Source organism: Haemaphysalis longicornis, unplaced genomic scaffold, assembly GCF_048455015.1.
Source record: "Haemaphysalis longicornis isolate Haplotype H1 unplaced genomic scaffold, Haemaphysalis longicornis Haplotype H1 scaffold_8, whole genome shotgun sequence".
NCBI lineage: Eukaryota > Metazoa > Arthropoda > Arachnida > Ixodida > Ixodidae > Haemaphysalis > Haemaphysalis longicornis.
The window spans coordinates 151397687-151469775 of record NW_027526445.1 but is presented as its reverse complement, the minus strand read 5'-3'; the positions used below and the strand labels follow the sequence as shown (position 1 = coordinate 151469775).

Here is a 72089-nt window from a genome sequence, read left to right as displayed (position 1 = left end):
TGCCTTCTCTAGGGATCCACTCTGTTACCCTTAATGACCAGCGGTTATCTTGCCTTCGCATTACATGCCCTGCCCACGTCCATTTCTTCTTAATTTCTACTAATATGTCTTTAATACCAGTTTGCTCTCTGACCCACTCCGCTCTCTTCTTGTCCCTTAATGTTACACCTATCATTTTCCGCTCCATTGCCCGCTGAGTCGTTCTCAATTTAAGTTGAACCCTCTTAGTGAGCCTCCAAGTTTCTGCCCCGTAGGTGAGTACCGGTAAGATGCAGCTGTCATACACTTTCTTCTTCAGCGACAATGGTAGGCTGCTATTCATTATCTGAGAATGTCTGCCATATGCACCCCACCCCATTCTGATCCTTCTAATTATCTCTGCCTCATGGTTGGGATCTGGGGTCACAACTTGGCCTAAGTAGATATATTCGCTTACCACTTCCACTGCCTCGCCACCTATCTGAAACTGCTGTGCTGTCCCGAGGTTAGTGATCATTACTTTAGCTTGGGGTGCGGCCTGACCCCGGCGACCATTGCCGGTAATGCACTCCCTCACCAGAGCAGGATTGGCCACCCTGGTGTAGTAACGGCCACAACCTCCCATGAATAATGTTGGCAACTGGTGCCAAATGAATCAACTCAAAATTATCGGAAAAACACGAATTACATGGCTTTTTCTTCTCACTCTGAAGAAGCTGTCGCGATACCACACATTCTGTTCTATATCCTTGCAATTAACCCCTCAGACTGGGTCACTTTTCTTGGCGCATTTGTCTTTATCAAAACGCACTGGTATTTTCCGCAGCATATTTCTCGTTCTTTATATTACTCATTTATCCATAGCCATCTCATTGCTGTCTGTCTCCTACATCATTTATCTCTTGTGCCTTTACCATCTACAAAATGCTCGTTACCTTTCAATATCAAATCGTTACACAGCTCTCGCACATTTCACCACCAATTGAAAAAAAATTTTGTTGTTGTAAACCACTGCAATCATTTTTTTCACTTTGTGTACTGAGTACTGATGCGTACTGATAAGTACTCACGCGTTCTCAATCCTCTAGTATTATATAATGATGTCACTACCATGCCGTTGTGTTTGTGCCTATATGTTTTTCGCGTATTTCCAGTTCTTGTAGTAATATTGTTTCTACAGTTTGTTCAACTAGCACACAGATCGCTCATTTCACCACCAACTGAAAATTTTTTGTTGTAAACCACTGCAACCATTTTTTTCACTTTGTGTACTGAGTGCTGATGCGTTCTGATAAGTACTGACGCGTTCTTGATCCGCTATTATTATATAATGATTTCACTTGCCATGTGGTTGTGTTTGCGCCTATCTTTGTTTTTCGCGTATTTCCAGTTCTTGTAGTAATATTAATTCTACGGTTTGTTCAACTAGCATTCTATTGCTGTCTTCCATTCCTAACTGGCGTGTTTTTAGCAATTTACCATTTTTGCTTTCTTATAGGAGGTCGCCCTAAGTTTTTATTTCGGAGCCTCCTTGTGTACACCATGTACCATGTGAACTTGTATGCGAAAGTTCGTTTGAAATAAACCTGAAACCGAGCAAAACCGTGTGAAATCAGTACTCCCGCAGGGAACTAGAAACTCTCCCTTGTGGCCTTGAAAAAACTCCTTTCGGAAGGCCTACAAAACCGCCCCAGCTTTGCAAAACTCCATTAAAAAGAAATATATGCTTCCCTTGAACCTCCTAAAAACTCCCCTCGCGAGGCCTACAAAACGTAAAACTCCATGCAAAAGAAGTAAATGCTTCCCTTGAACCTCCTCAAAACGCCCCTAAAATAACATAAGTACTTCCGAAGGGAGCCATAATAAGTCCTATTCAACCGCCTAAAAAGTCCATAAACATCACTTAAAAACGCCTTGAGGAAGTAAAGAATACTCCATTTTGATCTCCTTAAATTCTCCCTAACATTTCTTAACACTCCCTAACTACCTCCTGTCTATCACCTAAAAACACCCTGTTTTGAGGAGGTAAACAAAACCTCCCTGTTCCATGTAGTAAAAAAACTCCTACAAGGAGGATCACTAGAGGACAGGCGAAAAAGAACCTCTAGGGAGTATATGGGTGGAAAAAAAGTTTAGAGTGTAGGTCCCTTATTACTTCGAACATGGCCGTAGGTGCGCGGCAATGACCGTGCGTACGCAGTACGGAAGGTAAAGGCAAAGGCTCTGCGCATGCGCTGGCAGGGGCACGCTGCCGCTGTCGTGATTTACGTATAACGATATTAAAAAACTGAAGAAGCTTTATTAACGCATAAACTACCAAAGAGTGTAACCTGTACATAGCTTGTAGTCGCATTTCCTGCACTGCACTTTTCTTCTCAGGGCCATCAACGAATATAACACGAACAACGAAGGCAAAAATTGTGGTTGATCCCTCTGTCATAGGAATCGGTAAAACACAAAAGTGAAAGGTGCCTTCACAGGAGCTGTTGAATGTTAAAGGAATCTCCTTTATGTCCAAAGGGTTCGCGAGCCTGACCCCGCCAGGCGAACTGACACCGACTCGCAAGAAACAAAAAGATAACCGGTTTATTCCGGGACAGCAAAACCAAAAATGACTTGCACAGAAACAGCAGCTTGAAACACAGCGGTCATGGGAACAACACCACAGCGGAGCCTTGCCTCAATTCACGCGCGTCCCGCGCACAGGGCTCCTGAGCTGCCCAGGGGACGCTACGAAACCGGCTTCCGGGCAGTATTTTCGGGTAGTACAAAGCTACGGGGGCCCAATAGGATCCCGTGTTGACAGAAGCAAAATGAGTTCGGTACTCCCGATTGTTGTGCGACATGGTCTCCAACCCAACCCCGACGCGTCCGATCCCTTCCGGCGATCAACTTGGCTTAAAAAAAAAAAAAGCTTTGCGGCGTTAAGTATGTTTACAGCATCGACAAAAGTGCTGGGCGGTGACGGCGCTTGCCACTTGCAGGCTCACCGATCGTTGGTCGCATGAAGTGGAATTTGAAGTGAAAGCTTCTTGTTTAAACTAATACACTTGGTGACAAGGACGTTTGAACAGCAGGAGATCAAAAAAAGAAAAAAAACTACCACCTCCCCTCGCGGGAACCCCTGTGTAGATGCAACGCATAGGGGGTTCACGTTGCAGCGTTGGACAGCGGAGGAACGGCGCTGGAACGATGGAGCGTAGCGGCGCGGGCACCGCGTTTTATAGCGCGCATAACGGTGAGGGGACGCGCCGGCGCCAGTACATCTGCCGCGGCTATTACGCAACACAATCCAACACAATCCACTTTAATCCAATCCAATCCAAATCCAATCTAATCCTATCCAATCCAAGCCAAGCCAAGCCAAGCCAAGCCAAGCCAATCCAAGCCAAGCCAATCCAAGCCAAGCCAAGCCAATCGAATCCAATCCAATGCCCCTCGCGAGAGAGTGTTCGCTATCGGAGAGGAGAGGGGGTGAGCGGCGGAGAGCGAAGCTGGCGCGGCGAGGAGAATGCGGGAGGGGCGGACGCTGACAACAACGACGCCGACGCCGGATGGAGGGACAAGGCGGGTGAATGAGATGCGTGGCATCTAAAAAAAAATTACACCATCTCCAAGAAGGGAAGTATGTGGTGATGCAAAGCATGGGGGTTCCGTGTAGGTTCCACACCGGAGCAGAACCGGCGCAGGCGGTGCCTCGGAGCAGTCTGAACGCTGCGCAGCGCGAGCACCTACTTTTATACGGCTGGAGGAGAGACACGCAAGCGCATTTGGGGAGGGGGGGGGAGGGGGGGGGACGGCGCAACAACAAGGGAGGGACATAGCGCCGACCATGAGATGGCTCCTGGAGCGACAGTGTCGCCGGTGTCTTCCTGGCCCGGCACGAGACGAGCACGCTTCCCCTTTAAGGGCTCCTGGTGGTGGTGGTTGTGGTTAGCGACGGGAAAATGAAAGGAAATTCACTGGGGATATTTTGAGCTCGGCAGGGAGCTCACCTGCATACAACCCAGTGCAGGGGAAGGGAAGTAGAGGGGGAGTGATAGGATAAAGTAGAAAGAGAGAGAGAGAAAGGCATAAAGAGAGCTGTCAGTCCTAGAACGCTGTCAGTCCGGGCACACCAGTCAATCACTGCACTCCGGGCTACAGCCGCTGCGTGAGGCCGGTCGTCTCCAGGAAGTGAAGCAGATAAGTGAACACTTCCCGTTGGGTTGCCGCAGGTCCCTTCGGGAACAGAAGGTCCTCCATGTCGGCGCTGGGAAGGCCTCGACGCTGGAGTGCTCGGTGGAGCTCTGCTCTCGGGCCTGCGTGGTGGGGGCAGAAGCAGAGTAGGTGCTCGAGCGTCTCCAGTTCGGAACAGTCCGCACATGTAGGGGAGTCCTTGCGGCCGTGTCGGTGCAGACGCTCCGCCACATTGCAGCAGTTCAGCCGCATGCGGAGAAGCAGGCAGCGGGCGTCCCTGCTGATGCGTGCGGGCAACGGTCTGGGCGCCAGGCCCCTCACGACCCGAGGGTCGGGGTGCATCGTCTGCACCATGCGGGCCAGGGCAGTGCGGGCCTCGTCGAACGCGGTGACGTCTTCGGAGACTGGGGTGCCCTCCTGGTGGGCCTCCCTGGCGCGGGCGTCGGCGTCTTCGTTGCCCCGGATGCCACTGTGGCCCGGCAGCCAGTGGAGCCGCAGGTCGCAGCCTCGGGAGGCCACAGTGCGCAGCTTGATTGCAAGGGAGCGCTCCGGGTAGCCGCTGCTGTTGGTGGATTGATCGGCCGCGTGCAGCCGCAGCAGGGCAGTCCTGGAGTCCGTGAGGATGACCGCCCCGGGGTGGTTATGGGGCCCCCTTTCGAGGAGGAGGTCGGCGGCCAGGTGCAGCGCTGCCAGCTCCGCCCGTGTGGAGGAAGTGGGGAAGGGCAGGCGGCAGCTCCGGCTGGCTCCCAGCTCAGGCACCACGCACGCAGCCGCCCCCTCGCACGTGCTGTGCTTGACGGAGCCGTCCGTGAAGAGATGCAGGTAGCTGCTCAGCTTGTCCTGCAGCAGGACGGCCGCCTCCTGGCGGATGGCCTGGGGTGGTGTGGTCCGCTTGTTGCGGACCCCGCGGAGGGTCGTGGTGATCTGCAGGGCCTCCCCGGTGTCTGGTTGTGGCGGCTCCAGACAGGGTCGGTTCGGAACCTCGATGCCCTCCTCGAAGATAGTGAGCAGCGCTCCCATGTGCGAGTTGGGCCGGCTACGGAACCTCTGCAGGAGCGGAGCCCCGTCACGTACGGCCAGCAGACGCTTGATGTGCCGCAGCCCCGTCTGCAAGGCCCGCATCTCGATGGGCCAGGTGCCCGCCTCGGTGTAAGTTCCCGCAACCGGCGACGTGGAGGGGAGGCCCAGGCAGAGGCGGATGGCGCGGCGTTGGTCGATCTCCAGCTCCTGCCAGCGTCGTGGTCCCAGGTAGGCCAGTGGAAGCGCGTACAGCACAGCTGCGGAGGCCATGCCGTGGAACACGCGCTGCGCCACTTGGTGTGAGCAACCATTGCCTCGTGACAGAAGCTGCCGCACCCCTTGGAGCACCTGTGCGCTGCGTGCCCGGAGGGCCTTGACAGCGGGCAGCCATGTGAGCCGGCAGTCAATGAGCAGCCCCAGGTACTTCACGGTCAGCCGCCAGGGAAGAGGTCGCCCGTTGAGTGTGATGTCGAGCCCTCCATCCTCCCGGGTGCAGCATAAGGGCCTGCGTTTTGGCCTCCGAGAGCTGCAGGCCACGGCTCTCGAGGAAGACCGCAACTGCGCCCAGAGCCTCCTGGAGGCACGCCTTGACTATATGGCAGTCTTTGGTGGGGCCATGGGTCCAGAGTGCCACGTCGTCAGCATACACCGCCACCTCTACTGGGTGTCGCAAGCCTGGAGGGATGCAGTCGGGGAGAGGAGCCAGCACCAAGTTGAAAAGAAACGGGCTCAGCACGCTTCCCTGGGGCACCCCGGAGCGGACGTCTCGAGGACTGCTGGTCGCCCGGCCTACCTTCACCCGCAGGGTCCGGTCACGCAGGAACGCCCGGATGTAGCCTCCTAGGCGCCCCACAACGCCCATGCCGTCCAGGGCCTCCAGGATGGCCCCGTGGGCAACCGTGTCGAATGCCGACCGCATGTCCAGCAGGAGCAGGAAGGCCACCTCCTTGTCATGGCGGGCCTGTTCCAGCATGGAGATGACGTCCCCCAGGGAGTCAGCCGTGCAGCGGTGCCGCCTGAAGCCGCTTTGCTGCTCCCGGAAGACGCCGCTGTGGTCGGCAATCCACTCGAGACGGGCAAGGGCTGCACTCTCCATGACCTTCCCAGCAGCCGACGTCAGGGACACGGGACGGTAGGACTCTGGCTCCGTCGGGGGCTTGCCGACCTTGAGAATTGGCGAGATGAGCCCCACGAGCCAGGGTAGAGGGAGGACACCAGTCCGCCAGACCCGATTGAACAGTCGCAGAAGTGGCTCTAACTGAGTCACGTCCAGGTTCCGCAGCATCTGGTACGTAACCCCGTCCATACCAGGAGCGCTCCGCCGCTTGGAGCATCGATTCAGGGCGGCCTGCAGCTCACGGAGCGTGATGTCCGTAGAGCAGAGGGACACCACTTTCTGGTCGTGTGGGGCGGCTGGCTCCGCGTCGGGTGAGGCCGCAGGAACTGGAGGCAGGGTTTGAGCGGCCTTGGCAAACTGGTCGGCGAACAGCTCCGCCAGGGCCCCTTCTGTGATGCCCAGGGATATGGCGACCGCATGCAGGGGACGCCGGCTGGTGGTGGTAGGCCCCAGCAGAGCCTTAAAGATACGCCAGGCTCTGCCCGGGTCCTTACGAGAGTCCATGGACGAACACAGCGACTCCCAGCCCTGCCTGCGACGCTGCCGTGCCCGTCGGCGGCATTGGGCGTCCGCCCGCCGGTACTCCGTCCAATCCTCTGGGCGCTTGCTTCGCAAAGCCTTCCTCTGTAGCTGGTTGCGGCGGGCCCGAAGCCGTAGCAGCTGCATGTCCGGGAGTGGCGTGCAGAGAGGTACCTCTCCCCGTACCGTTGCCTTGTCGGCGCTCCGCACGACTGCTGCGAGGAAGTCGACTTCAGGATCCTCGGTGCATTTGGTCATTTCCTTGCGGAAGTCGACCCAGCTAGTGACTGCGTAAGCCCTTGTGTCGGCTCGCTTGCGGTGGTTCCCGGGGGTGACCAGTATGGGGTAGTGGTCAGAACCCCACGTGCTGGCGGCGGTCTCCCAGGAATAGGCGCACCGCTGCGTCACCAGGGTTAGGTCGATGCATGACTGCTGGACCGTGCCAGTGCGACGACAGGGGCGGACGAAAGTAGGGCTGCCGGTGTTGGCCACGTGCAGTCCACAGGTGGTGATGGCGTCTAACAGCTCTCGTCCCCTTCGGGTGGCTCGATGACTCCCCCAGGCAGGGTGATGTGCATTGAAGTCGCCGCACAGTACAGCATCCGAGCCCAGGTTTGCGCGCAGCCGGCACAGCGCCACGGCGTCCCATGGTTTCTGCGGCCGGATGTAGACGCTGGCCACGGTAGTGTCCGTTGTCCCCATGCGTACTGTCACGGCGGCACACTCCATTGGGCCGTCAGCAACTGGGGCCAGGTCAACAGGAGCACTGTTGAGGGTGGCGCGCACATAGACCGCTGCCCGCGACTTTCCCGGTGGGTGGCTGGCGTCGCGGCACGGTGTGCTGCTGCAAGACCTCAGGCGGCAGCTCGTGGCGCTGAGATGGCACACGTAGCCCGGCAGACGCGGCGTGTCGCTATAGATGTACATTTCCTGCAGTGCCAGCACGTCGAAGGACTCCCGCAACAGGTGCTCAGTCAGCTCCGCGCTGCGACGGCCTAGGCCGTTGCAGTTCCACTGCAGGATGCGTGGCCGCTGGCCTTTCCCACTGGGTCTGCTAGCCATGGTGTAGGTGGGTGGGGGGGCGAAGTAGGGCCAAGGCGTCTGTGGCCGCCATCCTTGCCGGGTCATCGGCAGGCAGTCGGCCCACCAAGCTGTGCGTCAGGGCCAGGAGGACGGGCATCAGCTGCTCTGGGCCGGGGGCTGCAAGCGCAGCGACTGGGGCTGCGGGCGGGGTGGGCTGCTGGGCAGTGGCGCGCCTGGCCGCCTCTCGTTGGGCTGGAGACCGGGGCTGCAGTCGTCCCTGGGGAGTCTGTGGGCCAAGCCGTGTCTGCTGCTGGGTGCTGCACCGCCTGACCATCTCGGCGTAGCTGGGCTGCGCTGATAGAACCGACGCCTCGACCTCAGCACGGGGCACTGGCTTTAGTGCCTGGGCCATGGCTGTGGCCACACGGCGCTCGTGCTGCCAGCGTGGGCAACGGGGGTCCGTCACACTGTGGCGGCCACTACAGTTGGAGCAGCGGGCAACACCTGCGGTGCACTGTTGTGAGTTGTGTCCTCCCCCACAACGCGCACACCTCACGGTACCCTTGCAGCCGGCCGTCACATGATCAAGTCTCCCACATCGGCCGCACTGGACAGGTCTGGGGCGACAGGCTCTCACGGGGAGCAGCAGCTTGTAGACAGCGACGAAGGCGGGTGGGACCGGTCCCGCAAAGTGCATCACCACTGCACCATTGCGCTGCCGGGACGTTTCACTTATCGGCACAGCGGATTTAACGTTGGCCATTATCTCGTCCGACGTGAGTTGCGGGTCCACGCCGAAGATCAGGCCACGACTTGTGCCGCGTTCGACGGGTCGATAGGCTCGTACGGATATACCGCATATTTCCTCCGTTGCCAGCAGAGAAGAGAGGCACTCCGCAGTCTCGGCATCGGCGGCAACGACGTTTAAGCGAGTGTTCATTCTCACTTGGGAGACACCGGCGACAGCGGCCAATTCACGGGCGACTGCCTCCCTCGATACCGCAAGGAAGGAGGCAGAGCGGTCAGTGGGACGAAATAGGCAGGTGCCGACAGCAGGCTGGTGTATCGGTCGCGTGGCAGCAAGCTTCCGCGCTTTGCGACGGTGTGCCTTTGAGATCTTCTGCGTCCACTGGCCCTCCACGTCGTCCGAAGAAGGTTCGGCGTTGGGTCGCCCTTCTGTGGGGACGCCTGTGGCCGCAAAATCCATCGGCGTGACCACGCACTGCGCCGCATCACCATCTTCTTCCTCGGCCAGAAGAGCGGACGCGGCCGCCGCTCAGTCACGCAGCTCTGCGGCGCGCCGCGCAAAGCGCACAAGCTCGTTGGCGAGCTCGGCGCCACTCGGCGAGGTAGCGGGGGCACCATTCGACGAGGCAGCGGGACGCTGAGGAAGCTCCCTCGCAGAAGCCGCCATCGCAACCTGTCCAGTGGAGGTAGCAAGGGGCCGGTAATGCGCAGGAGAGCTCACGTGAGAGCGTGACCTGGCCTTTCGTGTTTTGCCGATCTGCGCAGCCTGGGACATTTTCACCCCTTGCGGAGCATCGCTGGTTTGGTTGCGGCGCTTGGGGATGGGGGCGCGCGCATTGGCCGCCGTCCCTGGGTCCACTGTTGAAATGTCACCAGCTGTATCCTCGGCGTACTCTTGTTCTTCTCCCGAACCGTCGGTGGGGTCTCGGCCGCGTTTTTTTGGCGGCGCAGAGTCCATGCTGACCACCTGGTCGTCTGCATCGGCGTTGAGAGGGCTGTGCTGCGCTTCGACGCCTGCACAGTGGTCGCCAGACGTAACCAGGGAGGGCGTGGTGGTCGATGATACAGCGCCGACAGGGAGAGGTCTCCTGCCCCGAGCTTGCAGCAGCTCAGTGGCGCGTGCATGGCTGGCCAGGATATCGCTGCACCCGGCTAAGAGGAGTTCTAAGCTGCGTGCACAGTCGATGCTGCTGGTTCGGCGGTGCCGCGTCACTTGGCGGCGTACCTCAGCTGGCACGAATGTCGTTGTTAACGGCAGGCTGTCTTGAGGCAGACTGTGGCTGGGCGGGCTTGCTCCTTGCGTGGGCATGCCGATGCACCGAAGATGAGCTTCTTTGGTGGCACGAGGGGTTTCCTCGGTGGTGAGAGAGTGAGAGTGTCGCCGGTGTTTGCCTGAGACTGCACGAGACGAGCCGAGCGGCGAGGAGGAGAGCGGCGTTATTACAGCTGGTTAGGGCTTCTGGAGCGACATGTTGCCGGTGTCTTCCTGAGGCGGCTCGAGATGAGCTGAGCGGCGAGGATGAGCGGCGAGGAGGAGAGCGGCGTTATCACAGTTGGTTAAGGGCTCCTGGAGCGACAGTGTTGCCGGTGTCTTCCTGAGCCGGCACGAGACGAGCCGAGCGGCGATGAGGAAAGCGGCGTTATCACAGCTGGTGTGGAGAGGGGGACGGGGGGAGAGGTGCGGACGCCGGACGCCGACGGACGAGGGAGGGTCGACTAAGAGATGCTTTGCATGTAATAACGCAATCGGCGATTATCGTGCGTAAAAGTTTGCGAGTCCGGTGGACTGCAGGCTCGTCTGCAGCGGCGCACCACGCTTTTGCGAACGTGCATGCGCACTACGCGTGCACTTTCATTAAACACTGCTGGTTTGCGTCGCCATTACGACTACATGGTGCAGCGCCAGCTTGCCGTTTCATTGCGTGGCTCAGCGACAAAATGCAGCCAGCGTCAGAAGCGTGAAATCTGTTTTGTGATTCCGAAAGTAGTGGCCGTAAAACAAAGTGGCCGTGCGGTTTCCTTGTTTTTGATTGATTGATTGTAGGGTTTAACGCGGCGACGCAACTCAGGCGATTAGGCGCACCGTAGTGGAGGGCTCCGGATTAATTCTGACCACCTGGGGATTGTTTCCTTGTGTTCTCTCACTTTATTTAAAGGAACCCTGCAACACTTGCCATCGACTACTTGTACTGTATATTGGGATAAAGTCTATTGTCCCAGAAATCTCCTCCAGCAAGATCTATGAAAATCCGTTCACAATTAACGAAACTACGTGCGACGAGAAATCGCGCATAATCGTTCCCTCTCAACTCGAGCGCGGGCAAGGCGACGAAAGCTGCGCGCTCTCTCCCGGAGAGGGGGGCGGCTCGCGGCGTTCTCTTCGGCGGCCTTCGATATATCACATGCCGAGTAGTTTTCTCCTTTTCTCCGCAACGCGGAGGGGCCTATTTCCGGTCTGGTGCCACAAAAAAGCAGGCATGGGTGCCTGCTCGCAAGTGCGCGCTCGGGCTGATAGGGCGTTTTTGAAGCAATAAACGTTTGTAGTCGAGTGGTCCCGTTGAAAGGAAAGTATTGAGCTCATCACTCAAACTCCGCGCGCACTCAAAACACAAAATAAACGGCAAAACTGTGCCTACAGGTTCAGGCATAGAAGAGGTTCGTACACAGCGATGACGACGACGGAAATGGGAGAATCTATAGCCGCGGAGTTGACCAGTGACAGCCGATCGGGCAGCCATGGCCTATGTGACGTCCCTTAGGCCATGCATAATCAGGACACCTGAAGAGAGAGCGGTTTGTTTTTCCGCGTCTTTCACATCGATTTGCGCGCTCACCGCTTCACGTGCACGTGTAATATTTGGCTCAGATATTCCTGGCAGTGTAATCTAAACGTCGCGCAGGTTTACTTGTACTGCTCAAAGAGTGTTGCAGGGTCCCTTTAATTATGCTCTTGCATCATATATCCCCAGTTCACCCTTAACAGACTAGAATAAGGGTCGGCAACGTATTCAGATGTAGTGCCGAGTTGCATGAAGTCGACACAGCTGAATGGAAAATCAGGTGGGAGAGGGAGGGGGGCATTGAAGGCAAAGAGAAATAATTCAGCAGATTGCCAATAATATTTGACAATAATGTGGCAAAGTGGGAATATGGGGAACAATGCAGCTGGAAGCGATCAATTTTGTGTCCTTGTCTCCCTGTCTAACACTTTTTAAGGTAAAAACTGGAATGTCGGCTTTCAGATTGTTAGTGGCAGGGAGAGGGGTGGGGGTTCTGACGACAAGCTGGGGGCCGCATAATACAGCCCCACGGGCCACATTCGGTCCGCGGGCTGTAGGTTGCCGACCCCTGCAGTAGATATAACCAACACAGTCAGTGACGATCGCATGTAAATATTTGTGCCGCGCACCATGTATGTGGCTGTGTTATGTCATGTAAATATACAAGTACGCCTCTCTGCAACAGCGGACATGCGATTTGGTGCTTGTTTCGTGTGCTTTAATTGCGCTTAATTTGTTTATGAGACGCTATTGCCTCACTTAGCTACTCGCTAGTATACATGTACCCTGCCGTTCGTAAATCGTGCGGCGTATAATGTTAAGCAAGAATCATTTAGTTTGCGAAAATACAAAATAAAATTTCCACTCATTTTCAAGGCGGGGCCAGGCCAGCAGTGTCAGCTGAGTTGGCTGGGCTTCTCCCGTCGTCTTGCATATGCCTCCGCTGAAGCAACTACGTACAGTTACCTCAGGTTACAAGATGAGCAGCATTCTGTGTTTATGGTATACTTGCGAACTCTTTCCTTTGTCAACGGTACGCAAGAGGAAACAACGATGAGGATCATCAGGAAGTTAGACCACCTGACTTGGGGATACTGTTTCACGTCGCTAAGATTGCGACAGCTCGCTCAAAAGAAATCCGATAAATCGGCTTGTTCTAGAGGCTATTATTTTGTTTAGTCTCTGCAACTACTTTAAGGGCTTTTTGTTCAGCATGCAGTAAACTAAACGCAACACAATGCGACTAAATTATGTACAACCAACTTTCGCTCTGGCTTGTAATTGAAAACACATGGAGGGCGGTGAGGGTCATCTGCTTTTGTACTACCCATAGGCGTCGGCCACTAGGGGCGTTGCATGTCGCCAAAACTCTAGCGCAAGAGCCCTACACGAAAGCGCTGGCATCGAGACGCCAACTGTCGGCGCTCATTAGCGTCACGATGCGCTACTTCGCTTCGCCTCTCCTAGACGGCAGCACCATCTGAATGAGTCATAGCGAAGGACATAAGGCGCGTTCGTAGAGCTGCCCACCTCACTGCTCATTGCGCAGTCGGCAGAGCACCACGTGCTTCCCGTTGCAGCGAGAGGACATAACTGGGCGCCGCAGCGTCAATGGCACTTTTTCTGGTGACGTCACTTCCGTGAGGGATATGACGTGACTAAGATCTTGATGTACCCGGGAATAAAACGCTTTCGTGTTAAAATAGAGCACATGGCTCACTCACACGGTAATAGCCCACCGCATACCGCAGACTACAAACTCACTCCCCCTCATTCCGAGATAAACCAACATAATACACCCCAGTTTTATACGGTGATGCTTGTCCATGTTGCACCATCTCACCTACGTCACTTCAACGCATCGCATGGGCATGCCCAATAATCCCATCGGATGGTGATGTTGATTACTGTAGCCTAATGGCACAAGGCCAACACACCGCAAAGAGCGCCAAAGAAAGGGCAAGCGCCTACACCCCATCATCACGCAGTAGAACTGCGTCGCTTAGCGGAGGACAACCGCATTGCCCCTGTGTGATGGGCTGCGCCCAAGAATACTTGCGTAGGGAACCATGCGCAGTTGGGGGTTCTCCAAATAAAGTTTTTTTTTTCTCTCTCTCTTTAGGGTAGATTGTTGTCTAAAACTATCAGCCTCCGTGCGAAGAAAGGATTTGAGGCGTACCGGCCGGTGAGCTCGGTATGACGAAGGCAACGACGCCGGCGATAAGCAAGCAGCCGGCTAGGAGTACCATGGCTCCAATGTAGGCAACCGATGACAGCGGCGTGTCCTCTCCGTCTCTAAAGTAAACAAACACAAACAGTTAATAAACATGCTTTGATGAGCAAGCTTTGCAACGTGTTTACCCAAAAGCATGCAGAAGAAGGTGTGGAAGAATCTTCTCACACTAGGTGAAAGCTCGGTGTTGTAGTTGATATTAGAGATCTCTAAACGAAAGCGTTCGACACCCTGCCACTCCCAATTTTTCATGTTACCGTAGATTATGGCGTAGGCCGAAGTGTTAACGCAGGACGCTAGAATGTCGCTTCAGAGGCCGGGAGGAGGTGGTTCTTAGCCCGAACAATTGGGGACCTGGAACACTACCTAGGCTATATAAAGCGACTTGTCAACCCGATGAATGAAATGTAGATTCCCACGAAACGTGGGGTCGTACTCGCAAGTGTGAACTTGGGAACACCTCGAGAATGTTTTCCCCTGATGTGTGCTTGTCTGGAGTCGAATGAGGGGTCTCAAATCGCTGCCCGCGCGCGTATCTACTGAGAATTCACCGCCAGCACTCTGCCGTCATACCAGGAAGAAGACCATCCCGTACCTTGAACTTACAAAGATATACTCCAACAATACCGCTTCGAACGTCGCCCTGTGCCAACGCCCTACGACGAGTGTACCACAGAACATCTGGTCACCAACGGTGCCTCCACATAGCTTTGGAGATCTCTTAAATCTATTCACTCAACCCCTTGCCATCCCCAGTCATGAGCAGTGGGAAGGCATGCTATCCAGCCCAGACCCTCAGTGTCAGCTCCAGATCGTCAAAAAGGCAGCCAAGTAGCCACCGACCAAGAATTTATTGACTATAAATACCCCTAACTCCATAGATGCAAAAATTAAATACTTGTTCTTTCGAATAATGTTTACTCTTCCGCCTGTGATTTCCTGCATATTTCGAATTCCCCGCTTCCTTCGCTGCCACATGGGTCATAAAAAAATATCGTCTTTCTTCACCAGCTTGCCTTCAGCTACCACAGAAAAGGTATTTGATAATCGCCACTTTACGCAACCGTGTAAAATTCCAAACCATAGATGAAAAAACCTATATGAGGCACCGTGATGTGCTGGTGTATAGCCCACAGCTGTCATTGTGTATGGGAAAGCCTTTCGCCAGCCTTATTCCAGGGCCCTTTTAAAATAATTTCATTCGCTTCCTGTTTTGTCAGCGCGAGACTTAAGCTCGCCAAGAGTCCACTTTAACGATTTACAGGATCCACTGATCCGTCAGCCTACACACTTAGTCTACAACATCGGAAAAATCACAGAATGTTCAGAGGTGCTAAAAAGGACCCTGCAAGTTTACTCAACTTTCTTTTTTAGAAACCTGAAATGCTTTAGAGCATAGTCCAAAGTGCATCCAATATTTGGACTAAGTGGCCACGAAGTACTTTAGCAAAAGATTTGTGCTCTACGCTTATCAGATAACCTGGAAACTTGCTCAAAAGTTTTTTCTCTCGTTGCCGGTGTGAGCATTGTTTGCGCGCTTGAAGGACATCCTTTAAGTGTTATCGCGGCTATTGGCTGGCTATGCTATGTTCATACTACCGCATTTACCCGATTCTAACGCGCCCCCGATTCTAAGGCGCACCCCATTTTCCTGGCAAAAAAACCGAAAAAACTTGCACCTCCGATTGTAACACGCACGGGACTTTGCGACCCAGACAAACGAATGCGAGAGAAACGGGCGATTTATTTTCCGAAGTAATCTCACTCATCTCACTCCTCGTCTCACTCATCTCCGCTGACCATCTCGGCCTCGGTGCCTTCAAGCGCGTTCGCGATGCCACACTTCTGAACGGACGTTCAGCAATGGTCTATGGGATCGTGGCCCACGCTTCGCCCGCCCATCCCGAGAGCTTCTCCAGAGCTGCACGCTTCAGCCGACCGCTCGTTTTGAATGCGTCGGAGCCGCTGCTGCCATTGCTGCTATCAAGCGCGCGAGTGAAACTATTTGACTATTTGTGTGAACTCCGATAGAAAAGCCTAGGCGCCTAGGCTTGCTGCGTCCGAAAAATCGTTGCTAAAAGCTTTGGCGCCATCGTGAGATGGCGATGGCGATGGCGATGGGGGGGAAGAAATTTCCGCTGTTTCGGCAGTTTCGGTTTTGTATCCGATTCTAACGCGCATGTGATTTTACGGCCTATTTTTTCGGAAAAAAAGTGCGCATTAGAATCGCGTAAATGCGGTATATATATAAAAGCCAAATCGTGCGCTATGGACGTAAAAAAATGCTGTTTCACGCAAATCGTTTGGCTGAGACGTCCAATGACGTCATTATGTAAAGATATTACGACAGTTGCGACAACGGCCTGAACCCTCACTTAGCCTTCAGGTGCAGCAATAAACGTGTGGGATACATACTCCAAAGAAAATCTCAACAAAAGCAAAGTAGATGCTGGAAGACGTGTATCTTCTTCGAAGAGCAAATCACGCAGGGCCAGTTTGCGCTGACGATGACTATAGCTTTCACAGCGCTTTTAGACAGAAAGGAGGAAAAAGTGAAAGCGTTTACCTGCGGTGTTGCAGGGCCCGTTTAATTATTTCCCCAAAAAGTGATCTAAAACACAATGCACGCACCGCTGGTTTCCAAGTCGCTCTTCCCTGGGAAGCAGGTCGCCTGCGCAAAGGGTTGAGCCAAGTTGGCTACATGCCTACAACGCCTTACGTGCCAAATCTACACAAGGGTAATGAAGCGCTCTGAAGTTAGGACTACATATTGATTTAGATTACCCGGGTATTTTCCACGTGCCCTTAAATATCGGCGCACGGGCGTTTCCGTTTTTTGCCTCTGTTTTAAAAGTGACAACGGAGGCCGGCACTAGAACGGCGTCCTCAGTATCTCCGGCGCACTGCTTTAGCTACTGAGCCGCAATGGCGGATAACATGGTGAGTCATGAATCAGATTGGCATCACAGCCGTGCTGGTGAGCTAATAAATTCTAGAGCAGAAAAACCATTAACTCTCATGTTCAGAACGCAGGTTAAAGATGAACACTTTTAATAAATAATTAAAAACGATGAGGAGGCGTGCGACCTAAAGGTGGTGGACAAAGAGTGCGAATATTAAAAACAGCAAGAAACCAAATAAATAATTCGTTCTCGAATACATTGATCAAAAAGCACTGACAAAAGCAGCGGCAAGAGTGCAATATACAAGCCCAGCGCCAGCTCTATTGGCAAAAATGGTGCATTTCTGCCCGTGGGTCGTACAAAATGTCTCACCTATTGCTGGCCAGCCCTGTCCATCATGCACAGGTTGTAGACCCTCTTTCATCAAGTCATCTGCGATCATGGAAAGCACTGGTAAATCACGCTGACCTTCCTGACCACCACCTTCCGCTTTGTACGAGTGCAAATGTTCTTGATGCAAAAAGATAGAACAAAATGGTCAATATATACGTGAGGTTATCTTATAGCACGCGCAGAGCCCGTAGCGGCCTTGATGCTCTCACTCTTGAACTACGACTCCACTTCTAAGCCTGGGTAACTTTCACATCTTCACAATTCATATGGAGTATCCCGAGTAGCTTCCATAAGCATAAAATGACATGGTGCAACGAGCGGCACTCAATTACAAGGCTCCCGTTCGGGGTGCCGAAACGTCATAGTTTTATTTTCTCTGGTGGTCGGCGTATTCTTCATTATGTACTTCAGTGTCATTCCTGACCAAACGGGCGTCCGTCGAAGCCTCGATTTCATTTCAATAACTTCATCACTACACGCTGTGACGTCACTACCAGTGACGTTCCCATCCACCACTTTGCGGCGTCCAGCCCAATAAAGGAACTATCGATTGACGTGGCTGAAGAGAAACTGAACAGATCGGTGCATCCTCGGAAAAACCCACCACAATAACTACGTTGCAAAGATGCAGGGATGGACATCTGTGTAGAAATGGGAAAGTCTTCCCGTTTCTTGCTAATTATTCGAAATTGGAACTGCATGTGGAAGTTTGGTCCCTACAGATCTCGCCTGACTCCAGAAGTTTATGCAATATGGGAAGCTCGCGGAGATCCCATGATAAATATTTTAGTTTTTTAGGGCGCATCAAAACAGCCTGCGGATTTTTTCGGCCTTTTGAAGTTCTAGCGTACACCAAGCACCTTTTAATTCAGCGGCCACGTTTCGCCAAGCCAGTCGTAAAGATTGCTGAGCCAGAGATAGAACCGCATCCCGATGTACAAGCCGATAGTGACTTGTTCAGGCACACCTTTTGGTTTGACTGTTTTGCGGCGGGGATAAAGTAAACGTTCTTGATTAATGCTTCTTGCAAGCGTCTTGTTTGGAAGTACGTCTATCTAATCATGCACAACACTTACTTATTTGTCTCTTTTCTTCTCTTGTCATGATATTTTCGGCAAGGCTGCCGACCTGCATCTTGCTTTCCCCTTTCTTTCTTCTTCTTCTTCTTCTCTCTCTGTGTGGCACAAGATAGCAATAATCCTTATACAAGTACCAGTGATGAGGTGAAGAAGAAGAAGAAGAAGAAGAAGAAGAAGAAGAAAGAAGAAAAAAGAAGAAAAAGAAGAAGAAGAAAGAAGAAAAAAGAAGAAAAAGAAGAAGAAGAAAGAAGAAAAAAGAAGAAAAAGAAGCAGAAGAAGAGGAAGAAGCAGAATCAGCAGAAGATTATGATGATTGATGTAGTCCACTTGATGTAGTCCACAAATGAGAAAAGGAGAGCAGGGAGTGGGAGATTCCAGAACGCCTCTCCTCCTCTCATTAATCACGGCATTTAGATTTCGTGGGAAATTAAACCCGCAGAAGCTCCCAAAAAGAACTTCCCCTTGTTGCTTCGAATGCATGATCACTGGTGCATGTACGAGGCTCCCACTAGCTCCGAACAGGTAACAGTACGCGTGTATGTTGGGCAACTACGGCGGGTTTTTTATGGACGCTGGTGGTTTAATTTCAAACGAAATCTACAGGCTATGATGGGGGGTGTCTTCGCTTTCTGGCCCTTATAACAGCCCCCCGAAATACATGCATATACAACTCCGCGTTTTTTCCCCTTTTACAGAGGAAGGGGTGGCCGAATAGCATTGAATGCTGAGTGCATGGGGGTGGCAAAGCAACTGCATTTTATTGATGAGTATTGCAGGCTAACGTACGTGATAAATAAGACTCCGGCTAGCTTCGCTAGAGAAAGTGCTACAAGCCGCACACAAGCTCCAGCAGAGTACTAAGACTCACGCACGGGTTCGAGCACTCACGCGCGATCGATAGGCTCCGGCAACCAAAGTAAGGCTTTATTGCCGGTGAAATACGGGGTGCATTCCAGACTACACGACTGCTGCTGAAAGGAAGACAAGAGCTCCGTTCGCTCGCACAAGCCATAAAACACTTTCGTGTTAAAATATAAAACCCGAAAACGAACAACCCTAAGTATACGTACTCTTTGGTTCTGAAGGATGCTTCCCCGCAAGAAGATCCTATGTGCAGGTGTGCAGCCTTTACAGGCGTCACTTCCGTGACGGATATGACGTCACTCAAATGTTTGAGTATTTCAGGGACCCAGACTGCGAGATCCGTCAGCGCGACCGCGGGAAGAGGTGCCTTCCGACGACAAGTCAATACGCAATCCCCGAGCAGAGTCTCCGTGGAGCCAACTAGGTTGTCATCATCATGCCGTGGCAATAGGCACTCCTGAACTGCCTGACACCGACCCACGGGGCACCAACCACATCTGTGGAAAAGATCGGACGCACCCGAACAACGCTCGGTGGATAGGGGGCTTATCTGGGAAAGAGGGCGCCGGTGGAAGGCCCATGAGGGTCCACCTACTACCGACGACCCCGTTCACAAGTCATGTGTTATCTGGGTACGGCGCGCCACGCACGGCCAGGGAGGTAACTAGTACGCACGTGGCCACGCCACCGGCCAAGGTGGCTGCTCCCACGATTGGCGAAGTGTAAACACGTGTGCAAACGAGGAATTCGTGCCAAGGGGCTCCCACAGTATCAAAAACTCATTACTTGGTTCGCTTCCCGAAACGGCAGCATCCCTAGAATTCAGTACCCGTAAACTGTAATCAAAATTCCCTTTGGCTGCGACGGCCCAACAACATACCCACTCAGGCAGATTGGCCAGCGACGATGAAAGCAACTGCCAGAAGATCATGGCCGATTTGTTCATTCTCATACAATACCCCTATACCATCAGGTGTGGGAGTGCCAAAAGACACCGGACCTGCACCCAATTTCCAACCCCTCTATACAACAGTGGACGGCGCGGTTGACCAGCAAGGACCCTACGTTCCAGCTTGACCTGGTGCAAAGGGCCCGCGCAGCCAGCCGCAGCCAGGGGATCCCGGACTGGGGATTCCCTCCACCGGGCGGGTGCCCTAACAACTGCACCTGTTGTTTTTAATAAAGATTGGTTTCATTTCCCTCAGCCTGCTTGCAGAATTTTTCATATATATACGGGTCCTGCACGAGCAGCCTAGCGCTGCGAGTTTGCTCCCCACGCTAGCCCCGCCAACCTATCCGGCCACCCAACGTCTTCGGGAACACACATCCAGACGTTTTGTTTTAAATCCACCTTAGAGACTCACTCCTTTCCTGCAATTAATGCAATTAATACCTGGTGTGAGTGTTGGGACATGTCCATAAACCCAGATAAAACCGTATTTACGCGCATTACTAACAAGAAACGGCCACTCATTTCCTCGTACAGTATCAAAGGAATTACAATTTTGTTTAATGACCGTTATAAATATGTTGGCGTCACACTCACCACCAATTTAACTTGTTCCTACCATATTGAAAAGATTTACTCATCCGCCCGTATAGAATTACGGTTACAAAGGCACAATCTCAAAAGCTCTCGCCCTAAAACTAAGCTACTCGCATTCCACACAATAGTCCGAACTTGTTTGGAATATGCGTCTGAGGTTTGGCATCCTCACACTCAAAAAACATATTAACAATCGTGATAGAAACCGAAGATCCGCTGTTCCTTTTATTTGTAATCGCTTCCGACAGTCAGATTCCCCGACAGAACTAATCATTAATAACGAAATTCTAACTTTAGAGTACTGAAGAAAAATAGCAAGACTGGTTTCTTTTTTACCAATCAAAGGAACGCATTATTATCGACCTCTCACACGTCCTCACTCCGTTATCTTCGCGTCCTACAAAGGGATACCATCCCTTCAACTTCCCGCCTGTCTTTGCACGCACTAACACCTCTAAAGGGTGGAACCAACTGCAGCATCATATTTTGGAGTCTGGAAATGTAATAAAGTCTGGTGAAATGGAAATTAATTCGAAGTGTGATTTGAATCATGTGCTTAATATGTTGCATACTGGATGAACTGTTGTTAGATGACCTGTCTGTTTGATACCTGTTGGATACCTGGATGACCTGCCTGTTGCCCGCCTGTACAGTTATGTACTTGGCCATGTTACCATTGCAACAGTTCCCACTTCGGCTTTGGCGAATTTTATGCCGTGCATTGTTTCTAATAAATAAATAAATAAATAAATAAATAAATAAATAAATAAATAAATAAATAAATAAATAAATTCATGGGCTTATACTTCCCTCTCAATGAAAGGGCGCTCCCCTCCCCGTCCACATCCTCCACCTCCCCTACAGGCACCCTTCAAGACCGCGTAACCACGTTGATTGTGTTGCAGATTTGCAAGGGCAACTTAGTCCAGAACGTTCAGACACCTCCAGCAGCTGACTAATTTTCCCCTTGGGATATTCAACAGCACCCCAATCATTGCGACTGGCACTCACAAGCTAGGAACAAGCGTTGAAAATAAAGCAAGAGAGCAAAAAAAAGAAAACCAGAGCAAAGCACAAACCGGTCGGGGTGTCAATTACCGGGCCTGTGAGCAAGAGTTTACGCTCACAAATGATCGGAGTACGCATCTTTCTTCTGCGCCCTACACAGTGTGTGGGTGTGAGCCTTTGTTTTCTGGTTTGAAGGGGCTGGGCCGCAGCAGAAAAAAGGTGGCACGAGAGCTTTCGTACGTTCTTTCACATACAATAAGGCACAGATTGGGTCAGCCAAATGTTGGTGGAGTGTGTTTGCGGTAAAGAGAGTTAGGCTGTTATTCCGCGAACTGTAGCAAAACACTTGGCTGGTTGTCGCATGAATGATCTGCGCGCAGGCGCACCTGTGCTGCGCATTGCATGGCGTTTTTCAGCAAAAAAGTCAAAGCCCCTTTCTTAAAAGAAAGATGGTTAAACCGTGAAGGTTCCTCCTGTGCAACCAGAGTCAAAGTGAAAGTCTACAATCCAAACTGCCTCGACCGTGTCCCAATGGCGCAATAGGATGGGCGGCTCCATAACGAGAGGGAGCCATGTCGGATCCCGACCACGGGAAGCGTTTATTTCTTGAGACGCTTAATGCACCTTCGCCAATCATCATCATCGTTTATGAAACCCATTGTGTAAAGGTTGCTTTCCTGCTGTGCGTTTTACTCGGACAAACGATGCCAGTTGGTAGTGAGCACTCGTGCCTCTAACCAGCAAGGGGCAAACCAATCGCCATATGGTCCGCACAGTCAATTCATATCAACGAGACTCGAACCAACTCCTCAACGATCTTAAAACCGAGTACCTCAAAACCGAAACGAGCTACCACTCACTACCTTACACAGGAAATCCGAATGAAGGCCTCGACAAACAGTTCCAACTGTATGAACTGCAGGCTGTAATTGGGGAAGGCAAGCGCCTGGGCCCGACCACATCTCCCACAAAATATTAGCCAACTTTGACGACGAGGCTCTCGAGGCCCTGTTGGAGTATTGCAACGACTTTTGGACTAAAGGCAAGATCCCGCCGCAATGAAAAACAGCAGAGATAAGATTTACTTTCAAGCCAGGCAAATAGCCGCACGTTGATAATTTGCGGACAATATTCCTCACATCATGCATGGGAATGGTGATGGAAAAGGTGGTGCTCAACCGTATTCAGCAATACCTGGATGAAACCCAGCAAATGCCAGACACTATGTTTGGATTTCGAAAGCACCTCGGAACCAAGGGCGTGCTGATTCAGAAGAAATCCTCGCCCCCGCCACTCGACACTCCCCGCAAGCAATACTAGCGCTTGACCTAAAAGGGGCTTTTACTAACGTGTCGCACAAGGCAATTCTACGAAACTTTAACAACACAGTATGCGGGGAGAGAACCTACAACTACATCGTAGACTTTCTTTCAGACCGCGCAGTCACACTGATAATCGTGGAAATCACCTCATATCCCCTCTACCCTCGGAAGTAGAGGTACAGCCCAAGGCTCGGTCTTCTCCCCGCCCCTATTTAACATCACGCTTCTGGGTATACCGGCAAGGCTAGAGAGTATTGCAAATTTGAACCATGCGCTCTACGCAGACGATGTAACAATTTGGAGTGGCACTGACACACTCGGGAAACTTCAAGACTGCCTGCAGCAAGGAGCCGATGCTGTAAAGCAGTACGGAAAGGAAAGTGGACTGGAGTGTTCCCCGCAGAAGTCACAACTCTTGGTGGTCCGGCGTCATCGCGCTAAAAACTACAGCATCGAAATCAATTAGAGGGACACAATTAAGCCCTCCGGCTCACTCAAGGTACTTGGGCTATTTGTGCGAGCTGATGCTCAAGCGCCTCGCCAGAACGACCTGACAAGTTTTGCATATGATTCGCAGAGTCACAAATAGACCCCGGGGTATGAAAGAAGACGATACCATCCATCTTATCAAGGCCCTCGTTCTGTCGAGGCTGACATACGCAGTGCCCTACATGCCTCTTACCAAGACAGATACGGAAGTATTCAACACCCTTATCCGTAAAGCCAAGAAGCAAGCCCTTGGGATCTCCATGAGCGCGTCAACCCACAGGCTATTTCGCATGGGTCTATAAAACACGGTGGACGAGCTCATAGAAAGCTACTTCTCCAGTCAGAGAGCACGGCTTGCAATGACAAAAACCGGTAAAAACTGTTGGACTGAATCAAATGGAGCTCCCCAGACGTGACGCTCTCGACCAAATTCTCCAACAGAAAAGTAAGAATTGAACGCCTGCACATGCCTCCATGGAGGGAAACGAATTTGCCCACCAAAAGGCCCGGGAACTCACCGACCAGTCTTGTAACAAACCACGAAACAACACTTTACAAGCTTAACCGACGGACTTCCCCCCTACCTCACCCAAACCTCACGAAACCTCAAGACGCAACACTTAGCTACGCCTACAAACCAACACCTTCGCTCATCCAATTAGGCTACACCGGATATCCCCCGTCCAATATTTAGCAGAACGCAACTACTGCCTGGAACCTGGTACACTAAGACATATTATCCTAGAGTGTAGAAAAAACAAGCATCCACCACCCCTTCATCGCATCCAAAATTTACAAGAGCAGTGGGAGACACCGCTGTCCCGCCCCTGCCTTTCGGACCAGCTCCTGCTCACCGATAGGGCAGCCGGTGCTAAGGCAGCTCATTGATTCGCATGGAGTGAACCACTCCTGCAACACCATAAATGCTCTGATAATAAACGTTATCTCTAGCTACAGTGCTGCTTCGTTGACGTCTTTTTTAGCGCTCTATTTCTATATTAAGACCATGAGCCAACTCACCCAGCAAAGCATTCAACATGACAATGTTGTCGTCGCCCTTCCTCTGGTCATATCTCCCCTCTTTAAACATTACATGTTGGAGGAGAGAGAGAGAGAGAGAGAGAGAGAGAGAGAGAGAGAGAGAGAGAGAGAGAGAGAGAGAGAGAGAGAGAGAGAGATAGATAGATAGATAGATAGATAGATAGATAGATAGATAGATAGATAGATAGATAGATAGATAGATAGATAGATAGATAGATAGATAGATAGATAGATAGATAGATAGATAGATAGATAGATAGATAGATAGATAGAGATAGAGAGGAGAGAGAGAGACGTTCTCTATTGCTTGAGCGAAATAACTTTAATTGTCATAGTTGTAGCGTTGTAAACACGGGTGCATATCGTAGACAAGTGGTACGTGGTGAAGATACTTCGCGTCCATCGCAGCGTAAAAGACAGTTTTGGGTGACAGCGCAATGCTGTTTGCAATGCCTAGGCCAGTATCTCGCGCGTATCCTGATAGTAGGACAAAATTAAGAACGATTGTATAAATGCCCGGCCTAGCTACAAAGGACGCAGCGAGCACGTCGATACCGAAGTATGACAGATGAGACAACACATTGGCTGACGGCACGAAGGAATTTCCGCGAGCTTTACAACGTGCAACATATTGAAGGTAGGCACTCTCTATAGTTACGTGTCGTATCCATTTTGGAAAGGCGTTTTCTCTGACATAAGAACAGTCACACATGATCCCCTGCGTAAAGACGGCATTGTTTTGCGATAATAAACGTGTTACACTCTACGTACTAATTGGAAAAAAGGACGACAGAAAATCAGAAAACAACGAAAAGAAGGCGCTATCATCCGTGGCGCCTGCCGTGTCGACGAGGCTTGCAGCGGGCGGCGCACGCCTGGTACGAGGTGAAGGCCGGCTGCACGCAGACATTCGTCCAGTTGCGGCAGGCGCGGGCTTGGGGGTCGTAGAACCACCAGCGGCCGGCATCCTCTTCGCTCAGCGAGCAGTTCCTCGCCGGGAGAGGCGTCGTCAGGTGCTGCGTGCAACGGTCACTGGGAACGCCTGCGCGAGCACAAGAACACGAGTGAACCGCGCGTCTTTGGATCCCAATGGCGTGCGAAGGCGAAACATATGTGCTGGGAGGAAGAGGGGGTGTTGCGGGAGAGGAAAAAATTCCCCGCATTTCCCCGAGGGGAAGAATGTGAAAGTGCGAATGCACGAGTTGAATTTGCGCGGTTCGGTAATGTTCGCGAAAGAGAGATCACACACACACACACACACACACACACAACTACAAAGAAAGAAAAATGCATTTATTCACAGACACCTATTTGTGTTGTCGTTGTACTTGATTGCTAGAGCGGATCTCAGCTTTGAAATTTCGTGTCAGTACTCCTTTAAGCAGGTGCATTAGTCCTTCTCACGCCCGATTCCTGGCCAATCCCCCACGTGGGTATGTGCCATGTCAGCGGCCAGGCAGCGCGCGCCCATCTCCCCCCGTTGCCAAGGAAGACGAGGAGATTCCTGGCCAATCCCCCACGTGGGTATGTGCTATGTCAGCGGCCAGGCTGCGCGTGCCCATCTCCACGTGCGCGGACATCGCCGGTGGACGCAGGTTCAGGGTCGCTGAAGAAGTGCATTGCACTTAAAATTTCTCCCACCTCCCTTCGCGGGAACCCCTGTGTAGATGCGACGCATAGGGGGTTCCGTTGTTTCCGTTAGGTTGATTCTCCCATCGCGTGAAACGTGCCATGAACCCTTTGCCGCGGCTATGACGCAACGTGGCGAGGCTATGACGCAACACAATCCAACACAACCCAGTTTAATCCAATACGATCCATCCCAATCCAATACAATCCAATCTAATCTAAGCCAAGCCAAGCCAACCCAATCCAATCGAATCCAATCCAATGCCCCTCGCGAGAGAGTGTTCGCTATCGGAGAGGAGAGGGGGTGAGCGGCGGAGAGCGCGCGGCGAGGAGAATGGGGGAGGGGTGTGGATGGACAATAACAACGCCGTATGGAGGGACAAGGCGAGTGAATGAGATGCAGTCGCATCTAAAAGGAAAGGAAATGAACTGGGGATGTTTTGAGCTCGGCAGGGAGCTCACCTGCATAAAATTTATTGCAGGGGAAGGGAAGTAGGACGGGGGGACAGGATAAAGTGGGGAGAGAGAGAGAGAGAGAGAGAGATATATATATAGAGAGAGAGAGATAGATAGATAGATAGATAGAGAGAGAGAGAGAGAGAGAGAGAGAGAGAGAGAGACGGCATGGTTCTGCACGCATTTTTTTTTTCTTCTCTGAAACCACAACGGCGGCCAAGATTGGGAGTTTCTGACGGCTACCTTTCATTGTCGCACAGCTACATCTTACCGGTACTCACCTACGGGGCAGAAACTTGGAGGCTCACTAAGAGGGTTCAACTTAAATTGAGAACGACTCAGCGGGCAATGGAGCGGAAAATGATAGGTGTAACATTAAGGGACAAGAAGAGAGCGGAGTGGGTCAGGGAGCAAACTGGTGTTAAAGACATATTAGTAGAAATTAAGAAGAAGAAATGGGCGTGGGCAGGGCATGTAATGTGAAGGCAAGATAACCGCTGGTCGTTAAGGGTAACAGAGTGGATCCCTAGAGAAGGCAAGCGTTGCAGGGGGCGGCAGAAAGTTAGATGGGCAGATGAAATCAAGAAGTTTGCGGGGATAAATTGGTCACAGTTGCCACAGGACCGATGTAATTGGAGAATAATGGGAGAGGCCTTTGCCCTGCAGTGGGCGTAGATAGGCTGGTGATGATGATGATGATGATGATGATGATGATGATGATGATGATGATTATGATGACGACGACGACGACGACGGCTACCTACCGCACCGATTTTCGCAGATTAAAAAGGCGTGCGGGATCGCGTCGCTGTCCGCCCATGCGTTTCGTCATTGGCGAGGCCGCCGAGGAGAACCTCCTCACTTCGGGGGAGGGGGGAATGAGGCCAGCGATGGGTTAACCTGTTCTTAACAGCTTAAAAATCTGAATATCAATTTTGTCATGAATAAATATGGCGCATGACTTGCAGAAGGGGAAAATGTGTTGAAATACGTCCCGGCGCATCTCCTTCGTCACCACCGTCATCATGACCAAGTAAATGAGTGGGTCCACGATTGTCTCGTTACAGCCGTAGGTAGTAGACAAGAAGTGACGGTCCGACTGTCCCTCCGCGATCGTAGCGCAATGACAACCCTTACACACCCCTCTTAGAACGCGCGTCTTCAACGAAACGTCACGCGCTCTAAGCTATCTACGCTGGAAAGTAGGGAAGTGTATCCTATGAGTGACGTCCAAATGATCGCAGGGCCAGCCTCTCCGGTAATGGCCCTCGCGGCCAATACAGGTGACAATCGAGGTTGTATTTTCCGAATTCCACGCAATGAAGCGTGCGGATGAAAAATGGTATTTGAGTGCTGACGTAAATTTGTTATGCCAAAGGAGCCCAACGCGTTCAACTATACAAGTGTTTTATACAAATACGAAGCAAGAGTAGTAAAAAGAAATGTGACCGTGGGGTCAACCGTCGCTTGCGCACTGTCGCCTGCTGCGCGTCATATTCGGTCTCCTGGCGGCAAAAAATAAATAAAAAGTCGCTTGGACGGCTTTATGCAGCTGAAAAGGAATATTTGAAGCCGCCTACTACTAGATTAGTTTTGGCATGCAATGTGCTGTAGGGCAAGCGATAACTGCAAATTTAGTACTTCAGGTCGGACCTATGTTGTGCCGGAGTGCCCACCCAAGCGATAATTGATCGCTGAATTGGTTGAGGCAGTCGCGGGCATGCAGAAATAATCGCAACCTAGAAACCGGATTTAAGATAGCAATGAATAACTTACGAAAGCACAAAAATAGATAATTAAGCACCCCTAAAACAAATTTTCATGTAAATTGTCAGTTTGAATAATTGGTATGATTTTTTGGATAGTGCGTGTGGTGGCCGCGGTGGCGCCACCGTACGCACGATCCAAAGGGTGTACTGGTGCGGGTCGTTTTTTGAGGCAGAGTTTCGCAACTATTAACATCGAAAAGGTCTGGGTGCTGCAGAGTTGTCAAAATTAAAACCTGTATGTATGTACGCACGCATGTTATGTATGTATGTATGTATGTATGTATGTATGTATGTATGTATATATGTATGTATGTATGCATGAATGTATGTATGTATGTATGTATGTGTATATAGGTATGCGTGTATGCACGTATGCACGTATGCATGCATGTATGTATGTATGTATGTATGTATGTATGTATGTATGTATGCATATATGTATGTATGTATGTATGTATGTATGTATGTATGTATGTATGTATGTATGTATGTATGTATGTATGTATGTATGTATGTAGGCGCATCGACGAGGCCGGGCGCGCAGTACCTCTGGCGCCGCAGTCTCGCAGGCACTCTTCGAGTTCCGGGAAGAAGGCGGGCCAGCTGTCCGGGCAGAGCACCTGGGGCGTCCACTCCAAGCAGTCGGATGCGGCACGCAGGAAGAGCCATGGGCGGCCCGTGGCGTTGGCATCTCCCTCGGTCTCCCCTCCGCCCCACTCGTCGATCTGAGCCGTCGCCGGGAAGCCTTCGTTCGCCAGGCACTTGTGGAAGAACACAGGCTGCTGGCACTCTGCGACACAACCGGAGTACGATCCTCATCCGCCCCATGACATAGAAGAACAACAAAAACAAAGAGCCCGCTCACTGCACCCGTAGGAGGAAGACGTGTCTATGTGCACTGGATCCCTATGAACATACTTCGACACTACGTAAAACCGGTGATCTGAAAACTACCATAAGAAACTAAACACGCGTCATTTGGACAATAAAGTTTCTTCCCTGTCCATCTCTCTCTTTATCTACCTCTCTCCCCCCCTCTCCCTCTCTCTCTTTCTGATCTGCGAATCCTGTATCCTTGTGGAATCAATCCTTAGACAGTGAGCCTTTATATACCGGCGAATTTATAGCTGCTATAGTTATCTTCTGCAATCCTTGCAAAGCGAGAAGCGCCCGTTGGCTGGCGTGGACAAGGATTCGAAATTCCTCGGCATGTCGAATGTAATTTTGTAGCTTTAGCGTTGGCATTTTATTCGTATTTTTAATTTTTAACATCCAGCACCCTCCGCTATAGAGTATACTCAAATTGGGTGGCAACCATGTGAAATTTCTCGTACAGCAGACAGTGATTGCAAATGGTGTACGCGTGCACCTTGCTGACATTTCCCCTCGGCAGCGACTGGGTCCGTATTCGCACGCTCTGCTCTTGTTAACACTGCTTGAAGTTACTACAGTGCATGCCGCGAACCATGTCGACGTGCAAGCTGTTTACGGTTATTTTCATCATCTCGAAGACGTCTGCCGCAGACTGCCAACCCGCTCCTGTTTTGCTGTTCCCGGGTTCATTATTTTCCCCATAATTTCCTGATTTCATCAATCCACAGATTTAATTGCCTTCCTCAACCAGTCTAGTTTCTCGGCAGCTACTCCCTCACCCTGAAGGGCCACGGATTGTTGGTTCTACACATTACCTACACAACCCGACTCCCATTCGTCTTAATTTGAGCTCATTTGTTTCCTAATCCCAGAAGCTGCTTTTCTAACCCTGAGTATTAATGCAATCATTCTTGTTCCCATGACTCTTTATTCTGAACTAAGTTTTCACTGAAGGCTTTTAAAGCCAAAACTTTCTTGTTGGGAATGATGGCATCCTGTCAAAAAACTAATGCATTTCCTCATAAGCCGGCCGGTCGAAGGAAAAGCTCTGGGGAGATCACTGGACACACGGCGCGTGCGTGAAACTGGACTTCCATTCAGTCAAAACTCATTACTTGAAAATCACGAAACAGGAACGATTCTAGATAAGACAATACTCGCATTTATCCTGAAGAATGTGTACAATAAACAGTTTTAGTTGAGCGTACGCAGAGAGTTGCGCGCGCACGTAGGGGCAGCACAGCTCGCGCAGCGAAGTTCTCGCGAAGAACCAGTTTTAGTTGACCGCGCGCAGAAGTTGGTGCGTGGATAAACCAGTAGCGAAGAAATGCGCGCTTTGTGTGTCATGCAGCGCCACTGAACGCCAGATTGGCGAACGAAACATGTGGTTGTCGGCCAGCGCCAGACGTAAACCCAGCCAGAAGAAGCCGTAAACAAGTTTGTGGGGAGATGCCGTTCCTTTGTTCCTTTCGTTCACGGGGGAGAGAGACCGGAAAGAGGACGGGAGGGGCCTCGCGCACGGCCCGCAAAGCCCGAAAAGCAAGAATCTAAAACTTGCGGGCGCAATCAAAGCGCGCGGCTTCCGCGTACGTCCTGCGTATGCGCTCTCGCGCCTCCGCAAGTTTCTTGCGCGCGCAGAGCTGCTGCGTGCGCTCAACTAAAACTGTCTAATATTATACCTTTATCCCATAAACCATGTTTTCTCTCAGATATTGGGTTCGTGTTATGCGATATGACTGCCGAATTTACTTTTAAGGCATAATTATGAATTCGTTTGAAACCATTTTGATACACTTCGATGGTTCGTAGATGCGTTTTACTTAGTGCGCGAAAAATCGCCTCATGGGTTCGTTATTCGCTTGAGATTTGGGTCTTAGAAGGTCTGACGATCGATTGGACGCACTGTTAGCGAAGATTCTGACGCACTTTTGTCTCAATTATGACGTAACAAAGCTTTCGCACTTTTCTCAGCTTTCTTTAGGAAGGGGTGGTAAACGCTTTAGCGAAAATGCCAAGTTTCTGCTCCATATGTCATCACCGGCAGTAAGTGCATTGCATACCGTTCTCCCCGTACTGTGATTCTTTGAGAGTGGTTTCAGAATGCCCCCGGCCCTGCCGGTAAAAATTCCAAGTTGGATTTTTAAGTGCAGAGTAGTTTAGGGCCGCGCCTTGTCGTCGTAGTTCGCTCGCTGGACCAATGCCCACGTGCACGGCGTTCCGTCGTAGCCGCTGTCGTCGCGGTGGAACCCAGAGGCTTTGAAAGCCAAGCGGTTTATGTAGTCATAAGCGTTCGAAATTCGTGAAGCGCTGGCGCTTGTCATACATCTCCCCGTTGCTTAGCACAACGAAAACTGTAGGTATAGTTGATGCAAAATATACGTAATTAACCGGCAGCGCCCGCGTTCATTTAGTTAGGAACGTTCGTTGGGTTGGTTGTTACGACAGTAAACGCAAAATGTGGCAGTGCAACGCCGGCACGTACGGGAGGAAAGAAAGTACAAAAAGAACGAAACTCCCACCTGCGCAGTTTCATGGCGGGGGGCGCGCTAGCACTGCGAAGGCGGGAAACTTGAATTGCATTGGGTGGTAGCAGTGAGTACATAACGGCGCTACAGCCCATTATAGCGAATTACTGCTCTGCACTTCCGACAGATTTCACATTGAGTGGGACGGCTTTAATTTTTTTCTTACAGTTCCGATCACCACTGATAATTTGCCCAAGAGTTACATTCATTTCTGCGTGCTCCGAACCGGAACGGGCTTCCCCTCGCACGTACCCGGCTTGCTGGGCATGCCACGATTCGCACGATGCGTGGACGCCGAGAATAGGCAAGCAGGAGTAAACCAAGCATGATAGCCCCGACAGTGAATAAGATTAGGAGAACGGTGTGTCACTGTCCCGTCACCAAAAAACCTGAACTACCTTTCAGCACGTGGCTGGTACGAGAAGTGCACAACGCGGCGGTTTCACATGACAATGTCTTATTAAGTTTTATGCGTGTCCTTGATTGTTTAGCAGTTACAGAAACTTTGGTATTGTTTATACGTGAGCGCCTTGAAGTAAATGTATAGTTCACTGTAGCGCTTTGTGTCGTGTGTCTCGAGCTGTTTTTTCCATCGTAATTTTTCGCTTTCGTTGGAGCACCAGCTGTCAGGATAAAGGAGTATGCGGACTATGGCATGCCACTGCCGGATAATTGCCTATCTTAAATCAGATTTGATGCACCTCAGGTAACCGCGGCGCGTCGAAGTAGTGCGGGAGTGCCAGTTAGCATGTGGCGTATGCAAGATTCCATATCGTTGGTGGGTGAAAAAAGGGGAAGGGGGATTTCCAAGGCGAGAAAGTGAGGAGCAACGATACATGAAAGCATAGACACCACACTAAAAAACTGCTTCGAATAAAAATAACACTTTCCGAATGAGGCCGTACTCTACCTAACATTCCCATTGTTTTATTCATCTTTTCCACAGTGAAATTACAAATTGGCTGATCTTCGCTGTGAGGGAATACATAGAAGCGCCGCATATGGTTCGTGCGTAGCTTGTGACAATTAATTATCGGTAGTCTGTGTCCTTACCTTTGTTCCTACCACCCCCCCTCCCGCTCACTGTCGCGTACACAAGTGGCAGTCCGGAGCCCACAAAGCGCAGCAAAGCAGTTATTGATAGTTACAAGTAACCCAACAGGTGAAGTTTTGTGTGTTAACTACGTCTCATTGTTCAATCACATATCTTAGATCTCGGTCACCAAGCTTCCGAAACAAATCGAACCAGTTCATGAAGTCTTGCGTGAATTATGAGGTAACATGCACAAAAATGACGGGACAATATAGTTACACTGTTTCACATCACGCTACACTTGCTCACCACCGTCACGTTTCACGATGCTGGCCGCCTTTGGTAATTAAGGAAGGGCCAATTTATTTAATCGATCCCTGACTAGGGCGAAATTGCTACTAAGCTATATGTTGCATTACTAAGTTGCCTACTCTCCCCAGCTGATTGGTGTTTTGCGACGTTATCGCTCAACCCTGTGGAATAGTAAGAATGAAACGCCCCTGGTGTGGTTCATAATGATGCTAGCGCACAGGCTCGCATAGCTAGCGCATAGGCTCATGCGTGAGCGTCGGCCTTGGCCTTGAGGGGGGCAAAGCCATTGTATTGTGGGAGAGAGAGAGCTGGCGAAGGGGCGGGGCAATTCTGCTGGATTGGCTTGAGGGAGGGTGAAGGGGGGGGGGCAAGTGCACCTTCTGCACCCCACTACCGACGCCCATGGGCGCATGCGGTTTCACGCAACCCTTTTAACGACAAAATATACCATGTTGGAAGCAGAAGTCCAGCAGCTCTGTTTAGAAGGGTTGCCGCTAATTTCGCGCCGCAATTAGGGTAAATAAGGAGCTTCCTTGTTTTCTCCCGCAGGTGGAGCATACAGGGAAGAAGAACAATTTATTTTATTTTACCTGTAATGGTTAAGCTGAAGAAAATTGTCTTTTTTTTAAGAAGTAACGGGAGATTAGGGTGAGTGAATTCAGTGAGTGAGTGAGTGAGCAGCATGCAGAGAGCGAATCCGCTTGGCCTTACCCGCCGGAAGTCGGTATGTGGTGGATCGACGGTAGGCGATATCACTGGCCAAATCATGAATCGTGCTACCCTCCTCTTGTGCGCGGAAGCGCGCTGGGTCACCTGCGCGAAAAAAAAAATAATTGTAAAGCTGGAATATGTTACGTGGAGACAGCATTTAGTTTATTTAACATGTGTTTTTTTATTATTACAGCTAATTTACATATTTACATTTACATATTTACATATTTACAAATCTACATACATTACAGCTATTATTACATATTTCAATGTAAAGCTAATGCTCTACTACGCTGAAATGCGCCGGAAGTGACTTTCAAGCGCTGGCGCGCAAGCGGCGCCTTCCTTATCGCTTTGCTCGCTCGGAACCCCGCTGCTAGGGTACCACGTGACTGGGCCAGAGTGAAACGGCTGCTTCGCCGGCGCTTGGTCGCTCGGCACCGGTTGTGTCGTCTGTGCGTGCAGTCTACCCACTCGAACCACGTGACTAGGCGAGGGTTTGTTTGGTGTCTCTCCGTTGCTTGGTTTCCAAGTGTTTCCATCAATGGAGCGCCAGCTTGTATGACCACGCGCACCCTTCAGCGCAAGCGAATGGCTGCCTGCAATCATCCAATAGATATAGCTAGACGGCAGGCTACCAAATCTAAACAAATGCAAACTTTCACGAAACATTGTGCGCGTAGCCTTTGCATTGCCTCATAACAACTAGGTTTAGAAGTGTTGAACGCGAGCCATTTTTATCCCAACAATCTCACCTAAAACGGGTGACCAACCCGTCGCGTTGGAGAGCATCAAACAGACACCGCCCAATCTTTGAGCCCCTTCTGCACTCCTGCGTCTTTTCACCTTTTCGCAAAACTATTTTCCGTGAGCTTCCACGTAAAACACGCAACATCTCGTTTAAAAGTTCATTTCATCTCTAGAATTTAGGCAGCTGGAAGAGCAATACGCGTATTCGAACTGCTCTTGCCCTCTCCTCTATTCGGCAGTAGCACGCGAGACTGACCCGTGTGCAGCGCAAAGTAGACCAGGCAGATCATGAAAAGTCCGAGTGAGCTGCCGATTGCGCACGTCACCACGCAGATGAACACCATGACCCGGTGGACACGCTCCTTGATGCTGCACAAAAGAAGGGCGAATTCGGAGAGCAGCAGAAAATCGAGGGAAAAAAAGTATTTTTGAAATTAGGCTGCAAATGCGACATTTAGTTCCGCATTAACTCACCGGCTTCAGAGCTCGTTTCCTTCGATGACAGTACATTTACATTGTCTGAGACGTTTCAGGCCATTTGAACTTTTTGCGTATTAGGTTCGTGTTATAACGTTTTCACCCGATCAAGACATGCCGCATCATCATCGTTAACAACAACCTACTTAGGTCCACTGGGAAAGAGCTCTGTCCTACAGTGGACCTAAGTAGGCTGTTGATTATCATATGGCAAGTCTTGATTGAGGAAAATGTTATAGCACTATCGGTGGAGTCGAATCCAACACGCCAGAAGTTAGAATGGCCTAAAACGTCTTGGACAATATAAGTGTACTGTCGAAGAAAGAAAAACAAAAACGAGCTCTGAAGCGGGTGAATTAATTCCGAACTAAATGTCGCATTTTCAGCCCAATTTCGCTATCTTCGGAGGCTTTTTTTATGTTTTAGCTTTATGCGGTCACCTTTCGTTCGGAAAGAGCGCTGCTTTCTCTTTGCTAAATGTTGATTAACGCTACAGCGTCAACACTAAATTCGCCGCGGCTGGGCTTCACCACAACGCTATGGAACGAATAATCTTCGCGACCAATTAAAAGCGAATTTCGTGAATGACGGGACTCAGCGTGCGATAAGTGTCGATAGAATCTGTGCAGGGACAAGAGCAGAAGGTGTGCATGTACGGTGTTGTTCCTGCGGAGATTTTATTTTTTTCTTTAAACACACGCTGGTCCTCGTCATTCACCAACTTCCCATATTTGGCAGCGCTAACTGGTTATTCTACATGGCTGTGATGAAGGCCACCTTCGCCGATTTCATAGGGTGAAGGAGCTGAAGAGGCAAAAAACAAAACAAAAAAACGGCGCCCTCGCCGTGACCCAACAATCCTGAATGGTCAGTGGCTAATTTTGAATCTTTAGCAATTTTTAAATATCTTTAAACCATCCCGCTTTTTCTCCACAACTGTAAATATCCGCGATCGTAGAGAAATCGCACTGAGGGGCAAATTGCTGAACTTCTCACTGCGGTTAATTAATGCATAATCATATCATTTCCTCCATAGTGTAAGGCACCGGGAAACAAAGAACCGAATTTTCAGAGACTCTTAGTTCAGACCCTTTTCAGGCTGAGTGACGGGAAATTATTATTATGGGCCAGGGGAATGCTGTCCAAGTGTTGCTCGCTTTTCACAATGGCATCGGCCCTTGCCTAGCTTTCCAAGCTTCACGATGCCAAACTCCGACGTCAGCTTAGACGTAAAGGGCGAATGCTGTTAAAATAACGGTAAAGCAAGAAAAAAAACTCAAAACACAAGCAACGTAGCAGAAACAATGCACCCCAAAACGACACCATGCGATATGCGGTAGCAGAGGACTATTTAGAAAATAGCAGATGACGGCCACGCCGCCGGATAAGACCTATTACAGCTTGGAATTTTTAATAATACATGAAGCAAAATTGGTTCGCCTTACAACTGCGTCTGGTGTCCGAGGCGCTCTGTCCCATGTATGAATCTGTCCCACATCCCTAGAGGAGGAAAAAAAATTATATACAATGACTTGCTCATGAAGCCTTTGAAGCAGATTTCAGCAGGTTAATAGAAACGTAATAGAAAAGTCCAATTTGGGACAAAGCTGGGTGAAAAGCAAAGATTTCTAGAAAACCAGTTATTTGGCATAGTGTATTGTATTTAGATGCCGGTGAGCGTTCATTACAGCCAATACAGAAGAAATAACGAAGGGACGCAGACACTGACTGAACGCTACTATCAGCCAAATTGTGAGAGTGAACACAAATGCATGAAAGTGCCGCATCCCAATGATAATAAAACAAAGGCGGGTATAACTTTGTGCGAAAGGTTTAGCTTCGGTTCGCGGTTATTGCCCCGTGATAATATTATCAGTAATCAGTGAGGCGACAGTTTTCCGTTTTTATTTTGTATGAGCAACATATGGACTGTAAACTGCGGGCTAGGTGTCACCTGCCCGTGGGCGCATGTTAGCCCGATTTTTAATTTACCAGCATAAATGCAAAACATGAAATACATTATCTCTTTCTTCAGCACACCTATGAATGGTCCCCTTTTGTCTCACGATTCATCATCATCATCATCATCATCATATCTACGACCACTTCAGGGCAAGGGCCTCTTTCATGGATCTCCAGTTGTCCCGGTCCTGTACTAACTGCGACCAATTTATCCCCGCAAACTTCTTGATCTCATCTGCACATCTAACTTTGTGCCGACCCCTGCCCCGCTTGCCTTCTCGCTAGCCTGTTACCCCGAATGACTGCCGGTGACCTTGCCCTCTCATTACATGCCCTGCCCCCACCCATTTCCTCCTAATTTCTACTAATATATGTCCTTAACACGCGTTTGTTCCCTGACTCACTCCGCTCTCTTCTTTTACCCTAATGTTACACCTATCATCTTCCGTTCCATTGCGCGCTGAGTCGTCCTCAATTTAGGTCGAACCCTCTTAGTGGGCCTCCAAGTTTCTCCCCCGTAGGTGAGTACCGGTAAAATGCAGCTGTCATACACTTTCTTCTTCAGGGACAATGGTAGGCTCCCATTCATTATCTGCATCATGATTATCGCAGCTCTATCGCGGGATCAACCTCGTGACCGCCATCATCGCAATGTAAAGAATAGCGTGCGCTGCTGGAGTTAGACGGATGCAGCGCCGTTGCTATAAAAACGCGGAGTAACTCAGATGAGAAATGGGAACATGTGCGGGGGTCTTGAGGGAAGAGTCGTTGGTACCCAGCGCATGGTATGGTACTTGATAGTAGCAATTCATCCTTGTTTATGTCTCTTCAGTATTTCCCCAGTAGCATATTTTGAAACTCAGCTCCACGACACAATTCTGATAACGGGAACAATAGTCTCCTTTTTCGACGCACAGAAGCCCCTGCGGGCGTAAGGTGCGCCCTGCTGTACTTCTGCACTGTAGTCACAACCGCCTAGGGAATGTTCAGCGTACGCTTAGGGGATTGTTCTCCCACCTCCAGCATTCCTTCCCTTCCTCGTAACCCCCTCTTCCTGCCAACAGGGGCTGTTCCTTCCGTACATCCAACTGCTCAAGTACTTCACAGCACTGTTCACCTACGGTACGCTCGGTAATTAAAGACCAACTATAGTGAAAATTTAGACCTCTCGAAAACCGTGATTTGGTACCCTTTGTCCAAAAAGACTGCTGGATGATAAATAAGGCAACTGAAAATACGTCCACGCTTGCCATAATCAACCAGCAATATTTGGTGACCCTGAAGTCGAAGTTGAGTAGAGTGCTGCCATTACGGCGAGGCTGAAATGACGTTCCAGTCGGTCAGCAGGCTGCCCGCCGCGCAACAGCTCGGGAGCAAACCTCTTCGCGTGCGCGCGACAACGCGAAAAGTGCGGCCAGCGGAGCTCGACACGTTCTCTAGATGAAAGGCTGCCCGGCGGGATGCCACTTCCGCTTGATGGCTGTTTCCGCAGTTTGCCGGCAGGTGTGGCGTCGTCCGCTAGGAAGCTATTTTAAATGCTTCAAGGTCTTTTCACGGTACTACCAGTCACAGAGGAATTGATTTCGCAATAGGTACTGCAGGTTCAAAATAATTTTGGCAGAGGTGAGATTTTGGTGCAGTTGGCCTTTAAGGCCAACGAACGAAAAAAAAAAACAGCACTTTTACCAGTCATTAAAAAATGCCTTGAACATAAAGGTCAATTGTGTTCGTTTAAGATATTTCTCTTTGTCTCGCTATACCTCTTTCTCTAAAACGCATCGTTGTTTTGACTTAGCATCCCTCAGTATATACGCGCGAAATTGTGTATTCCTACCTGGATGAGTATCCGCCCAACTTGGTCAGTTTACTAAATTTAACCAGTATATTTAAGCACTGTAAATACCTTGCAGTTACAGCAACCGAGAAGGTACCACTACAAGCTATCTACTAAAAACTAATTGCGTGAAAACGCGTGAAAATTATTTATTGCCTTGAAAAAGCAAGTCTATGAATTGTGGGGGCAGTGGCTCATGTGCCCCTTGTGGAAAGTGAAGTAAAGCGTGCCACTCCGCCCCTGCTTTAAATAAAATAGCGCGTAGAGGCATAACGAACTCAGTAATTGCGGCAAACAGGCTACCTCGTGAAAAAAGTAAAAAGCGCCGTGATTTGGAGCTGAAGGTTTTACGGGAAAGTCGGAGGCGATACCTTGACGCCATGTAGCCAAATGGATCCTTCCCCTTAACAGATGCTCGAGAAGGTGTAGCCTTACTCATTTATAGCATACTTATAGAATATAACACATATAGCATTATTCAAAACTGTAGCCGGGGGCTAGGAGCAAACGCACTACCTGTTTAGCTTAATAGCACTGTGAGCTCCGATATGATTTTACTGATACTGGTTAAAAGCAGTGGTTAGTAACAGTAGTTAGTAAAATGTAGGGGATACAGCAAACAACAGCGATGGCGGTGGTGCCTTCACACGTTATCGCGTCAGGACTAGCAACGGCAACTAAAATATTTTCGCGAATTTCGCCCCTGCACCAAGAATTCTGAGAAGGGGATAAAATCAGCCCACCTGGGCACCCTGAGTTGAAACTCTGACATTCTACCTCACCAAAGAAAGCAAGGTCGCCACGTTCCCCTCGCATCACGTGAAGCTATTCAAGGAAGACACAACCACACCGCGCCGCCATGCGCAGACAAACACCAATTACCACTGCACCTTTCTACACACCCTGTAACCACTCAATACGCCACGCTTTTCTCCCCATAGTACAGGAGTGCCCCCACATCTCATCCCTTACCGCCATTCCCAACCCCACCTCTGAGCAGTGAGAGGGAGAGCTCACACCTTGAAGATACCGACAGGGCAAAGCAGGCAGCCTGAGCCAAATGCTTTTCAGACTTCATGAGACACCCCTTACAAGTAACGACTGTGCCAACCTCCCTATGCGCCGAATAAACGTTCAATCCTCCTCCTCACGTACCGAGTATCGCCAACCAGCGGAAAAGAAAGCAAATACTCACTGCGCCATTGTATTCTCGTCATTATTGGCCGCTTTATCCTTCTTCTGCCCTGCTGAATCCGGCTTCAGAGCGCGTGCTTGAACTGCGTGCGTGCTAGCTGTGCGTGCGATTCAACTTCCTCTGTTTCAACTTCGAGCTAACGGTATTTCTCAACGTCTGCAGGCGCCGGTTGTTGGGTGCATGTATTCGAAAGGACGTCTTTAAGCGCCAAAGTTAAGTATAGATGGCGATTCATCTCCTATACTTTCCTACATCCTTCCATAGAGATTACTGGGAAGCAAGATCTCTGACAATGTTCACGATGATCGTGGGTACCAACCGATCATCACCATCATCATCGTCATTATAATCATCACCACCACAATCATCATCATCATGGCCTCTTATGACAAACTTGTAAGGACTTAATAAAGACATATTATTCCTGCGTCTTCCACGGAATTATTTTATCCCCATCACACGCGGCCTAAGGATTCACGTTCGCGGTTCAGTGATCGTCATCACCACAACCACCATCAACATCAATAATCATGAAGTCACCATCATCACCAATAGTTTCTTTCAAAATACGATTTCAATGCACGCAGCGCGCGTCGTGATCAGGGGACATTTTTTTCTGACGTGTTACGAGACGTATTTCTCTCTAAAGCATATGTTCCGTGACTTCGCACACACTACCCCGGTCGTCCTTCACCCGAGCGCCCTGCACGTTCAACTGCACGGGCAGCATTTGGACGGATAAGTGAGGGGCACAAAAGCTGGGCGCCTTGGCCCTCGATCCTTTAATTAGGGTCAATGATGACAATTAAGGTCTCGCTACGGCGTTCAGTATTCGCGTGCCCAATTTGACACAGTCAGTTTCTAGGCCGCCATGGTTCGGAACCGCTTGTGGCTTGACACGCTGTGGGTTTACACCGGGCCTAAAACTATACTGTCAGGTTGTGGCTCAATATGTGGTGACGCGCATATGCCGCTTTCAGATACTGTAAAGATTTGAAAGTGGTGAACGCGGAGAGTGATTTTAAAGGTATGCAGATGTAACGTCGACCTACCAAGTTGAACTATCACATTTCAAGCGAGCTGCAAACTACAGAGAAAATTCTCGATACGATTCGCACACAGGAATAAGGATAACATTGCTGGGCTATAATTTGTAACCAAGAAATTTCCTGTTTTCTGTTTCCGTTTCTTTCCCTGGCACTTACGCAAAAAAAAAAAAACGTACAAGGCTGAAAGTAACATCGGGATGCTCTTTCTGAGAGGGTTTATCAGTCTTACTAAGAGGGTAATCTGCGTTGCACGAGTCTTCAAAAAAAAAAAAAAAAAAAGCTCTGGGACTACGACGAAAATGTGATTCAGAGACGGCAAGGCCTGTACGCATTTTTTTTTTTGCTTAGTTCTCCCAAATTAAAGTGCGTTTTCGTCTCCAGCGCATTAGGAGGCGGAATAAAACAACGTTGTGACCTCTTTACCACGCGGCATCCCAAAGCAGCTTCCGGATATTCTTGACACGGCTTAACCGGTAGCACCGGGCGACCACCTGAATGCAACTGTTGTCCAACGAAAGTACGATTCGGAGCGCAGCAGACTGCGGAAGCTCCTGAACAGTGGGAGTTCAGCGACTATAGGCATCTATATAGGCATCTATAGGAGGCATCTATATAGACGTTTTCATGCTTTAAAAATCTATAATACCTTTGTGTATTGTACACTTCGCTGCGCATGCGCAGTGCTGTCAATTGCGGGAGTTAAATTCGTGTTAGCGCAGTGCAGTGCTAGAAGGGCTCTAAAGATTGACTTTGTGCTAGTTGGGAACTCATTGCTAAAAAAATAGCGCGGGGAACAGGGACGAAATAGAGGGCAATCACAAGCGCTGGTCCCAGGAGAGAAAGGCTGCTTCATGGACAAGAACTTGGGTCTTTACAGAGATTTAAACGGCGAGACATGGTTACTCTATATGTTTCATTACATGATTTGTACAAACGCGCGCAGTGGCGGTATAACCTCCTCAACTGGAGTAGATTGAGTGCTCGCCGCGCTGTGCTTTCACTCGCTTTGTATTAGTGCATGTTTAGGTACTTAGTAGAGCCACCCATCTGCAGCTGATGGATGTACGCACCGCTGGCCGGTATTCCTCAGTGATGAAGCTGTGTTGCAATGTGCTTATTAACACTCACTTCCTATATTTAGTATCCGAGGGAAAAGAAATCCTCAGGGCAGTTAAGTCTGCCTACGTGCTTTGAAGATGGAAGAACGGCGGCATAGAGTTTCTTACAAAATACGGTAGAGAGGAATCTTAAACTCGGGCGAGCGCTTGTGACGTCCTCTGGCCGCATAGGACGCGCTGTTTCCCCTCCTGTCTCGTTCTTACTCCGTGGTTTCCTCTTACAGGTTGCTTAAATGCCTCGGCATTTTTTTTTGGCTTTGGTGCAAAGTTACCCCCAGCAATGCTAAATGTTGAGAGCAACAGTTCAGGAAGGAGATAGTCGCCAGCATGCAACTACCGAATTGTTGAATTTCAGAAAAAATTGGTCCAATCACCCGAGATAACCGCGACCCGTCATTCCGTGCGCATTCCATCATGGGACAACAAGATCGGGCCCTCCATCTCCCGCAATGGCGCGCCCACCCTTCCGCCAAGGTCCTTACCAAATATGACCGAAAGTTGTGCACACTATTAGTTCATAGTGTTCCATCGCAGGAGTCCTGCGACAAGTCGACCCAATGGTCCTGCGGCAGTACCACTGGGTCTACTTGTCCTGACGCGGTGACGCTTTACCTGCCTCGACCCATCACGCTGTAGAATCAGCCTTATGGAAAGGCGGTGGACAACGCCGCAAAGTGACATCGATTACGTGCCACGAAAGATACGGGCCCATCGAGCGCCACGTTCTGAATCGGTGTTGTAAGAGTGCGGCAAACGCGTTTTCGACGACGCGCCGTTCGCCGCGCTTTCGTCCCGAGTGTGTTCGCGATAGCGGTTCAGCGGTGCCTGCACTAGGCCTTAATTGAACAGTTTACCGTCGCGCTGCGCCTGTTCTTGTTTGTGCGTGTGCGATAGGCTAATGCTAACCCGCGCTCACTGACGCGTTCTCGACCTGCTCCGACGGCGAATCTAGACGTCGGACTGTAAGTATGCAGCCGCTAATGGGAGACCCATGTCTCGCTCTTGCGTCAAAGGCATCGTCGCGAAAGAAGTTGCGACAGCAGACGCATAACATCAAGCGGCCATTTTTTTCTGCTAGTTGGCGTACGCGATACGCGACTTATGATGTTGCGCTTCGAAGCAATGAACCTGAACGAAATAGCCATCGCCTCTGTGCGATGGCGACATTTTCAAAGTGAGCGGGTTTTGATCGGCACGTCTGGAGAATGACTATCAGGCTACGTGCCTCGCATTTCACGATTACTAACACATGTGACCTCCTTCTTTCTAAACCTAATGGCTTCGCCAACCCTTTCCGATGCACTTTAGGTAACAGGCATAGTTAGAAAAGATATCAAACATTCGCTGTTGCCGGCATTTCGAATATATGAGAGCATGCCGGCAGTTATGTAGCTGCGCAATACACCAGTGTAGTGCATGCCTTTTTATAAAAAATTAATGGCTATAACCAACTATATTTGTCTCTCTGGAGCATGTATTTTAGCCGAAAGCCAATGCATAAAGTGTAACACGCCTGGGCGGTTTATTTTCATTTATTTCTTTATTTGTGAATGACCTTAGTGTGAATACATTGAAGAGGGGAGTGGGGTAGGAAATATACGAACAAGAAATAGCAAGGTAAACGCAAAATACACGGCAATATACATTGTGCAGTGGCTCAGATTACACGTACACACCACAATAACATCACAGGTGTTTCTCCAAGGCACGTCGCTTTGTTAAAAATAAGGTTACACAACGCTATTGCTAACACCAGCATTAAATAACTCGTATTGAACGATTGCAGCAATATCACTGGGAAGGGGGTTCCAGTCTTTTGATGTTGACGGGATAGGTGATTTAGAAAAAGCCGTTGTGTGGCACGATATATGGCCCACTTTGTGGGGGCGGTCAAGACGTGAAGATGAATATGACAGCGGGGTGATAAGAATGTCATGAAGGCTATACTGATAAAAGATTTTATGGAAAAGGCAGATCCAAACGATTTTACGACGTGTGGTGCGCAATTTCAGTCCCAAGTTCAATATCATCGTAGACAGTCTGGATGCTCGCTGATAGTAAGAAAGAATGAAACGCGCCGAGTTGTTTTGTACCCATTCTAGTTGATGTATAAGTACTTCTACGTGGGGATCCCATATCGATGAGGCGTACTCCAGTTGGCTGCATACAATTGATTCTGTAAAAACGTAGCGTGATAGATGAAGGAGCAGATTGGAAGTTTCGTTTAAGATACCCGAGCATGCGATTAGCTTTGTTAGTTATGAAATAAATATGTCTGAATGTGTTTGAAATCAATATGTTTGAACCACCAAACAGAGCACGAAGCGGCGTAATGACCAGATTTTTATTCAAAAATTACGAAGGGGTTTTGCACAGAACCGTTTCACTCAAATTATGTTCAAGCATGTTATGCCGCAAGGAATTAAAATTAGAGGCTTATAGCTGAACCGAGTTGTAAATATTGTTCAGTTAGCACGCCAGATTAAAGTCTACAACACGTAGGCCATGTTATGACTGGCTCTGTCTGAATTACACACATGTTAACGAGAAACGTGCATGAGGGAGTGCAGCTTTTTTCAATCGCCATCCTCCCCAAAATTTGCTGAGTACACTGTGGCGACACACAAAGAAGTCCGCTGAATTTCGCGGATTGCTATCATGCTTACCGTGTACAAGCTCGGCATGAAGAAAAAAAAATTCAACGTTAACCATAAAGTTCGCGCACAAAATGAGTATTAAGTATGGAAATCTTAAATGTCATTAAAGCACGGTAAAACACAATGCACCGCCATCACGGTAGTCGATCCGGTATCAGGAACGTGCAGTACCCTTATCGAAACGGAGGAGGTAGCTGTCACTCTGGCACCTGCAGAGGGCTTCCGGACCGCCCAACCACTTATGATAATTCTCGACTTGCAAGAGGCCTCCAGACATTTTCTGGACTGAAGAGTAAGCCACCGAACACTCCGTGTACTCCTCGAAGCTGAAGGCGGCGTACCGCAACACCCTGGGCACCTACCTACAGTCAAACACAAAATACTGTGAGCATCGCAGCATGCCGGGATATCAGGGAACAGAGAGGCATAGAGTTTACTACAATAGTACCCAGAGGGGAATCTGGCGCTCCGATCGTACGCCGTGGTGGACGTGATGAATATAAGTGCATTCGGTTTGGCACTCAATGACTTGCGGAAATTGGATTAGATCGTGCGGCCAGTTTCGTTTTCGTCGTGGACTTTCATGAACGCCTTTGCCTATGCAGTGGGTTGGGGGGAAAAATGTTCGGAAATACGTTTCTGCTTTAATTAATGTCGCACGTGCGCTGGCGCCGCGCTGTGTGGAAATGTTATATAATAAACCTGCAAGTCTGGCGGTTCAATTCATTACAGGCAGAGCGAGCAGGACGACAGAGATTACGGCTCTGTATGCGTAGGTCGCGGGTTCAATTCCCAGCCGCGGCGGCCGCTTTTCTGATGGAGTCGAAAAGCAAAAAAGCCCGTGTGTACGACATTTCGGCACACGTTAAAGATTCCCAGGCGGTCAAAATTAATCCGGAGCCCTCTCATCGCCCGCGTTGCGTCGGCGCGTTAAGCCCCACAATAGATCAATCAATCTGTACGCGTGGAATTTACCAGAGAGTTCGGAGTTGCGGCTCCGGTAATGCGGCAGAGCAATCTATTTTCGAAGCTGACGAAAAGTGCAAAATGCTTGAAACGGCCACTCTTTCCATGCGAACGCCTACTGGACCTTACCTACGGCGAATCCGCCGGCAGCGGCCGATAGGAACACAGTTAGATGACGGTCGGTGGTCCGGGCTGAAATGACTTCTTCAAAGGTAAGCGGATTCCTTACTTCAAGAGGATGAATTTTTTAATAGAAACAGGTATCAGGGACACGACTCTTTCAAGTAGTTATTAAACAAGCCTTCGTTCCGCCGTAGTTGGTGGCAAATGGCGGGACGCGTTCCGCAAACCTCCTCTACTCGGCGTCCGCTGTTTATATTAAAGCATCGCTTTATTTAGTACAGCCTCAATTTTTAGCTAATAAATTTCTTGTGCACAGCGTAATTTGTAAACACCAAATACTGTAATTAATTTTTCTGACAAAAAACAAATAAAAACTTAGTATGTTTAGCCGTTGCCATGTTTCAAGCCTATGCAATCCAGTTTCAATTCTACCCATTGTTCCCATCGAAGTGTAAGCGCCATCTCGGAGTTCGTGTTGACACTAGCGCCCTATCTCTGTCTAGTCATTATTGTATCATACACTGCATAGAGGCGGACTAGGTAGCTCGATGACCTACTAAAAACAGAGCACCCTAAGATTCCGACCTCCAAGAATCCACACCACTATGGAACACTCGGCCACTCTGGCATATTACCGTCATGTCAGGAAAATGATACCCTCTGCCGAACGACGGCAGAAGCCACCGACTGGGCACAGCTGCAGACAGGCACCTTGGAAACCTTAAACATACTCAGCAAAACTGACCCTACTCAATACGCAGAAGCGGGCCCATGGTGCAATCAAAATCTCACACTCTGCCTCCCCACATGGGAATGCCAAAGCACAACGGCTGTCCCTAAAATCAGAAACCTCAATGCGGATAAATGGGAGGCACTGCTGGCCAGCCACTTCTGTGAAGACGAGATCGGTGTGATTCAGCGGTCACGCAAAGCAGCAGAGGCCGCTGGAGCTGTGGAACAAGTGACCCCTGCTCCCGCCGTCGATAGCTGTAGCACACGGCACAAGACCCGAACGGAGAGCAGTCTAACCCTGCAATACATAGCTACAATCAATGTTTATCCAGCCAATCCGCTTCAGTCCAGTCAAGCGGTGTATTTTTCTTCTGCTGTCAATCACAGGAAACTGAGACTCTACCATTCTTGTAAATTGTCAATCACTGGCTTAACCTGCACGATTCGGCAACAAATAAGATTCGCAAGCAAATAAGAATTCACTTCGTCTCCCTTCGATAAATACGTTTTTCAACACTTTGAACATCTGAAACGACTCCTGAGCATGGTGAATAAGGGCGTCCAGACCTCAGGTAAAGTAGCTACGAAATACCCTATATGGAGACACTTCTGTTTTGCCCACAGCTATTTGGGAAACTGGCTCCTTAAAGTTTTCTCTCTGTCACAGCGTTCCTCAAGTTGCTGCAACCCCTTGTTTACTCATGCGACGTAACACAAGCAATATCGCTGCTATTCGCCAGCTTTGTTTCAATTGTAGCAGTGAAGCGCGTGATAGCAGTTTGAAGAAAATCACAACAAAATCAAAACAGTGAGGGGGAACAGCTAGGTATATTCTGCGACAGTAGAGAATCGCGTATCACCGCTCTGTGTTGGCGATACTATTTTTTCGAAGTGTTTCCAGGCACGGGCGGAAGAGATGAAACGTTTATTAGTCCCACTGCAGGGCCCCTCTAATGCCACAATACCGGCGAAAGTGCATATGTTTTTAACAGGGGAGCTGTTTAAGCTTGAGCGTAGCCCAGTGGGGTTATAAAAAAAATGAACAAAAAATTGCGGTGGTTTAGCGTTGGTTAACTTTAGTTTATAGCAGAAGCTTCACTGCCCTGGTTAGGCCCATTGTCGAGGTATGGTTTCCAAATAATGTACAGAAATGTTTGCAATGAATACACTGCTTATTCATCACCTTTTTCCGCTTCACGGCGTTTTTTAAGCCTCGCCGCTGTACGAGCGACCACAGCTGGATGTTTGTCTTTTTCCATGGCACACCGCTCTGCGCCGCACGTTCGCGCTGGATGAAACTAGCGCGAACTTAAACAAAGACAAAGGAAGTCGAACACAAGTTGTATCAACGTGCTTTTGAGAGAAGTCGAACACAAGTTGTATCAACGTGCTTTTGAGAGAGCATGACTTGTCATTAAAGGGACCCCATCATCCCATCTTTCTTCACATTGTACAAGGTGCTGCGGATGTAAACCTAATTTTCTTACCACTGACATTTTATTTTATAACCGTGAACAAACACCCCGCGAAATTATGGGAGCGTTCCACATAGCAGATAGAGTACACAAGTGGGTCAGCCAAGCAAGTAAGCGCGTGTCTTCATCCCAAAGAGATTGCATATCCGCGTGGGCCTTGAGTGTAGCCGGTGTCTATCTGGTTGCCTTACACCGTGGCTTTTGTAAACTTGTTTTGCTCGTGCGAAGTGTTTTTATTGTGTTGTGCTAAGTGTTTATATTCACTCTCCCTAATATTACACAAGTTTTTAGACCAACGGCTCTCATTGCGTTGCATTTCCTTTGTCTTTTAAGTTCGCGCTGGTTTCATCCAAGAATAAGCCTATCTCCTGTCGCCAACCTCTCCCCGCCTTCGGACCGCTGCTCCGTGCCGGGCGCTTGCGAAAGGGGGTGTGGTTTGACCGCTGGCTCGCAAGGTCAAATCTGGTCACCCCGCGAAGAGCGCCTGAGGTATCGTAGTGTAGCTTTCGCTACAAAAACTGCACTGCTTGTAAAGGGTGCACCACCGCAGACAGGGTGAAGCCGGCTTTCACGCCTGTTCGAGTGGGAGAACGAGGGGCATATGCGTATGAGCACCCCTTATGTTGAATTCTAATGGAAGATCCGGAGCGGTCATCGTGCTCCACAGCGGAGCGCGTCGACTCCGCAAATAGAAGCGGCCTTTGGAAAGCAGCCGCTCCCGCTGGAGCAAAGTGCCGAACCGTGACGGGAACAGGAAATCCCCAGAATTCTTTGCGTCGCGCCTTCCCGAATTCGTCTTGTTCCTGCGGGAGCGTTCATCTCGCGCTGCGCGGCTGGAGGAGGTATAGGAGTCAAGCACTGGCCGGAAGCGCAGACGGCGGCAACGTTGGCGACGTCACGCGGCAAAAGTAAGTGCCCTAGTGAGTTCAGGTCGACTCCGCCAATTTCGGCGGAGCAACTTTTCTTGCTCCACGGAGCGATCTCAGCTGCGACGGCGCTCCCGATCTGCCATTGGAACAGGATTTGGTTGATCCCGATCTGCCACTGGAACGCGTCTGCTCCAGACAGAACAGAAAAGGTGCTCCGAAAGCGCTTCGGGTCTGCCATAAATTCAACATTAATATGCCATTTTAAAGGTGATAGTTTTTCTTACGCTACTACACGCAGAAAAAGTTGGTGCAGCTTGCTCTAGTGGTGCAAGGCAGGAGAAACAGCGGAGCAGGTGCTCGACCTAGCTTCTTCCCCACTTGGATCCGCTGACAGTGTGGGGGACCGACCGGAACAGCCGTGTAAAATCCGGCTAAACTTGGCCTCACACCTCAACACTTAGCCTAGCCAAGCAAGGACATCGCAAAACCTAAGAAAACTTAACGAAGCCTAGCAAAACCGGAAGCAGATAGGTTGACCCACAGCTCCACTGTTTCTCCAGCCTTGCACCACTAGTGCAAGCTGCGTCAAATTTTTTTTTTCTTTCTACAGGCATAAAATATTTAAGCTTCACTCAGGTAATGCATCCCTGGTTTGAATTGTTTTTACAAGCGTGCGCGCCACCGAGCCACACAGGCGGCATCCGATGCCATCAGAGGAACGAAATACGTAAGGGATTGTGAAGGCATTAGTATGACACATTTGATCACGTCAATTCCTTTACAAACTCTCTGCTGGCGTCCCGTCGTATTCATAAACTATATTGTTAAGCACTAGCCGCATACCACATAGCGGTTAGTACGGGACTTTCTGCAAAACATTAATAAAGACCAACCACCGCGTCCTTGATTTGACCTTGCTGCGGCTTCAATGAGGCCTTCAAAACCAAAGCTTCGTGGTGCCGATCGACGGAGCTGATACCAACGCTAACCTTCGTTAGTATTACTTTCCTACAAGGTGTTAAGCAGAAGCCACCAGCTTCATCGCAATCAAAATGAAACTGAAATTTTATTCCTCGAATTCTGCGTCGTTCTCCTGGGGATCCAGCAAGCGTCGGCTCTTAGGCACCAAGCAGACGAGTTTGCAGTGGCCCATCGAGCGGAACGCGTTGTACGCGCACATGATGGCCGGCGCCCAGCGGAGGCACTTTCGCTTCACGCGGTCGTAGTACCAGAACTTGCGCGGCCCGTCTTCCGGCGAGTCCGAGCAAGACTGCACGAAGTCCTCGGTGATGAGGGCCAAGCAGCGCTTGTCTCTGCGCTCTGAAAAGACAAACATAGCTGGCTGTTTTAAATGCTCAAACGGGCAATCACGACAACACACAACTTTGATTGATTGATTGATTGATTGATTGATTGATTGATTGATTGATTGATTGATTGATTGATTGATTGATTGATTGATTGATTGATTGATTGATTACTTCAATTGAAAGAACTAGCCCTTAGTAGCTGAATAAGCTCCATCCAAGTCACAAAAGACGTTTTTTAACCGAAAATTAAATTCGTTGAACTCACTGTGAAAGGTGTTTGAAGTGCAGAGCAGTGATTCGCCATAATGGGCTGTACCGCCGTTGTCCGCTTACTACTAACACCCTATGTAATTCAGATTTCCCGCCATCGCGGTGCTCGCGCGCCCCCTGCCTGCAACTGCGCAAGCGGGAGTTCTGTTCTCTTTGTACTTTTCTCGTCGCACGTGCCGGGTTGCACTGCCACATTTTGCGTTTACTATCGTAAAACCAACCCAAGGGGCGTTCCTAACTAAATGAACGTGGGCGCTGCCGCTTAATTACGTATATTTTGCCTCAAATTTACCTGCAGTTTTATGTGCGCTAAACAACGGGAATATGGGACAAGCGCCAGCGTTTCACAAGTTTCGAACGCTTATGACTATATAAACAGCTTGGCTTTCGAAGCCTGACGCCACGAACAACAGCGTTACCCCGGGACGCCGCCTTGATGCTCTATATACTTGGGTCGAGCGAGCGAGCTAGGACGGCAAGGCGAGCGCCTAAAGTGCTCAGCACTAAAAAATAAAAGCAAGAAATAATGAAAGACTTCCAAACTTTATGCCACCCTAACGTAGTATGGACAGGAATGACGTAGTATGGGTCAGCACGGAAACACAATTATCAATGTGCGAACTGCACGCTATTATTCAAGTGATACGATCAAACGGTACCAGAGAACCCACTACAATCCCCAGTAATGTTTCTCGGTGATGTCTTTGGTCGGCGGCCACCAATCACACAAAAACAGGATTCTGTGACGTCATAGAGAAATGACGTCATAGTGTGACGTCATAGAGAAATGACGTCATAGAGTGATGTGATATATAAATGACGTCACAGAGCGACGTCAATCGCCAAAACTCGGCTGGGGAGTCGTTACAGCTTCATACCTTTTCTTTAATATCTGAAATATTTGTTTGAAGTCCGCGATAAATCTGGAATCGTTGTTATTGGGGAAAAACGGTCTTTTTTAATGAGCCAAACTTGTATTTTGACTTCATGGCCTCTTTAAGAATACTTATGTGGAATCAACGAAGCAACCGTCTGCTCCTCGTTAATGCCTGATGTCTCACATTTTTGCCGCATACGAAAAGGCTATTATTAATTCGGCTAGGGCGTTCATACTTTGATATGACTCCTGATATTGTTCCTGAACAATTGACTTCTGCACAATGTATTTATTTAGGCGGCTAGTGTATTGCCCTTAGGGTACATAGAATCTCATGGGGCTATTCGGAAAAGACCTGGAGTCATCACACCTACATCACGCTCGTTAAATAACCCATAACCGCCCTAAAACAAACTCTGTCTCTTCAACCGCTTGCTTCGCGGCGCATATTTCTCGCTTCTGCCTCCTGCACACCTTTTACTTTACTCGGTCAGGACACGCCTTCCTGAAACGCCCGTTTCGGACATCGTCCCGCATATCTCACACTCACCCCTTGGCGGCGATAAAGGGCCGCACGACGGCGATGAGCAGCTCATTCTTTCCCCACACCGTCACTCTTTGGAACGCGCTGCCGGACAACATTGCTTCGTGCACCGATCGCACAAAATTTCGCGAAAAACTAACGTATATCAGCAACACAAACGATGCTACCTAAAGACCCCACCTGCCTTCTTCGTATCTCTTTTTTACTCTTCTTTCTTTGTCTGTTATTACACACCTGTAAAATTTATTCTTAGTCTTGCTGTTGTCACTTGAATGTTCATTCCTGCTTTTATTTCCTTCTAGTGTTGTTTCTAGTTACTATGTGTGACCATTGTCGCTTTTTTATATGTTACAACCTCGACGTACGCCTTGTCATTTGAGTGTTAATTCCCTTCCTTTTTATTTCCTCTTTTGTTGTCCCTTGTTAACTTGTGATCATTTTCACTTTTTTACACAGTTGTTGAAAACCCGATGTATGCCATCACTTGAGTGCTGATTTCTGTCTTTTTATTTCCTCTTCTTTGTTATTCCTTGTTACATTTTTGCGAAGATGTTACAACCTTGATGTACGCCCCCCCTTATGTAATGCCTCCTGGCCCTTAAGGACGAATAAATGAAATGAAATGAAATAAAAATGTCTTCGCAGCAATGCATTTGTGTATAGTGCTGAAGCCGACTTTAGAAGTTATCAGTGTAAACACTTTTTAGGTATGCAAAGTTTATTGTAGGTATTGATTACGGGGATTAGAGCCTTCAAATTTTCTACCTCCTATATTTGTCAGCCAGCATTTGTGTATAGTTGAAAAGCTGATTGTAAACAGGCTCAGTAAGTCGCGTTTAATAGGGATATACAGTATTTAGTGAAAGGCCCCAGGCCTTTCTTTTTTAACACGGAAGTGTTTTATTCCGGCATTCACGAAGATTTCACTCACGTCATATCCGTTACGGAAATGTCGCCAGTACAAAGCAAGAGGCCTGTAAAGGGTGCACCCCTGCACACAGGTTCCTCTTGCGGGGAAGCAACCTTTAGTACTTTTCTTTTGTACTTTTAGTACAAAACTTTTAGCACTTTTGTACTTTTAGTACTTTTCTTTTCTTGTTCTTTTAGCTGATAACCGAACCGATATGCAGCGGCTAATAAATATTAGCGGCTAGGAAGCCACCGACCTCGGGTTAAATTTCAGTGCAGAAAAATCAGGAATAATGGTTTTCAATGACGCTACCACTGACGTAGTGTCTATCCAGCAAGGCGAATTACCTAGAGTGAAGGAATATAAATATTTGGGAGTGTGGATAAACGAAGAAGATAACTACTTAAGAACTCACGAGGAGAAACTTAGGGGTAAGGGAAAGCAAAACGCAGCTATAATGAAGCATAGAGCTCTGTGGGGGTATAACAAATATGAAGTAGTGAGAGGAATCTGGAAAGCAGTAATGGTTGTGTGTCTCTCATTTGCGAATGCTGTACTGTGTTTAAAACCAGACCCTCTAGCAGGCCTTCAAGTGAACCAAAGAACAGTAGGCCGTTTGGCCTTAGGTGCGCATGGAAAAACAACTAACGAAGCAGTACAGGGAGATATGGGCTGGGCGTCGTTTGAATTTCCAGAAGCGCGGAGTAAAATATGTCTTGAGAGGAGGTTGAGAGTAATGGGTCAACGTAGGTGGGCAGCTAAGGTGCTTACGTACCTATACTTGAAAAGCGTGGACATGCAGTGGTTAAGGAAGACTAGAAGGCTAACGATGAAATAAGGACAGAGCAGTGGAGAATCCAAAACAGCCAAGGTAACCAAGAAACGCATAAATGGCGATAAAAATGGAAGCTAAAACGTCGTTAGAGATGTACAGGGCTCAGAAATCGAACGTCAGAAAGGAAAATTTCTATGATAATTCCCAGGGCAGTGCTTTGCTTTTTGAGGCTAGAGCAGGTTGCCTGCGAACTAAGAGTTCTTTGGGGAAGTATTCACAAAATGATGGGGTATGTGTGGTCTGCGGAAAAGAAACAGAAACTATGCGGCACATAGTGTTAGAATGTGAGGGTATCCATCCAAATCTACATGAAGGGAATATTGGGCTTCCAGAAGTCCTAGGATTTAAGGGTATCAGAGAGGAAGTTAACTTCACGGCTGTCGAGGGGACGAAAATAAGATTAGAATGCTGGCGGACGAAAAGCAGAGAGGGGAATATTGCCTAGGACAGTTACCACCTCTAACAGGAAAAAAAAGTATTCCGGGCCTAATAAGCTTTAGTGCCTGCCCTAAGCAGCGCTAGTATTAAACCAAGAGTGTAAAACATGGTTATATTGGTCCTTTTTGGTAAGATGACATGTCATCACCCCGCTTCAAAGGGAAACCAATAGCAATCATCAATCATCATCATCATCATCAGTACGTTATACATAGGGTTGCTCGTTTTCGGGTCTTATATTTTAGCACGAAAGTGTTCTATGCCGCGATACGCCAAGGTTTCACTGACGTCATATTCGTCACGGAAATTACGCAAGTACACTTTTGCCGAAGCCACCCGCCAGCATGACGTCGCTCGCCGATCACACCCACACGACAGCCGCCGACCCGCAAATTATGCCCAGCTGCAGATTTCGCTGTACATTTCACTTTTGGGTTTTACCGATTCCAATGACAGGAATCGACTACAGTTTTTCGTGTGACTGCTTATACTGCGCCTAAAAATGGTCTCTGAAAAAAATTTCTTCCACGTCCTCTCGCGGGAACCCCCGTGTAGATGCGACGCATAGCGGGTTCCGTTGTTGTTTCCGTTAGGTTGATTCTCCCATCGCGTGAAACGTGCCGTGAACCCCCTGCCGCGGCTATGACGCAACGTGGCGTGGCTATGACGCAACACAATCCAACACAATCCACTTTAATCCAATCCAATTCATCCCAATCCAGTCTAATCCAAGCCAAGCGAATCCAATCCAATCCAATCCAATGCCCCTCGCTAGAGAGTGTTCGCTATCGGAGAGGAGAAGGGGTGAGTGTCGGAGAACGCAGCTCGCGCGGAGAGGAGAGGGGGAGGGGTGTGGACGGACAACAACAACGCCGTATGGAGGGACAAGGCGAGTGAATGAGATGCAGTCGCATCTAAAATTACTTGCGTGTTCAGCAGTGAAGCCAACTTTAAAAAAGGCTTGGTCTATGCCAAAGTGGTCATACCATTTTATTCGAGAATTCCCAATTACGGATTTCCACAATTCCTTTTTCTTTTTCATTCAAGAGGAACTCGCTGATGCCGAAGTCTTCAGGACGCCACCACTTCGAGTGTGTTTGTGTTTTTGGGTATCATTTTCGTGCCACGTACCTGGGTCACAAATTGTTTCATGTATTATGGCTATAGGCGGTGTTACTAATCAGCGCGCAGTGTTTACGGTTATGCCGGTTACGGTAAAGTTCTGAATATTTCAGAGATGTTCCATGTGTTACGGTGAGAGCAGCCTAATAGGACTCATTATGTCCTCTCCTCGCCGTTGTGGTCGCCTGTGGCCTATACGAGTCAGCGTTACAGCCGCTTCCAGAACAAGTGCAAGGGGGTGCAGCTGAATGCGTGTCGCTACACGCTCGCAAATGGGTGACAACTGTCCTTTCTCCGCCCTTAGTGGTAGCATTTTAGCCAATGATATGGTCACACGATTTGAGGTAATGTCGCTGTTCAAACTAGGCCAAGGTTAGATAAAAACAGTGCGATTTTTGGAACGATAGCGGCCTTTGAAAGCTTCCAGCTGAGTTCCTTTACACCAGCGGATCTATGTCCAGTTAGTTATGGAAAGGCGACAGAACTAAATTGAAACGCGTTTTATGAAAGTAAGTGAGCAAGTAAGTAAGCAAGAAGCGAGCGAGTGAGTGAGTGAGTGAGTGAGCGAGTGAGTGAGTGAGTGAGTGAGTGAGTGAGTGAGTGAGTGAGTGAGTGAGTGAGTGAGTGAGTGAGTGAGTGAGTGAGTGAGTGAGTGAGTGAGTGAGTGAGTGAGTGAGTGAGTGAGTGAGTGAGTGAGTGAGTGAGTGAGTGAGTGAGTGAGTTCTGTACGGATGAACCTGGCCTTGCGAGGTCTGCCGGCCACTCCTGCGCCTGGGCAGCATCTTGTTAAAGCTATTCGCGGAAAATCACCAGGGGTCACAGAGGTTTTTGGCCTTAGAAAACTGGAGGGCTATACGCAAGATGTATTGGCTAGTACCTCAGTAAAAGCGAGCCATAAACCCCATCTTTTCGGTACCTGGTCTCCTTCTCAATACGCCCGTCTCCTCAATACGCCCGTGTATACGCTGACAATAAACACCAGACGTTATAGTTAGCCGCTTAGGTGACAGCCTGGATTCCCAACAACCCGGAGAGCTGACTGGGCTTAGGAAAGGGTATTCAACCATGGATCACAACCATGTTGTCAATGAAGTGATATCAAAATCCGCAGAGTGTACACTGAACCCCTTTACATGGCATTTACAGATTATGAGAAAGCGTTTGGCTCAGTACACGATAAATTCCCTATCCGAAAGGCATTAGAATGAGGAGACACCGTTTCGCGCAAACTGTTCGCAATATGTCTGGAGGGGGCATTCAGAAAGACTGGGAAAACATAGGATTAAGGATAAACGGAGTGTACTTGAGTCATTTGAGGCTTGCAGACGACATAGTATTGCTGAGTGAGGCTGCAGAACACCTGCAAATAATACTTCAGGAACTACAATCAGAAAGCGCGGCCGTGGGACTAAAAATAATTATAAATAAATCTAAACTAATGAGGAATAATCACGCCGTAAGCGCCCTCTTCATCTTCGAAAACGAAACGATAGAAGAAGTAAAGGAATATAACTACCTCGGACAGATCGTTGGTGCTGATCTCAATCACTAGAAGAGAAATCCGGCGAAGAATAGGTATGCGCTGGGGTGCACTCGACAAGCACTCCCAAATAATGATATGTAGGCTACCTCTATCACTCAAAAGAAGAATATACAACCAGTGCATACTGCCGGGGATTGCATACGGTGCTGAAACTTGGCGCCCGTACTAAACAAATGGAAAGCAAACGTAGATCGGGGCAACGGGCCATGGAAGGAATAATGGTAGGAGTAATACGTAGGGACACGAAACGAGCTTCCTGGATCAGGGAACCAACTAGAGTTGACGACATCATAGTTCAAGTAAACAGAAAAAAAAAGAACTTGGGCTGGCCATGAAAAAAAAAAATGAACCGACAACCGCTGGACAATTGGGTAACAAAGTGGATACCAAGAGATGAGTCTATAAGAAGGGGAAGGCCAATGACCCGATGTAGAGATGAAATCAGGGAATTCGCTGTCCAACAGTGGACTCGGGCCCGCAGGACAGGAGCGGTTAGAAGACAATGGGAGGAGTAGTCTGTTGATGATGATCATAATGGTGGTGGGACGAAATACTCTGTTACGTGTAGCGTTAGCGTATAGCAAAACTTTCCAGGAAACCACGGAGACGACTCCGTTTAAGCTGATGAATGATTAACACAGATTGCGATACTCGGCGCAATACAGCCGAACACCCAACAATAAAAACCTCAACGCCGACGACCAAGGATACTTTCAGCAGGCGAAGGCGCACCTATTCAGTGGTGCTCTCTTCATGTACCAGGAGGTTCCAGACGTGGACACTCCAACCTTCGTCACCAAGAAGCGGAAAGTCAAGTGTGAGCTTGCTCTCCAAAATAAGAATGCGGGGTTAGCAAGATGCTGTTGCGGTGATGCTTCGGAGCCATACAGATTTAAAATTTAAACGACACCATATTAACCAACTCGTCTTTGAAGTTGTCCACGGCGGTCACTACAAAGATTACGACAACGCAGCTGCCCAGGTGTAGTGCATAGTTTGTGTCAGGCCGTGTTACGCAAGACTGTCATTTGTTTTTGTACGCATTAACGTTGAGCATCGCGTGGATGCATCCTTCAATGGGTGTGTTTGGGACGGGTAAGAATGTTCTGGTAATGGTTAATATTGGTGTATGCTTTATCACGAATGCTGAGCAGCACATTGCCATCTTAGTTGTCGTTTACGAGACCAGAGTTGCCGCATGTTGCTGGCGTCAAGCCACTTCCCGGTATCTCATCAAGTCAGCAAAGAATTCAGTGGCTTTCATCCGTCATCTATGGCCTTAAAAACTTTCTTGACCTGGCCACGCATTGTCAAGGGATTCCATTCAGCGGTTCCCCTCTGCGCAAATCAATCTGTCTGAGTGCTGCGTGCTACCTTGACGTCTGATAGTTTGATGATCAGCTCAATTTCGCGACAATAAACTTCGCTGAGAACAGAAACCTTGTGTTATATTCGGTCTTGGCGACGATATTTTAAGGGTAAAATCACAATGAGACATTGGCGCTCATCGCGTAACAAAATTTTAGCAAAAAAATGGGGGTACCAAAACATTCATATGTGGACGGATTACCAACGAAATGGCGATTGCGTGCATATGAATCAACCGCTGCTGCAGCCGCGCCAGCAAACCCAAAATGCAAGCCGAAACCCGGAAGTGCAGGCCACTCTTTCGCTCTCCCCCGCCCTCCACAGCCGTAATTCCTGTACCGATACGGACGTAAGCCACTCACAACACCCCACTCCGCAATGACAACACATGCAGGGTCTGCATATGGAGGCTGCAGGGGCATACAGCTTCGCATGTACAAGCCAATTCTTTATAGCGAAGCTGTCCATGGGTAGGATCCACCAGGTTGTCTTCGTCGACAGACCGAGGGTAGAGGAAGAATTTTCAGCGTATGAAAAAATTAATTAAAACAAGAAAACCTTCCAGGGCCTCCATATTTTGATACGACACCTTATATTGCTTCTGGGAAGTTGTCTTCCCAGTGACGTATTACTCTTTAGTGGTGAAGCCTACTTTAAATGTATGGGTGTAAGCTTGGTCTTTGCGAACTGGCTTTCCCAACATTGGCGTTGCAATGCGAAGAATAGAGTATGGAGAGAGTATGGCTACACCTCTCAGCCCCACTTTATACTCCTCTCCATCGCTGCTGCCTATTTCCCGAGTAATGTATTTTCCTCGCCATTCCCGGTCTCTCTCTCTCTCTCTCTCTCTCTCTCTCTCTCTCTCTCTCTCTCTCTCTCTCTCTCTCTCTCTCTCTCTCTCTCTCTCTCTCTCTCTCTCTCTCTCTCTCTCTCTCTCTCTCAATTGCGCAATGCCGCGAGTTCTTCGGTGGCCACCTGTGCGGCACACTAGAGCCTGCACCGTGATTGGCGTGGCCGCGCTAAATTAAACGTCATTGTCTTTACCCACCAATCGTGTCTGTACTTACTGTGCGAAATACAGATCGCGCCAACCTCCTTATAATTCCACAGCGCAAATTCCTGATATAGCCAAACCGTAACATAGCAAATCCCATCAGAGCGCCACCTTCTCTGAACATCCCTCTTCTTAGGGCGGAAACGCCACGCCACCGAGACTTGCGAAATGTTTCGAAAACATATTTAACCACAAACTGCTGATAGCGATTCACAACTGCACTTGTAGCACAATGGGTGGCAGGCGTACTTTCGCACGTCTTGACGCACTCCTGTTCCTTGCGGAAGTGCGCCGCCGAGTCTTTCGCGCAGACCTTGTCCGGCTGCCATTTCTTGCACGAACCCGGCCCAGGCTCAGAAGAGTCTTCATCTCGAGCGACGAAGATATACTGGCCGCGGTTGTAGTCCGAGTTGTTGAGGCACCGGAAGTACATGGGATGGTTGCAGGCTGCGATAGCAAAGCCAACGGGGGTATTGGAAGGGCAGCTCAGGCAGTTTCAAATCCCCAAGCATTTCTAGGACTGCTAAGCGTCGAGACCAGCTTCAGACGGACCGTTTTTAAACACATTATTTTTTTGCCTAAACGCGGCGAACTCTGCTATCGGCTTTATGCTGTCGGCTATCGGCTTTATTATGACAGTCTCTCTACGCGCTGCCCGCAATCGAAGGCGCAACAAGATTGATACCTCTAAAACTGTATTTTACGAGAACCGGAATGTACCAAGCTTCAAAGTTTAGGAACAAATTATCGTTACCCGACCGTAATTCACTGAGATTTTTTTAAAACTCGACAGTACGACGAGAATTGACTATGTAATCTGATTTCGAAACACCTTCCTCCAGGGTGTGAGCGTATACACTACGGAAGTAAACAGGTTCCTTGGCCCAGCTTAGTTTCACCGAGAAACGAAGCCTCAACTTTAAGCGGGAGGCTTAGAAATTTCCAGGGATATGAAGGCCTAGTTTTGCCTCTTGCTGCCCTGCTGTTGAACTTTTCGGGGAGCTTTTATTTTGTTTTAGTCGGACCGCTGCTCCAGCTTCATCGTCTGTTTCTCCACGGCGCGGGTTTCCAAAAACAGTATTTTGAGCTGGTCTGGCCTAGAGTTCCTCTGTATAGCTCCCGCAGGGAGCTAAGAATTGCGTGACCCTTTTCCATGTGCCGCCGTGATGACGTCGCCCGTTATCCATGCCGCGCAGAAAAGCCTCCTCTACGGCCGCGCCGCAGCTGCTGACGCGGGCGGTACCGCGCCTCGCCCAGGAGCATCAGCAGCAGCAGCGTGCGCGACATCGCAGGAATCCAGCGCAGCAGCCGTATGGTTGCAGTGAACTAGAATACAAATCTACTAGAACACGCTAGTATGCCGCCGAGCGAGGAGCCCCTACCGCGCTCTGGCTGCCGTCGGAAGCGGGGCGGCGCGGCTCCAACCGCCTGACGGGTCGCTTTCCCGCAGCAAAACAGATAACAAGATGGCAGGCGGGGGCTCAACTCCTAGCTCCTAGCGGGAGCTATTTTGAGGAGCTGTAGTTTAGCCTTATTCCACCGTGTCGTGCTTTTTCGGTTTTCATCAATCGCTGGTGCGTCGTCACGCATAGCAACGCGGAATGAAGCCCTGAATACCCGCTACGACGTCTACAAGGCGACTCTACAACGTTCTACCGTCCGCCACCCTTTATCGGAAGCCGCTTCTGTCACCCTTTTGTTCCTTTCCCGGCACGCGCTCCGATCTTGTACCACAACTTCAGCTTTTAAATGCGAATGCATTTCTTAGCCGCGGGTTGTCTTGCGTCGTTGAGCGGCGTGCGCCTAGCAACAGCTGTGGCGCGCGCCTAGCAACCGGAGCAGGTGCGGAGTAGCGGAGGGCAAGGGGAGAGGAGGAGCGCGCTCGGCGTGTGAGGGCGCTCGCATCGCGGAGCTCGGGGTGGAGAGAGAGCTCGCGCGCGGGCTGGCGCGGGTCTCTCTCTCCTCTCCGCTTACCCCTCTCCGCTCGCTGCGCATATAAATACAGGACGCGCGCACCTCTCTCCGTGACCGCTTGCCGACTGGCGCCTTGATAGCGATGGAAGTCGGTGAAGTCGAATCCCTCGCGGCAGCGACACCGCAAAGAAGAATTCGGTGCACCCAATGCATTCGCATTTCCGCACGATCCCCTTCGGGGAGGTGGGGGGATTTTTTTTTCGTACGCTTTTCTGTACCTCGCAAAGCAACCTTAAAGATTTCGCCTTAAAAACCCTGCACGCCAGCGTCGTTAGCGTTGTCGGAAATGGGCGCAAGGAGTGAGACTTGCAAAGTGCAAAAGGCTGCCATCTATGTTACTGCGCTGCTTACGGCCGGAAATCGGGATGAAAGAACTTGCATTTTTGCCGGGAAATAAGTTGGTCAGAATAAAATCTACGCGTGCAGGTTAAAAAAAAATGCTGGTACGAAAAGGAGTACCGCTTGCTGAAAATTAGTCAAAGTAGAAAACTTTTAGTTTGCATCTGTCAGGCAAGGTTGGAACACCTGAACTGCCATGAATTAGGAATGAAACCAAAGATATCTTGTTTTCAAGACGAAAAATTTTGTCACGGCGTTCTACAAGACTGGTTTAAGAGCAGTTAATTAGAACGGAACACCGTTTGTTTTGCTATTTCGTATTCCGCAGAATAACGGTGTAGGAGTGCTGAACAGAATATGAAGAGAGCACACACCCTATGTGCAAAAAGTTGCAGGTGTCGTGTAAGTTGGAGTATTAAGATGTACGACGCGATAGCGTTACATCGACTCTCAAAGAGCGTTGTCAAACAGAATTGCTGCATTTACTATCTATGCTTCACGAACCCCGCAGCTATGCGAAGAGAGAAAGACTAGGAGAAAAGGTGTTTAATCGCCGTGGCACAGGAGAGGCAGCGGCCCTCGGTGCTTCTGTGACTTAAAATGAGAGCGTGGAAGGTTGCGGCTGCGGGGTGTTGGTCAGTTTTAGGGAGAATGTAAGTGTTTCAAAGCCTTTATTCTGTAAGTTCTATGACGAACTGAATGTTTTTGATTTTTTGTAAGGGCAGAGAGAGTGAATTATGGTATAGGAAAAGGGGGTAAACAGTTGGTAGGGAGCTCGAGTGTGGAAGCTGAAATATAGGGCCCCAGATGCAGCAGTTTCTTTCCGTGCGCTCTCAATCAGCTCGTGCTGATGTAGAGGTTGTGACCTGGTCGAAGCCCGCCCCAATATATCGATAGAAGTGTAATATGTAAGGTTTGAATTGCTTTCGCCTGAGCCTACCCTGGGACAAGGCTCAATTGCGTGGAAGAGGGTGGACGCAATTCTGATGTATACGATGTTCTCACCGACTATCCTTGCCCAGATTTACTTGCAGATACTTCTGTTCGTTTATCCTCCAATAATCTTAGAATTTTTCGGCATTTAGCACGGGGAAATGTCCTGTTCGTAGACGTAAAACGAGGAGACGTTCATAACGTTTTTTTGGAGAGGGGAGTTCGGTGGGGCTGGACGCAATGTGCACGGCACGTGAGTTCGCGCGCCTCTTGATCGGTGCCTCGTTCTCTTCCAGACCCTTGTGTCTGGTTGTCCAGGTGATGTTAACTTTCTTCGTTCTGGATGAGACTATCTTACCGAAGAGTTTAGCTATTCTACCCGCAGCCAACAGTCTAACGGCCCTTGAGAGTCTGTAATAGTGCGTAAGCTTCTATTCGATACTCTGGCTAGTCAGAGTACCAAGAGGATAGCTCCAAGTGCCGCTTTTTCGTTCCTGTAAATAGAAGAGTTATGCAGTCACAAAGGTCGCTAGATTGGTCATCTACGACAATTGCTGCCTCCTACTTTCCTTCTCCTGAAGTCGGCCTATAGTGTGTTCTCATAACACTAGAACATTCATCAGATGAAGTTGATCCTGCAATATCGTCTGTCTTTGTGGAGGTTTGCATCCATTTTTTTTTCGGTAGAGAGCTTTCATGTGGAGTCGCTGGATCGGTGACATGTACGTGATGGCACACAATCTATAATTTTCCGGGGGGCGGGGTAATTGCCTTCGATACGATGAGACCCATCCCGATTTTGGTTTCTGAGCCACACTCATGGCGCCAGAACAGCGGTTTCTCCGATTTCTTCCAGAGTCTTAAAGGCACAACTGGATGACATATTCATCATCATCGTCTTCAACAACCAAGTAACGTCCACTGGAGGACGAAGACCTCTCCCATTGACCTTCACCCGTCCCGGCGCGGGGCTTCCCGAATTCATTGTTTGCTTCCGAATTGTTTAATTTTCTGCCTCCGTAGAGTTAAAGGCCTTCCCCTTCTTCTAGAGCCGTCTGTGGATGTCCAGCTGCTACCTTGGTGGCCCAGCAGTTGTCAATTCGTCTCACGGTAAAAACTGCGACGGTAAAAACTGCTCTTCCCTGGATTTTCTTCGGTGCCTGTGTTTGTGGTACCGTAGCCCCTGAGATATTCGGCTTACGATCAGTGCCTTCATGAGTCTTACCGTGTCTTCCCTCATTCCGGTTCTTTTCTTGGCGGTGTGTAATACTTTGGCAACTTCTCGACAATTTTCTCTCTTTTTTGGGTGGTTGTGAGATCGGCTCATCCGCTTGGCTCTAGAGCCCCTCCGAGCCTTCTAACGGGACTAATCTCTGGGAGGACATTCGTACCTATTTTTGCGCTGACTTTAAACTTGGCCGTGTGCGCCATCCGTCGTTTTCCAAACACAGCGTGCGGCGGAAACAGGGCGCCAAAAAACTCTTGTGTCGCAAACTCAACGCCTGCACAGCTCGAGAAAAATTGCCCAGTTATCATGCAAAGCCCCTAGTGCAAGACCGGCCAGTTTTCATGATTGCGCTGAGTACCCCCATTAACGGTTAGTCGTTTTTGTTAGCTCAACAAACACAAACTCAAACTCTAGCCACTGCGTTTGCGGCGCCTTCAAGCGCGAAACTCTCGTAGCGTTCCGTGACGCCCGCACGACCCCTATAAAAGTGGCTACTGCCACTGCCCCTTTTATGTGAGGCGACCGCAGCGTCATGCAATGGTGGACCGAATTGGAGCAGGGGTTGCTCGCGCCCACCAAGAACTTGAAAGCGCCAAAGCTGACTGCCTTTTTGGCACCTGAATAAAGTTTTGCTTCACTGAATACATTGCGTTTTGATTCCTCACAGCTTTGGCGCAATTGAAGCTCAAATGCGTTAGCTTTTCTCGAGTTGCCGCCTATACAAAAAAACACTGCTTATAACAAACTTTTGGACCATCCAGGCTAACTTCGTTATAACGAGGGATTATTGTAATACCATGATTTATAAATGAGTCTGAGCGTTACAATACTGCGCACCTGATAGCACAGGTGTGACCGGTGAAGAGGCGCTTTGGTGTGATGGAATCAGTTGCGAGCACAGCTGGAGACCGTGTCTGCCGAGCATGCTACCACTGACAGGGCGCAGAACGAACTTCGCTGCGCAAACGTGGCACCCGCTGAAAATGCGCGTCGTTTCTTTCGTATCCGCCGGAGTGTCATTGTCCTCCTTTGCAGACTTCAGCTGCCGCTGTACCGTATTCCATCTGATTACAGCGAAATGTAAAAGGCGAGCCCTCGCAACTTGCTGCCTCAGTCGTAGCTTCCGGGTGGCCGCGATGACGTATTTCCGCGGACGCTTGATGAGCACGGCTGATAGCCGACGGCTAGCAGCAACGTGGAAAACGAAAAATGAGTCTAACGATGCCATCGCGTCAAAAGTTCATCTTACAGCATGACTAAACACAGCAGGCGACGTGGGCACACACCGCGTGCTTGTCTATGTGCTCTTGTGTGTGTGCACGGCATGTGCGCGTGTTCGTGTGCGCATGCGTGCGTGCGTGCATGCGTGCGTGTGTGGCCATGCGTAAGTGGGTGTGATTATGTGCGCCCGTGTGTGAGTTCGTGTGTGTACGTCCATGAGTGTGTGTGTGTCGGGGTGTGTGCATGGGTATTGTGCGTGCGTGTGAGGGTGTGCGCGCACGTGCGTGCGTGCGTCCGTGCTTGTGCACACGCACGCCTGTGTGTGTGCTTGTGTGTGTGATAATGCAATTCTCGAAGTGGACTCTTCGGTAGCGTACCCGGGTTCCGCTGCCCCGTTGCTCGCCTGCCGGTCCCAGATTCCTTGTGTGCGATGACTCGCCTGGTGCTGGCAATCTCGTGGGCTTCTGCATGACGTAGAGCATGGAAAGTGAAATTGACTACTTAAAGCGCTTGAGTTTTCTTGAACAAATGCACCGTTTGTCAATAAAATTTTATATGGCCAAATACAATACTGTTGACTAGGTACTGAGCAAGGGGATCCACATTTGTTTAATGCTTTAAATACTTATGAAGAACCAAGCTCTATGTTTCCAGCGGCACTCCGTTTCGATTGATGCCTAGAACTGGACTTGTAACGCGTTGCAAGCAATAGAATATTTGTAACCGATTGCATGTTACTGTAATTATGTAAAGTTTGAATTACTTTAATGAGTAACGATCCATATAATTAACTAGGTTTTTCTTGTAAGCGCTTACAGAATTACTCATTCCAATATTCCTCGACGCATGAATCTTGTTTTTACTACTTACAAGAGCGGAGCTGCGCGTCGAAATCTTACGTGATAGCGTGTGCCACTAAGATAGCCTTTGACGAAAACCTAAGTTACATATTTACAGGTACCGACTTCCCGTACTCAGTTAGGCCGTTCTATTATGCCTCGCTACCGTAATAATGAAAGTTGTATGAAAGGTAACGTTCGAAGTAATGGATCACTCTGGAGTATATTTCCCGATTACTTTTGAAAGCTGTCATTGTAGCTGTAGTCTGTCACTTTCTACACTAAATTAATAGTAATTGTAATCAGTTACTTTTTGTAAGTTCCGCGCACAAGCCTGCTTGGAAGCACGTCCTTTTGTTGAAGAGGTTTACGTATTTAATCTCTGGCAGGGTGATTTTTAACCGATATTGGAGACACGAACCTTATCACATTAATTGCGAAAATAGTTTGGTCTGATGGGTCCACGAGAACTTTAGCTTGCATTACACTCTAACTTTCAATAGTCTGAGCTCTGTGTTTGTAGGGAACAAGTACTCATTGCATCGTTTTAAAAAATGAAAGTGACCGAGAAAGTTGTGGCGCTTCTGTTGACAAATGTTTCTGAAAGCACAAACTTGTTCTATTCCGGCTGCATGCACTTCAGATATATTGGCAATCTAGGGTGGAGTTTGAGTTTTCTGCAAGTAAAATGCGGGTACAGCGTTTTCTTCGAACCTGTACCTTTGTGCAAAAAAAAAAAAAAAGATTATCTTAATAATTCAGCACGTTAAGCCATTTCCGTACAGGCAAGATAGAACTTGATTTTATACCTCTTTTATTCCCCAAATACAAAACTACGAAATAACAAACATACTGCGCTCACTGAATCTTGATAGAAGTATTCTTCCTTTTTCTTGGCATGAATAACACTGTTTTGGGAATGTATAGTAGGTACCTGCCCAGTGATCGAGCGAGAGACATTGTGATCTGCCGATGATTGAAACAGCAGTGCTTAAAAAACACCAGCGTTTTTGTGCCATGCGAGGAGGGAGCAACTGATGTAACGTAAGAAAATAACACAACTTATGTCGCAACAGTGCAATGGCTGGTGTCTCAATTTTGGCACACGTTAAAGATCCCCCATTTGTAGGCCGACGGTGCCCTTTCTCCGAGAACTTATATACTCGGGAACAAGTTAACAACGGCAATAGCTCATGTACGGTATCACTCCGCCAAAGCGACGCACCCAGATGTCAACGGGCGCGCCTTTTTGAAACGAGATGCCATAAATGCGTGATATCGCCTGCCTTTTCTCCCGTAGTTTATTTGTCGTCCCTGTAGTAGTTTATACGCATATTTAGTGCACAACACCAGGAAAACGGCTCATGCCACATTAAAAATATTCCCAGTAACGCACTACTTGCGCCGCGCGGAGTAACGTCCGGCTGTGGTGATGAGACACAGCGGCAACTTCCGTTGCCGTTTTTAATTTGTAACCGGGTATAGTCAACTGCGCATGTTTTCAGTGAACGTACCCTGCCCTCTTTTCTACCCTCCACCATCATCACTGACCTGTTCAAAATTCCCGGTTGGTAAGGTACCTTGTCATATTGACTGGTCACGCTGTCTCTCAGTTTGTCATTCTCGTTTAGTGTTCCTTAAAGCGTTTTACGTTATGGGGACGGCAGATGACTATCGTCTTTCAACGATCTTTTCAGCGGAGCGAGAAGACACGCGGGTAGATTTTTGGTTAGTATACCCGTCAAAACTCCGCTGAGCTTTTAGCGGCACGGCTTATATATGTGCAAAAATTCATAAATGACCAAATTAACACAAGCAATCATCGTAATTGTGAAAACGTAGTGATTGATAGGTGCAGAGTCGGGACGCAAGAACACAACAATTAAAAAATATTTAAAGAAAAATGGTCCTTAGGATGCGCTAGCAATGCATCTGTCTATTTTATGAAACTCGCTTTAAAAGAACTCGGTGTATAGCGTAATTTAAGACAGATGCGAAGCTTATACCTTCATATAACACCGCTTACATTGCCACAAGGTTAAATGACTTTCCAGCGATGCATTAAAGCTAGCATTTAAGCCTACTTGAGAGGGAACTCACTAGATACTGGGATCGGACAGAGTGCTTACGCAGTTGTAGACAATTCTCAGAATCTCTGTACGATTTCTTTTTGTCTAGCCATTTCCCCGAGCAAGGGCATCAATTCGACATGCAATACGGAGAGTCTGGAGGCAGTGGAGGGGTGGTGAGAGAGAGGGACAGTTTGACCTGCAAACCATGGAGAAATGGGAGGAGGGGTGTGTGGAAGAAAGAGATGGAGTAGAGATGGAAGAATGCTAACAGCGTAACATTTACTAGGTAGATGTGATGCAGACGTTTTTGTAGGTAGCTTTTTGCTGCATATTTTAATCCTTGAACCTAACAGATCGTGAGGAAACATGTTTAGGATACGAATTATTATATATCGTTGTAGAAACAATAAGGCAGGGAATGGCTCCGTAGGACAGGAAAGGACTTAGGTGTAACGCTACACCGTCGCTTTTAACGAGCCACATTTCAGACCTATAGTTTTGACACTGCAGTGCTAACCTCTATCACTATAATGTTGTAAATCTAAATTTCGAATACGCCGGTATGATTATACTACGGCCCAGACAGCCAGGGCCGATTCTTACTTTGTTCAGCATCGCTGTGACGGTGGTTGAACGCTACGAAGACGACGACGATGATGACACCGACGCTGAAGATCCCCATGATGGAGTAGATGATGACGCGAAAGTACGACTCGTACATGCTGTGTTTTGTTGAGGGAGCAAACAAATGTCTCAGTTCGGTAGAGATATACGCTTGCATGCGAATATATTTGCCTCCACACGTTGTTAACGAATGTCTCAAGCCTCTACTTACAATAGTTGGGGCAAGCTAATGTGCGACACAAAGATTCCACAACACTCTGCGCTTGATTTAAATTTATTTACCTCAATAACTCTAAAAAACATTTACAGGTAAACCTGGATGTAACGAAGCTCTGTGTAACAAATTCCTGGATTTAACGAAGTTGTTCAATTAACGAAGTTGACCTCTATGTAACGAAGGCGTTGCGACGATTAACTTTTATGTAACGAATTCGCCAATCTGATGAACCATTGTTTCTTGATTCTCGCAAGGATGGCGGCGAACTTGTGACGCCAGATGTTTTGGACAGCTACTAGTGAATCTCGTCAACGCGGCTGTACTTCTGTGAGTACGCGTGTTCATGGAACGTGGGGATCGCTGACCGCGGCCGCATTAAATATGCGGAAAATCTTGTCTCGATACATCAAGAAGTGCTACGAGCTTTGAATAATAAGACGTGCTGATGAACCATGGGGCGAACGGCAAACCTGCTGTATAGACATTTTCGACCTGAGTCGTGCACCACATGGGAGCACAGAAATTTAATTCAAGCATTAGAAAGGTATGCTCACTGAATACGTTTACGAGGAACGAATTCTACTGCATGCTGATGACGCTGTTCTTTATGCCATGTTCAGGTATTCCCAGCACCAAATTCTTCCCAACCCCCAACCACTGGGAGCCCCTGGCATATCCTGTGCGAGATGTCTGGGCTGTTCCGCCCTCTTGGTACAACCAAAAATAACAGCGCGCCTACTACCGTACGCCTGCAGATTGAGCAGGGCTTGCGGGGGGGGGGGGGGGGGGGGGGGGGGGGGCGTCAACTTGTTTCATGTGGGAACATGATAAGATACTCCCAACGAAATCTTTGGTCCAAACAAATGATAAAGCACACCACCATCGGAAAACACTCAGCGTATGCTTACTGTTTCAACAGTACCTTAAGCCCTCTCCACGTAAAGATGACCCTCGAAGGCAGCTCAAGGAGGCTTTTAATTTACATTGTAACTTCGGCAGTCATGAACGCTGCGCTGATTCAGTAAAAGAAAGAATCACTAGAAAAATTAAAGCTGTTCCACTAAATGTGAAAGCTGTCGGGAGTACAGAGCAGTGATTCCCCATAATGGGCTGTAGCGCGGTTATCAGCTTACTGCTACCACCCCATGCAATTCAAATTTCCGGCCTTCGCAGTGCTCGCGCGCCCCCTGTTTGAAACTGCGCCAGCAGGAGTTCTGGATTGCATTGGACTGGATTGGATTGGCTTGGCTTGGCTTGGCTTGGCTTGGCTTGGATTTGGATTTCGATTTGGATTTGATTTGGATTATAAGCAGCAGCAAGCATGATAATCATCTAATCCTAGGCAACCAGGAAAGCTAAGAATAACCAGCTGAACCTTAGCTCACGCTACGTCTATCCTGGCATAGCCGCTTGGCTTTCGAAGCCTCTGGGTTACACCGCTACAAAGAGACAGTGACAGGCTACACCGTAACGCCATGGCGATATGCTTGGTTCCAGCGAGTGAGCTAGGACCACAAGGCGAGCGCCTAAAGTCTGCACTTAAAACCGTGAATGCGTATCATTACGACGCAACTTCGCGAATGATCAGTTAGTGGACCCCACTTCCAGTCGACTAACAGGGAAGCGAAGCGCTCCTGGACGCCCTTCTGGTGGATGTAGTCCAGCTAAGTTTTGCCCTAACCTGCCCCGAAATTTAAAAAAAATGTGGTGAAACATATATGCTTGGAAGCCAGCGCAGAAGCTGCGATCTGAGGGCCACGTCTTTTTCTCTGGAAGATTCGCCCATCAAAATAGTTATAAACTGTTCCCAGGTGGTATCTGAGGTTGTGTGCATATGGCTTTATCTACCAGCAGTCGCAATTATGGGGTAATTACAATTCATGGTACGTGACATTACAGTAGTACGCAAGATGCCGTACGGGACGCCGTACGAAGAATTGGGTTAGGCAAGAACTCTAATGTCTCATCCACGCGGGCTTTACTAGACGCTCACCATCCCCCTCTGTGTCACCCGTTACAATAGCACTGAAGGAGGATGCAAAGATTAGGTATACGAACTGACCGCCAAACTAACAATTTGGGAACTCCATTTAGAGGATGGACGACCCTAAGGACGCGAGGTCAATCTGCGGACGCGGCGGCCGCTTTTCTGATGTAGCCGAGAAGTGAAAATCGCCGCGTGCTAGAGATTTCGGCGCAGGTTAAAGATCCACAGATGGTCAAAATTATCCTGGAGCCCTCCACTACGTCGTTCCTCATCGCCTGTGTATTTTCGGTGCGACAAACCCCATGATAAATCAATCAGGATCGACGACATCATTAACTTAACAGGATGGTAGCCGGGGTTCCCTTGGTGCCTTACTGCACAGACAACCTGAAAGTTCACATCAAGCGGAATAAACATTTTACTACTTTTAACTCATTTTAATATGCTCGAGTGTGGCGGAATGCTCATGGGATTGAATTCTAGCGCATGGTTCCAGCACGACTCCACTGGGTAACTCTGAAACCTCTACGTGGAGGACATCGATGTCTACCCTTGCACCTGTGATGAGCCGGGCTCAAGCTTTCCCCAGGTTCTTCATGCACTGAGCAAAGCAAAGCTGAAGAGCAACGTTAAAAGATTGAATATTTTAATAACAATGCCGCCTTCCTGTATCGTTTCTCCGATGAACATATTAAGACAGCGAAGGAGTAGTTCGTCAAGCGCATTGCAGTGTCAACCAACCGTTGTTAAGTGCAGCCTCTGCGTGTATTTTTGGGATTGTCGGGACACTCAAGGCGACTCATCAAAGATTGTTCCTTGATGCCAAAGTGAATGATGGTGCTGACCCGGAAGGATTTCCCCTTTGTCTTTACCCATTAACGTGATTGCGCGGGTTTGTGAAGTAAATACACGCCAATATGAAGAGAGAGGGACACACTTAGTCTTCTAAACTCACTATTGGCTCTCCGAACTACCGGGCTGGCAAAGTATTACGCCAATGTGACTAAAGGCACCCCAAAATGACTATGTCAAGAGACAGGATATTTATAATCCGAATTGTCAGTTGGCAGAGCATTGAAAAAATTAAAGCCGTTCCACTCAATGTGAAAACTGTCGGAAGTGCAGAGCAGTTATTCGCCATAATGGGTGGTGGTGCCATTATCCGCTCACTGCTACCACCTATCACGCTCTTCGCCGCCCTGTCTCACTTCTCTCTTGATGAATATGCATTTCAAATTTCCCGCCTTCGCTGTGCACGCGCTTTCCGTGCCTGATACTGCGCCAGCCGGAGTTGTGTTCTTTCTGTGCTTGCTTTAATTTCGTATGCTGGAGCTGTTTTGCGTCATTTCGAACGCGTAATTTTTTTCTTGCGCGGCTGGAGCCTTTCTGCGTCATTTCGATCGCGCCATTTTTTTTCTTGCGTGGCTGGAGCCTTTCTGCGGTATTTCGAACGCGCCATATCTTTTTTTTTTTTTTTTTTTTTTTGCGCGGCCGCTTTTTTCGCTTACTATCGTAAAAACCAACCCAACGAGTGTTCCCAACTAAATAAACGCGGGGCTGCCGGTTATATACACAGATTTGGCCTGAAATGTACCTGCAGTTTTCTTTGCTGCAAACCACGGGGAGA

General features: G+C 49.0%; 1 protein-coding gene across 1 annotated transcript; it reads right to left on the bottom strand.

Annotated features, from left to right (window-relative positions):
• Nucleotides 1-49823: 49823 nt before the first annotated feature.
• LOC144148523 (uncharacterized) lies at nt 49824-68355 on the bottom strand. The gene is made up of 4 exons (XM_077680046.1): nt 68238-68355; nt 65101-65187; nt 59278-59475; nt 49824-50077 (listed from the first exon to the last, which is right to left on the bottom strand). The coding sequence occupies exons 1-4, from the start codon at nt 68353-68355 to the stop codon at nt 49824-49826; spliced, it is 657 nt and encodes a 218-aa protein (XP_077536172.1).
• Nucleotides 68356-72089: the final 3734 nt, after the last annotated feature.

Bases quoted from the DNA above. Each gene is read 5' to 3' on its own strand.
- LOC144148523 (XM_077680046.1), bottom strand. From the start codon at position 68,355: ATGTACGAGTCGTACTTTCGCGTCATCATCTACTCCATCATGGGGATC. The intron at 65,188-68,237 runs GTAAGAATCGGC...TACGTCATGCAG, and splicing joins TCACAGCGATGCTGAACAAA to AAGCCCACGAGATTGCCAGC. The intron at 59,476-65,100 runs GTACGCTACCGA...TTGCTATCGCAG, and splicing joins AACGGGGCAGCGGAACCCGG to CCTGCAACCATCCCATGTAC.